General features: G+C 35.8%; 1 protein-coding gene and 1 long non-coding RNA gene across 2 annotated transcripts; both read left to right on the forward strand.

Annotated features, from left to right (window-relative positions):
• Window positions 1-19,078: 19,078 nt before the first annotated feature.
• Window positions 19,079-21,564, forward strand: LOC113769175. Its single transcript, XM_027313646.1, has 2 exons — window positions 19,079-21,330; window positions 21,420-21,564. Exons 1-2 carry the CDS (start codon window positions 19,079-19,081, stop codon window positions 21,562-21,564), a joined length of 2,397 nt encoding a protein of 798 aa, XP_027169447.1.
• Window positions 21,565-33,393: 11,829 nt separating this feature from the next.
• LOC113775708 lies at window positions 33,394-42,570 on the forward strand. The gene is made up of 4 exons (XR_003468927.1): window positions 33,394-33,421; window positions 33,644-33,690; window positions 34,892-34,969; window positions 42,498-42,570. It is a non-coding gene; the product is annotated as an uncharacterized LOC113775708 (long non-coding RNA).
• The last annotated feature ends 14,015 nt before the right edge of the window (window positions 42,571-56,585 follow it).

Below are 56,585 nucleotides of genomic sequence, written 5' to 3' on the forward strand. Positions count from 1 at the left end.
GTAAAAGGATACGGACGGCTCTCAAGAGCCCATTTCCACGCTTACATTCTTGATCCAACCTCATTGACCCTCCGTCAATGTTAAAAGTACCAAACCGTAGACTTCACTTCACTTCCATTCCTTCCACCCATCATACCCCAACCGGGCCCGCACTCCAAGCAGTAGCTTTAGGTGATACTCGAGTACACCGGAACCAAGGGTCTCATTACCACAAGATTCCCATTTCAGTCCCCGTGGCTAGTCAATTTTCACGACCAAGCCCTCGCTGGCTCGATTCAAGTGAATGCCAACGGGGTCGAGCTCAGTACAGTAGGGCCGTTGGATACTCGTCCAACCAACACCCAAACAATTTTCATGAATGAAATCCAAGAAGTCATATAGCAGTACAGTAATACAGTGAAACGGTAAACAATCGGTCACAAGAATAAAAGGAATGAGGGCGGTCAAGTACACCCTCACCCTAATCATTTCCAATAGCCAAACAAGCCTTCAAGGCATCACAATCACATATAGCAAAGCCACATTATAAATCCAAGTGAGTAGTATACTCACCAAGTAAGCAAGTGAGGTTTCATGCACCGTCGTCCCTAGTACGTCGTGCACTAACGTCACGCCCTAGAATATGTAAACAAATACCATAAGACTCGATAACGAGTCATAAAGCCAAGCCAAACACAACCCCAATAGGGTTTCATATGCATATATAGGTATATAAGCAAACCAGAAAATCAAGACATGGAACTCATTTGTCCCAACAACAAAAACAGTTCTTGGCCTCCAAATGCGGTAATGGCACAAAATGCGCTACGCTTATCGGATGAGGGCGTAAGACCCACCATCTCGAAGCTAAAAGACAGGGCTACAACAATGTAGAAGGCCACTCAGTCCAAATCCTAGCACAACTAGGTCAAAAATGCAGAAAACCAACCCAGAACCGTAATTGCAGGTTCCCAAATCACACAAAACTGTAATCAGTCCAATTCAGTCTATACAGGTCCAAATGCATTGATTCCAAAGGAATATGAAAGCTAAGACATCAAGCTACATTTCATCAGAAGACACCAACAACAAAATCCAAACCAATTCCAGTCAAAACAGACAATTACTATCGCAGTTTGCACATTCTGTTCACCAAAAACAGCAACAGTAAAAACGGCATAACTCACTCTATACTACTCCAAATGCCCTGAAATTTTGCAGGCACTTCAAACTCATCAATACCTACAACTTTCATGTTTTGAGAAAAGTCCAATTCGGCCTCTAACCCTATGATCTAAAATCGGACAGAATTAGGGGTTTTGAAACCCTAACATTTCTCAATTCAATCCAAATCCAAAATTGATTGCATTTATCAACAATTCACACCTACTAGAGTCAAAGCCCCTTATTACCAACCATCAAAAACAACCACACCATCAAGAACATATGAAACCAGAAAATTCCTCAAAAAATAAAAAAACTCAACCAATTCACTTCAAATCAAGAAATAAAACACATAATCCCTCACTTAAGCCACCATTAGGCATAAATTCAACATCATTAAATATAGGAGGGTGTTCATATACCACTTACCAAGTAATCAAGAGAGAGGAAGATGTTGGACACCTTAAGTTTTCAAACAAACTTCACTAAACTACTTACTAGCACCCAAGGGAGGAATTTTATGGAGTGAAATCTAGTTTAGGTATTTGTTTTTGGAAGATTGAACCAAATGGAAGCTTGAAAATTGATGAAGTTTCTTCCTTCTTTGAGCTTGAGAGGGCCGGCCAACAAGAGGTGAAAAATGGTGAATTTTAGTGATTTTTTGAAGATATTAACCACTTAGTCAAAATAGTCAAAAAAAAGAATAGTAACTCTTAAGTCCTAACCAATATCATGGTGACATGTGGCACTCCAATAAATGCATTCCTATCCTTTCTTTTCTCTCTCACATCAATCATATCACACACTCTACTTATCTCTTAACACCCGATAAATTTTTCACAGTATCCGAAACTTAACCTTATTGGCCGAATTTTTCCGAACTTTCCGCACTAGTGGGGCCCACATCCATAATCTATCCGTAATTTTTCAAAAACTACCCAATGCTAGAAAAATCATCTAAAAACTATTCTTACTCATAAAATCCACCAATAAAATATTCCTAGGCCAGAAAATGAAGAAAACATGAAATTTAAGGGGAAAAAACCCTAGGAAAATATTAGGGCAATTATGGGTTCTCACATCTTCTCCCATCTTTAATCCCTAGTTTTTAACCGAAAAACAAAACAAAATAAAATCTTCAATCTATAGTTGCAACAGAGGAAGTCTTCATTGCAGCCAAGGACTCGGTCTTAGTTGCAACTAAAACTACAAAGATTCAAGAGGGAGACTATTAAAGATACGATCCACATGTGACGTGGTTTGTTGCAATAGTTTTCATGGTAGATTTTAGAATTATTACTTATTTATTACCTATAATCCTATTATTTATTATTTAAGTAGCTCTCTGATAAGTAATCCATGAGACCAAATATTTATCTTTCTTCAAACTTCAAGACTATCACTTTTATCTTTTTTGTCAACTTCATCACTGAAATTCAGCAATCAACACCAACATTACATTACTTTTTCATGGATCCTTTTAGAGAATTCATGGGTTGCTTGACCAATGGTACTATTAGTTTGTTTTCTTTCTTCCAACACCACTTGATTGTCAAATGAACCCTTAATATGAGATGTTCATCGAATCTATGTGAGGACCCGAAATTTTCTTTAACTGGGTTATCTATTTATTTATTTATTCATTCATTTGCTCCAATTAATTTATTTCATTCATTTTAATTGCATCTGCATGGTACATTGCCTCATTTTATATTTTAACATGTTTGCCCTTAAACTTAATTTTTCTATCGCCCAATTAGTGAATATTTGAGAAAACACGTTTTTCGAGACAATATTAGGTCTGAGAGTGCAGTGGTCTTGGAGAGTTAAGGATGAAAAATTGTAGATTAAGAAAAGTTAATTGAGGGATTAGAGGTGAGTGATTTGAATTAAGCTCAATTAGGAGCATTAATGGACTACTACTCAAGTGTTGACTTTTGTACCAAAAGTTAGCTTTATGTCACTTTTTCTTTCATCCTCTCACATCACCAAAAATCAAACAAAATCCCTCTCTTCTTCCCTCTCATGACCGAATCTTTCCTCCTCTTTCAGCCAAAAAATTTCATCTTCTTCCTCTCAATTTTGCTCCTCAATCTTGCTCACACCTTTGGATCATCTTCAAGCTTGGTGGAGGGAAGATTCTTGGAGGTTTAGTGCTTGGTTTCTTGAGGTTTTGCTTGCTAATCTTGGAAGAAGGTAAACCCTCCAAGCTCCAATTTTTCTTTCATCCTTTAGCTAATTTTTAGCTAGATAAACTTTGGGTTGTTGAAGGGTTCTATGAATCTTGACATTAGGTAGCATGCCTTGAGGATATTCTTGCTTTCTTGACTTGTTCTTAGGAAGATGCCTTGAGGAGGATTATTAGGTAATGGACTTGAGGATTTCTTGTTTGTTGGTTGTTGTTATAGTGAATTCAAGCTTGGTTTTGGTGTGAGAGTTTAGGAAGAAAATTTGGAGAGAAAGAAGAAGGGTTGCTGTCTGATTTTTGCTGGATTGTTTCTCTTGTTTCAATTCCAAATTTTGTGGTTAAATTGATGCAAAAATGCTTGCTACATGTTGGGTTATGTGTGTGTAAATTATCTTCCAAAAATCATTTCATTTGAATGAGTTAAGTTAAGCTTAAGGGAGGAAAACAAACCTAGAAATTTTTGAGCAGGGCAGCCGATCAGTGTGTACTAAACAGAACGTAATTTTTCGTACAGGAGTCAAAATAAAGTTCTGTTTACGGCATATGAAACTACACTCCGAGAACTTTCTAACGGTATAAAATACACATGTTAGTTCATTTTCTATGAGTCAAAGTTGACTGTTTTCTCTTACTGTTTTAACCGCGAGACAAGAACAGCTGCAGTTTGCAACTCGATTTCACTCCCCTTACAAAATGAATTTGAAGATAGTTTCTTCTAGTGATTTTTATTATTTTGAATCTAGTTTTCAACTCCATAAACCACACTAATTTTTGACTTGTGTAGCCTTAGTTATGACTTGAATTAGAAACTACGTCGGGTGTTCCAAAACTGGAATTTCGTGTTTCAGATTTCAAAAATCAGCTTTTGAAAAGCTGTTGTATCTTGGTGTAGAAAAATCCAAATTGAGTTCTGTTTATTGCGTTTGAAACTCGACTTGGATTTCTTTCAGTGCTATAAATTTTAGGGGCTAGTTCAATTCCTATGAATTGTTCTAAATTTTCAAAGTTCACTGAAATTCAAGACTGTTTTGCCCCTTTTTTACTGAAGTAGTGATTTGGAGCTAAGATTTGACTGATTTCTGATTTAAATCTGGGAAAAGTGTCTTGTAGAGAGTTTTAGTTCATTGAGTCTATTTTCCAGTGGTATAAAATTTCCAAATTTTGGACTCATGAAACTCAAGTTACGATTTTTCAAAAAAAAATTACAAAAACTGAAATTTTCTTTATAAAGGGGCAAAAGCTTAAAAGTGGTTTGGAAACATTTTCTAGGTTCCAAGCCTAACTTCCTGGAGTATTTGCACCCCTTTCATACTCGAGAAATGGATTTCACCGAGCACATGAGATTTCTCTTGACTTGGATCGGAAAGCTTGATTGTTTGGAAGTTGGCCAAGCTTCAAGCGAAACTAGTTGTTTTCCTTTGGTTACGAAATAAGATTTTTCTCCTCCTAGTCTTATACCCTCGGTTTCCATGAAAATAAACCATAAATTGAGCGTTTTAGCCAGAGTAATTCTTGGAAAATTTCACTAGTTTCATATTTGAAACTTGGAGCTTTTAGCTCCAATATTTACTACGAAATAAGTGATGTTTTAGTGGATTTTGACTTCATTAGTTTAGAAAACGTGACACTCACTTATATCCTAAAACTTGGGCATAGGATTAGAAGTTTTAAAATATGAAAACATTTTACTTCCTTTCCTCGATTTTCATGCCAAAATTTAAGCGTGGTACTTCTCTTTTGAAATCGAATTTCTTGCCACGACTTGATTCAAAAATGGAACTTTTGAGACCTCCTTGAATATTATTTTAGTGGTTAAGTGAGAGTTTCTCTTTTAAGTTGACCTAAGCTTGAGGATCTTGAGTGAGGTAGCAAGGGGATTTTGTTTTCTCTTATTAGCCTTGGTCGAATACCTAGGTAACCGTGATTGTGCATGTCTCAGGTGATCACTAGGACACCGAAGAGCTAGTTTGACCTCTTGCTCTTTGCTCTCGCTTTGCTCTTGACTTTTGATGAGTGTCAAGTGCATGCTTCATGTTATGTTGATTGAAATGATACTTGTACAAGTGCTATGTGATTCTTGTGATTTGTGAACTTGTCGAGGCAAGGGTGTACTTTATCGCCCTCGTCCTCTCTCTTGAATAATTGCTACTTGTTATATGAATGTGTGTGACTTGCACTTGTACTCGAACATACTTTTAACTTGTGAGCACTGAGCGGCAGCATGTACCACACCCTATTCGGGTGGGAGGTGCCTCTCATCCCGATTCATTGCTATGATCGATTCTAAGTCGATTGGAGCGTTGTCTCATCGACCAATTGTACTTGTGGGGACGCCCCAACCCATTGGCTAACCTCGTAACTCGAGCCGACAAGGGCTTGGTCGAGAAGTTTGGTGAACCTTGGGAAATCTTATAGCTTGATCTTTTGAGATCTTGCTTGACATACTCGAATAGTATTGCCACCTCGTGCTTGTTTGGTTCCGGATTCGAGAGGGTGATATGGTGGATGGAGGAAGTAAGTGGAGCTCCACGGACATGTTATTACTTGAGTTGACGGAGGGTCAACCAAAAATGGCTTGAATCGGCCGAGACATGGGAATAACTCTTGAGAGCTCCTGTATCCTTTCTACTTGTGTTATACTTTCTACCTGCTCACTTATATAAAATTCATGTTAAGTCGCTTTTAAATGTACTAATTGATTTAGTTCGTGCTACTTGCTTGCTTGCTTAATACTCTTGGCCTCACTGAGCGTTAACTCACTCTAAATTGTTTTCCTTAACAAGTTTTGGAAGTGGAAATCGGGAACTCTAGACTAGCGATTTTTGGTTGAAGCTAGTAATTCTTTTGTATGATATTGGAGACATTTGAAGTGTAAACTTTGTTATATTTGGGGTTTTTGGATTGTAATTGTAAATGGTAGCTTTAGAAGAATTTGACTTGTATATTCGAAGTATCTCTTTAATCCTAAGTCTTTGGTTGACTTGTGGATCTCTATTAATGTGAGAACTCGGAAATTTATGAGTACATTTCGAATTTATTTCATTATATTTAATTTGTTATTAGAAATATTATATATAATCAATAAATGGTTAAATTAAATTAAATGCATAATTGAATTCCTATAAAATTGAAAATTTAGGAAAAAAATAATATAATAAATAAATAAAACAATAAGCAAAATGATAGAATGGTGTAGAAAATTTTATGAATTAAATAAACATATGATAGGCATATTGCAAAATGGTATCATTGAATTTATTATAAAGTTGAATAAGTTACATGTCTAGTTAATTTTCTTTAAAACCAAATGTGTGAAAATCTACTAGATCAATGTAAGAAAAATTTTCAAGAAAATACAAATTAAGTTAAGAATGAATGTATGAAATAATAAACTAAAGGACCAATTTAACCATTCACGGTTGGACAATTAACCATGCAACCAAGAGAGAAACTAAGCTGCTGGACAACCGAGGACTCAGGCAAAACTATTGCCAAAACGTTGGGCGGTGACTAGCATCTGCCAACCTTTGTTAAGTCAGCTGCCAAAGAGAGAAATCAGCTGCCAATAAGCTGCTAAGTCCACGCGGCAACTAGTGGAGCAAATAGAGGCTGATTCATATGCTGGGCGGTGACCGAAAGAGAGGCTAAGAGAAAAACTAACTGCTAAAATCTGGGCGGTGCTGAGAGCAAAAACAACTACATTTCCTTCATTCCTTCTGCATAGTTGGCCGAGAGAAAAGAGAAAGAAACCATCTAGTTTTCCTTTTCCTTTGCTTACCAGGAACTGAGAGAGAAACACAAAGAAACGACCACCCTTCCTCTTCCTACTCACCAAAAGCTGAGAACCATTCTCTCCCTGCAATTTCTGAGCTTCAATTAGGCAGCAAGGAAACACCAACTCAGTAGTTAGAGCATCGGGTAGGAGCAGAAAAATTGTTTCAGCTAAGGAACCGTGAGAAACTAGAGGTGAGCATCACTAAGTTTTCTACTGATTTCTTTCCAGATGAATGAAGTTTTGGCGTGAAATAACAGTAAGAAAACAAGAATTTAGAAGAGGAAAGGATCTTTAAATCTGGAAACGTTTTATGTTCAGCGGTTGCATAAAACCTGAGATGAAAGCTGCAAATTCACGGCTGTTTCTTCCTTAAATCATGACGGATTGTGTCTGCATGCACTCCATTTCGACTCTAACTCCCTTATCTCCACATGCATGTAGTGTTTTACTAGAAAATGGGTGAATCAAGTGTTGATTTTGAAGAGAGGCTGCATTGAAAATTCTGTTAAGAGTGTTGTTTGCTGCTGATGTAATTAAGTTGCAAGTTTCAGTTGTTTTCCTTTTCAAGCTTGTACGATGATGCTTGCATGCACTATATATGCTTCTCACTTCCCTAATCTCGGTGTGCATGTAGCCTTTGATTTGAATCAAGCATGATAGGAGCAAGTTGTAGGATAACCATTGCTGGAAATCCGGTTTTAAAACTACATGTTGGTCGATGGCATATAGCTGGAAAATTTTCAACTTTCTTTCCAAATGTTTTGCTGAGTATTAGTTAAAATTTACTCTCTGTATCCTTCCTTACCTTAATCTGGTCATGCATGTGATACTTGAGAGGTTAAAAGCAAGAAAAGATAGACTTGTGTGCAATATCAAGGCTGGAAATTTTCTGGACAGCAGAACGAGAGCAAAAAAGCAGCAGTTTTGGTTCTTTACTCCAAAAATTTTGATAGATTATAACTGGAATTTATGTTCTATGTCTTGTATAATATTATAGGGTGATGCATCAGAATTTCTACGGTGAAAACTTAAGTTTTATGGCTGGATTCTTGCTGGAACTCCCAGCTTTGGCTGAGAGGAAATAAAGCTTCTTTTTTCAAACTTTCCTACGAAATTTCTAAGAGTTTAAGCTAGGAAATTCCTGTTATGTGTTTAGTACCATCTTTATTTAGTGTTGCATGCTAGTTTTCCTTGATGGAAATTCGTTTAGTGGGGCTGGAGTATAAGGATTGTATGGCTGTGAGACTATTGTTAGTTACCCGATTGGCGGTCTAGCTGCAATTCTTGTTTTAAAAAAACACAGAGATTTTGGAAAGTTTTGCTGGACTTTTGAAGCTACATGTTTTCACTTCAGTGTTTAGGTGATTGCATGTTGGATTTGGTTAATAACTTGGTAGATTGAATGAAAATCTCGGAAGATACATGGCTGGAATCTCTGTTTTGAAACCCGAATGACTGATTGTGTTCTCTCAAGCTTAATTTCCATTTTGTGAATTGAAGTTCATGCAAGTATTAGTTACAATTATCCTATAGTACTTTGTTTTGCTCTGCGTATTATGACTACTTTGATTTGGGAGGAAATATTGAGGCTTTGGGGAAGAAATCTGGAGCTAGTTGAGCTTACAAGACTGTTTTGGACAGATTGGGATAGTTGAGGAGTTCAAACTGTTTTCTGGAATTTTTAGGAGATTTTAATCAAACATTGAGCTAAGAACAACCTATTAAGTATAATGGTAAAATGCAGGCTAAATTTAAGGAGATTCGAAAAAAGAAATGGTGAACTTTGGACCAAAACATGAAGCATGTCTTGCTAAAAATCTGGTTTAAACAATCCTAACTTAGTACTTAAATTCTAGATTTAACTTTGAGTTCCTAAAGAGGAAATGAACCAAAACTGGTCAAAGCCTCTTTAAGGCTATCTTATAAAAGTTTTACTCACAACATTCATCCAAAACTATAGGATAAAATCAAGGAAGTTCATAGGAATACTAAGCTGCCAACCTCTAGGAAATTTATCAACTTTCAAGTTTGATTTCTAAAATGATCCTTTTGATCCTTAGAACCTAAATCTCAACTTTCATTATAAAATGTAAATTGCCACATAACCACTATATCTTACTTTCTTTTGGTAAAACATGGAACTTTAAGGCTTGAAAGATTAAAGCTACCTAGACTTTGAACCTTTGATGTACTAGAATAAGATAAATACTAAGATCACCTTAAAACCCTCTATATATGTATGCATTTAAATATCTCGAATTATACTTATACGCACCTATATACACTTAGCTAAAATAATCATGAGAACCTTAACTTCACCATTGGAGAAATAATAAGTAGACTAATAAGGGGGTGCTTGTTTCACGGATTGGAATCGGAAATGGAAATGGAATCATAGACTCTGGTTTTGGAATTAAACTTTTATTTCCAATATCTAACTTGGTTCACACATTGGAATTAGCATCATTCCAATTCCTGATGCTTGGTTTGATGAGTGTTTCGGAATTAAATGCAATTAAATTTCAAATTTAACCTTGATATAACAATTCTTGAGTAAATTCCCAAAAAGAGGGAGTTTTCAAACTAACTTCTGAAAGGTTTTTTAAAAGCTCAAAACGTGCTACAGTAATTTCTTACAAAAAAAACTAGTAGGTTATCTATTTAACATAAATTAAATATTTTTTAAAAAAGAGATATCCCATAAAGTACCAATTCTTTATGGCTTTTCTCTATTACATGAACCAAGTATCAGGTTTTTATGGACATTTTATTCTGAATCATTTAATTTATGTTAAATACATAAATATTTGCAAATAAAATTCAAAAGCCATTACACAAATATTTTTACGAAAGGAAAACTAGCATGTGTTGTATTTAATATAAATGAAGTATTTGAAAGTAAAAAAAAATTGTCCATAACATACCAGTTATTTACGAGTTTCTTCCATTATATGAATAAAGTACTAGCTATTTTGAGTATTTTACTTTGAATCATTTAATTTATATTAAATACATAAATGTTTATAAGTGAAATTCAAAAAGTGTTACACTAATATTATTACGAAAGGGAAACTAGTAGGTTTTGTATTTAACATAAATTAAATATGTGAAAGTAAAAAAAGAAATTACCCACTTTTTACTAGCTCTTTACGGGTTTTTTCTATTACATGAATAAAGTACTAGTTATTTATAGGCATTTTACTCTGAATCATATAATTTATGTTAGATACATAAATTATATGTAAAATTAAAAAAGTGATATACTAATATTTTTACGAAAGGAAAACTAGCACCGTTTTGTATTTAACATAAATTAAATACGTGAAAGTAAAAAAAAAAAAAAAGAAATTTCCCATAACATATCAGCTCTTTATGGGTTTCCTCTATTATACGAACAAAGTAATAGCTATTTCCTTGGATGCGTTTTTCACCCTTTGGGAAGAGACTCAAAAATAGCCACCCTTTGGGAAGTTAATTTAAAAACTCCCTCTTGTTTGATTATTTGAACCTCTTGTTTAATTTAAAAATTGCCACCATCATTCTTGTTTGATATATCTGAACCTTTCACGTTTTTACCAGTTTTTAAATCTCCCAGAACCTAAAAACAAAATCCCAAATCGATAACAATGCGCGTAAAACATTAAAAAGTTAACATAAAATTTGAATCTTTATTTACCTCTAAATCAGAAGCCTCAGAAGAGTTGATAATGAGTATGGCCAGAAATATTGTCCCTAGAAGTCTACAACTTAATCCCATCTTTTAGTTCTCAAGCACTTGCTTTAATTTAAATTTTTTTAAAAAAAAAAAACTCCTTTTTTACATAATTATGATAAAAATGTGGGATTTTTTTCCCTTTTTTGTTTTCTCTCTATCAATTTCCTAAAGATTGATGAAATCTTTGCAGGGTCCGAATAAACCAAAGAACGAAAATCCGATCAAAAAGTTTGAAATTAAAGTTTAAAGGAATGGCAACCTCAGAAGTCGTTCTCCGGTGCCTCTCTCGTCCCTCACGTCCCAGTAGTCACCAAGTCTTCAGCAGTCAACATCCAAAGCTTATAAAGTAGCACAAATACTATTGTATATAAGAACTTAAATTTTGCATCCGCGAGGGCAGAAGAAGTCAATACTCCAGGAGGGACTGGGGGCAGAGGGCGGCCGCCGGTGAGGGAAGTGGGAGCTGGCTATAGAAGGTCATCGGGTGGTGGACTATGAGGAGAGCAAAGGAATATCAATTGGGAGTGCGGCGTGTGATGGAGAGAAAGAGAGGGTAGGTCCGTCATAAATGTTGTCTAAGGGAATAAGTTGAGGGTTTTGTCCAAAACCTCCCAATTTGCTCGGGAATGGGATAAGTCAGATCTTTTAGATATGATTCCAAAAATTGCATTCCAATAGGCTTAACCCAAGCAACAAATAAGGGGTTTATTCCATTCTGTGATTCCCAAACCCTTTAACCAAGCAGCCCCTAAGTTTACAAATATCTCAGGAACCGAGAAAGAACCAGAGAAAGGTCCAAGCACCGAGTAGTGAACTCAAATTACTTTGGGTGAGTGTTTCTGAATTTATGTGTTTAACTGTTTATGTTTACTTAAGTGAAATTATGTGATAAATGTGCTTATTATGAAATATTGCCTAGTGAATCGTTGTAAAGTGTATCTCAATTGTCCCTCGCTTTCTAAGTTGAGGGTGTACTTTATTGCACTCGGCTTAGTTGAGTTTGAAGGTTGATAATTGACTAAATGTTACTGTAAGTGTGCATGAATGTAAGCCGTATGTGTACTTTACCGCATCGGCTGAACTGGACCCCAAAACCCTTTGTTCAACGGACTATTCGAGCCAGCAAAGGGATTGGTCGGATAAGACGGAAGCTTTAGGTAAATGTTTCGGTATACTCGAGTATTACCCTGAAGTTGGGAGATATTATTGAACTGATTACTGAATGTAGGGGATTGTTTATTGTTTTGGAGGACATAAGGAGGTGGATTGGCGGAATGTGCAATGATATTGAAATGAATGTACAATGACACTGAAATGAGTGTGCAATGATATTGAAATGACACTGAATTACTGAACGGAACTAAGTGCTACGTCTGGGGCGGACGGGAGCCACCTCTAGAGTCCGTATCAGTACCGTATCCTTTAAGGTGATTGATTACTTGTATTAAATTTGATATCCTGAATTGTTAAGTTTGGTGAATGTTTTAAACTGCAAATTGGTTGTTGTATCCTTTTGAAAGTGACTATACAGTGAAATGTGCATTACTTGCTTAATTTTACTGGTTAAGTGTTTATTGAATGTTACTTGTTTGGCAAACCTCACTGAGCTTTAGCTCAACCCTTTAGTTTTGTTTTCCTTACATGAGTTGGTGGTCAGGGAATGAACGACGGATTTTAGGGAGTTAACGTGAAGACTTTTGTGATTGTAAATCCTTTAATATCATATTATTGTCAAGGCTATTATATTGAACTTGGCATTGTAAAAGATTTGAACGTGTGGTTTTAGTATACCATAATATTATCTCTGAAGTTAATGTAAGTGAGTGAGTTCTAGCGAGAAACAGACAGGCGACCCGCTAACTTCTAGGATACGCCCTAGGAGGAGGTATGGTCATCACAATTAAGCTTGAATGAGTGCGTGAATCCTGACGAGAGTTGGGCAGGAGCCCCGCTGATACCCTAGGGCTCGCCCTAGAGAGAGGTGGGGGCGTCACAATCTAAACCAACTCCCTTCAAAAGTTTTGATGAAGAAAAGGGTAAGAATGATAAAGCAGATATATTATCATTCTCAATGTTTAGCTCCTCAACAATTTTGGTGCCTTCAACCTATTGTCGTGCATTGGATCAATAGAAGGAGCAGTTGAAGCACACATTTTGAACCCAAATGAGCAACCAAATGGGCGAGCAAAGAATGGATTATCAAAAAAGTCTCTCCCTCCAAATATACTCAACATTATGGTCCTACACTTTCAAAAAACAGAAAAAATGAGAAGAAGGCAGCTACAGGTTTAGATTGAGTCCTCAGCTGCAATGGGAAATTTTCTTCCTCTATTGCAACTAGAGATTCAAGAAGGGAAAAGAAGCTACCTTTCAGTTGATAAACATTTCTGTGTAGACTATACTGCCCTTGTTATTTTTGCATGCATTGCACGTAATCCCATTCTCTGTCACTCATAATTGTTGAAATCGACAGAAGGGCCAACACTTTACACTTTTAGTAGATTGGGGATCAAAAGTTTCCTCATAATTGTTGGAGGGTTAAAACCTTACATAGCTAAAAGTTCGAGGGCCTTTGGGATTTTTTCCCTTACAATAAAATATCGTATCTGGATTTCTACCAATAACCACCATCTTTTTTCAAATCAAACGGATACTTATCTTTTTAGCTAATCCACTATCTCTATATATTTCTTAGCCACATATTTTTCAAAGTAGACTTTTCAAGTGAAAGATAACTCAGAACCTACTCGAAAACTTTGCTACTAGGTTTGTAATACTTTTTATAAAATGGAGTAAAGAGTTAGGGTAGACTCATGTTGTTTTGTGAGATGGTAAGACAAGCTAATCTATTATAATATAGTAAACTATGCTTGTATAAGATCCCAAAAATATTGTGCGTTGAGTAGTGGAGAAAAAAGAGTTGGGAAGTGGGTTAAGGTTGTCACATGAAACATAGAATACCTTAGTGAAGTGGCTTTCTGGATGCACTCTAAGACTAAAAGACATAGGCGAAGTAAGACTGCCACTAAAAAGAGATCAGAGTGAAGTGGTTGTGTATAAGCCATTTAAGAGAAAGGCAATAGTGATTATACTAAGGGTTGCATTGTTACTACCAAAAGAAAAAGAAGAAGAAGAAGAAAAACAGCACAAACTCAATTAATCTACTGGTACAAGTTTCAAAATCTGAAGGAGAGAAGAACTTTTGGTAGTGAACATAAGCTTTAAGTATTGAACCACTGTAAATTGTCTGTCTCTCTCTTTTGTTTATTTTTACTCCCAAGTAGTGCTTAAGTTACAGACACTGTAATCTTCATCTTGAAGATTACAGTCGCTTACCATAGCAGGTGCTTTTTGAAGTTCTAATATATCTTTAAAAATACCTTTTAACTTTTTAATTTACAAAGAGACCCTTCCCTTCCTCAATACTGTAATCTCTCTCATCTTCTCATATATTTCACTGCCCACCATCTCTCTTTTCTTGCACCCAACTTTACCATTTTTTCTAAGCTACACTTCTTTCTCTCCCTGCCACCCTCCCTAAATAACCATCTATGGAGATTAATTGCGAAAGACTTGCTCCTTCAAAACCACCTAGTTTTTCAAAAAACAAAAAACTATTGAAGAGAATTATAAGTCACTACTGATCAGTAACCTCTAGGCTCCATCCAAATTAAAAAAAAACATGTTGCCTACTAGTGCAAAATCAAGGGGAAATTCCCTTCAATCCACAAAATTTTGGCCTTGGTCTCTTGTCTCCAATAGTTGAAGATATCCGCCATCCACCACCAAATTAGTATCAATTCACAGATTAGTGACAAATAATAATTTCTTTTATCATTTCAATATGCATTTCAAAGTATTGTTATATGCTTAAAGAATAAAGAAGTGTCATTCTTAATCATTGAAATCCAATATTTGATCATTAAAAATAATATAAATGAATAAACAGATGCAAGTAGGCTGTGGGATCGGTGAAAAGAAATATAGGCATCAAGAGAGAAACATACGTCTAGAAAGGAGAAAGGAAGAGGGTGGTGGAAGAGAATTATCGATGAGGGAAGGATATTTTGCAGAGACATCAGAATGTTGGGCTTTGGAATGATAGGAAGGAGTCTTTTGGTAGGAAAATACATCGACCGAATCAGCAAGTAACAGGTTTGCCTGGAAATCATTATGTGGTTCAGATTTGTTTGTAACTCTTAGAAAGGTTACGAACAGTGACATAGTTATTTTCCAATTACTCCCTCCATCCCAAAATTTAGTCACACTTTGGGAATCTAATGTTTATCAATAGTGTTTTGATTGTGATGTTTGGACTTTTCTTTTCAATCTTACTCCTCAAAATTCAAATTTTGAATTTGAATGTAACATGTATTTGATTAAAAGTAGGGAAAATATTGAAAAAAGAGACCAAAAGGAGTTCGACTTTTTAAATAGGACAAACATTTTGGGATATTCAAAAATGGAAAGTAGGACAAAAATTTTGGGAGGATGAGAGTACTTGTAATTTGTTCCATTTCTATCTACTTTGATTGTACTTCAAATTTATGACTTTTTATTGGGCATACTGTGAATCTTACTAATTTATTATCTATTCTTTACTAGAATTTTCTGTCGTACCTCATTTTTTGAATAAAAGAGAAAGGTGTTAAAAAATGAGTTTTTGATTGTAGAAAATAAAGAAAAATGGCCTAAAATGGGACATAGAGAATGTGATGGTTTGGGCCCAAAATATTAGTCAAAAAAAGGTTTTTAGAAAAAGAGAGTCACCACTTGGTATTGAGTTTAGGTGTACCAAGTCACCCAAAATATATTTTTTAAAATAAAAAATAAATAAAACCCTTTTAGACCACTGCAAATCTTTGAAGAGAGAAAAGAGTTCGGGGAGTTACAGTTGAAGAAAGGGAAGGCAAAGATTTGATCGATTCAAATCTAAAACACCCTTTCAACCTAACCAAAGTTAGTTGCGAGATTTAATCAAAAAATTTTCCTAATCTAACATCTAAAACTTATCACATTCGGATGCTTCTATATGGATGCAAACCTAGACCTAGGGGTATCGAGAGGAACGGAATGTCTCTTCAAACACTACAAGAAATATATTTTTCAGTGACAAAAATTTATGTGACAACAAAAATCTTGTCACAGATAACCTAATTCAGTGACGACATTAGGTGTCATCACAGATGAGTACAGCACAAGCATAATCAGTGACAACATTGGAAGTTGTCATTCTCAACTCGTCACGAAATAGTTGGCGCGCATCTCATTTGATGCCGCGGGAAATGATTTTATGACAACTCAAGTAAAGTCGTCACAAACGCTCTCTCTACAGTGACAACATAACTTGTTGTCATTGAAAGTCTACCCGATTCCAATTTTGTGACAACTTTTTGCATCACTGTATACTACAGTATTTTCATCAACTTTCATTAATTCTACTATGACACCCTAATTTTATTTTTTAGCCCCCAATTCTTTTATATTAGCAAAAGCACCGAAGATATGACACCCTAATTTTATAATTTAGCCCCTATTCATTACGTATTAGCAAAATGCAAATGATATAATAACAAACTATTTTTAGATATTTGTAATTTTTGCTAAGTTGACATAATAGACATGTCTGAGCATAAAAATTTTTTCACGAATTTTTTATTATTCCTTATAACAACCCCCAAAAATCAATAACTGAAATAATTTGAAAAAGTGTAATTGAATATAATTTGTAGTCTAATGTTAGCACTGTGAAAGATTAGTATAACGTGTAATACATCATAAGTAATAATTATTTTCATATGGAATGGGTATATACGAAATTAAAATTATTCAGTAAAATATCTGTCGTGCAATAAGATTGAGAGTTGTAACACATTTAACAGAATATTTGATTACATGTTTCTTTTAATTTATTATAAAAACTAAGTAATAGACAAAGAGTAGGATAAGCATGAGTAAGAAGTGCTATACTGTATATAAGCAATTCAATAGTATTTTCATCAAATTTCACTAATTCTACTATGGCACCCTAATTTTATTATTTAGCCCCCAATTCTTTTATATGAGCAAAAGCACCGAAGATATGACACCCTAATTTTATAATTTAGCCCCTATTCATTACGTATTAGCAAAATGCAAATGATATAATAACAAACTATTTTTAGATATTTGTAATTTTTGCTAAGTTTACATAATAGACATGTCTGAGCATAAAATTTTTTTCACGAATTGTTTATTATTCCTTATAACAACCCCCAAAAATCAATAACTGAAATAATTTGAAAAAATGTAATTGAATATAATTTGTAGTCTAATGTTAGCACTGTGAAAGATTAGTATAACGTGTAATACATCATAAGTAATAATTATTTTCATATGGAATGGGTATATACGAAATTAAAATTATTCAGTAAAATATCTGTTGTGCAATAAGATTGAGAGTTGCCACACAATTAACAGAATATTTGATTACATGTTTCTTTTAATTTATTATAAAAACTAAGTAATAGACAAAGAGTAGTATAAGCATGAGTAAGAAGTGCTATACTGTATATAAGCGATTCTATGCATGTTAAATTTTTGAAACATGTTTTATTGTGTAAGTTTTATTGTAAGGTAATTTCTTAAATAATTTGTATATTGAGTTGTCCAAACCCAAAAAGATGTATATAGACACAAACAAGCACACATATATATATATATACATGCACAAAAAAGAAACCAATATCAAATAATTTATTTGATATTTATAGATGAGATTAAGGAAAAAAAAAAGAGATTAAGTATGAAAAAAGAAACCTGAAAAAAAAATTTGACCAGGGAAAAAAAAAAGAAAAAAAATGTATGAAGCTAAAGGTGTGAATCCTGGAATCTCAAAGATGTGCTTAGATGCCAAAAAAAAAAGAGCGCCAGTCTGAAATCTGAAAGAGGCGCGAGGCGGGTGGCTGAAATCTCTACAAAACGACGTCGTTTTTGGTTGTTCACACACAAACAAAAGTCTCGCCGCTTCTCTCTTCCAACACTTAGACAAATTTCATTCTCAGTCTTTCCTTCCTATGGTGAACTAACCCTTCCTTCCCGTAGATTCGAAATGCCGCTCGCCACCGTTAGCCGCTGAAGTCCGCCGCTATCCACCACCATCAGCAGCTGAAGTTTGCCGCTACCCAGCAACTTGAGCTTTATTCTTCAGCCTTTCCTTCACCACTGACGATGACCCTTTCTCCCCTCCATTGACCCGCAACCGTGTCGAAATGCCGCTCACCACCGTTAACCGCTGAAGTCCGCCGCTATCCACCACCATCAGCCACTGAAGTCCGAGCTATCCAGCACCATAATTTATTCTTCAGCATTTCCTTCACCACTGACGATAGCCCTTTCTCCCCTCTATTGACCCGCAACCGCGTCGAGCTCTTTAGCACCAGCAAATCCAAGGCAATTGGGGAAAGCTATACATTTCTTAGGTAAGTTCAACTGAAGTTTGTTCTTTGTTCTTCATTTCCTTGCCATTTTCGAACCTACATTTTAATTTTCCCCTGTTTTTGTTAGCTCATTATCCAATGGCTTCTGTCCTACCCCCGAAAGGCTTCATTTCCTTGCCATTATTCGAGGCAATTTGGGCTTCTGAAATGTTGCATTTTCAGTTTGTATCTTGAGAAATTTCTGTGTACGGTTCTTCTTTTATTGACTTTGTTCCATAACATCGTAGAGGTATCTGGATTTAACATCGTTTGTGACTTTGTTCTTCTTTTAATTTTCCCCTGTTTTTGTTCTTTTTTTTTTGGGTTGGTATTAACAAGCGTATTTTTTGTTCTGTTCTGTTTGTTTTAAAGTCTGAGCTTTAGAAGTCTCTCCTCTTTAACATTTGTTTGTTAATTGCTAGTGCATTTGTTGGTATTAACCATCAGTTGGTATTAACATTTGTTGATTGCTAGTGCATTTGTTGAAGTCTCTCCTCTTTAATTTCTATTGATTTCATGGTTAATTTCATGGCTGCTTTACATATGGCTTTTTTGGATTTTAGGAAACTGCTTTCATGGTTAATTTCATGTTCATTTTGTGGCTGCTTTACATATTACTTTTCTTGATATATGATACTGATTTCATGGCTTTTCATATGAATTTTCATATTACTTTTATGGCTGCTTTTCATATGACTTGTAGCCTTAATTTTTGAAAAGGCTAGTTAACAAATTATTCTCTTTAGTTTGATATTAGAAAAGTATTTTGTACTAAAGGCTGATGTGTCTATATCTAGGACATGGATAAAACTTGGATGAAGATTAGCAATAGGAAGGACAAGGCTTATGAACTCGGAGTCAAAAATTTCCTCAAGTTTGCATATTCTCAAAAAGTTGAAAATCAGAAAATCCCATGCCCATGTACACAATGCAATAATTTTTGTAACCAAACTAAAACAGTTGTGGAGGATCATTTATTGACTCAAGGCATTCGTAAAAGCTACACAAGATGGATACACCATGGGGAACAATTTCGACACCAAAATTGTGGGGATAGTACTAAACATGGGGATGGAGAGGAGGATAGTGATACTGAAGATTTAAATGACATGTTGCACGACATTGGGACAGCACAATGGGGGGACAATTGGGCTGGTAGGGAAGAATCAACAGATGATAGTCTAAATGCGAATCATAGTGACACAGATAACTTTCTTAAATTGTTAGAAGATGCAAAAAAGGAGCTGTATCCAGGGAATCATTTTTACTCAAAGCTATCCTTTGTAGTCACTTTGCTCCATTTGAAAACAATGAGCGGGTGGACTATAAAGTCCTTCAATGCATTGCTGGAAATTTTTAGGCATGCACTACCTCCTGAAGCCACAGTTCCCAAGTCTTTTGCTGATGCTAAGAAACTCATTCGAGACTTAGGTTTTAAATCTGAAAAAATCCATGCTTGTGTCAATGACTGTGTTCTCTTCCGCAAGGAAAATGAAAAATTTGACACTTGTCCAAATCTAAATTGTAAAGAACCTCGCTACAAGATGGCAGGTTCAAGAGTTCCACGCAAAGTTTTGCGTTACTTTCCTTTGAAGCCTAGGCTGCAACGATTATATACCCACAAAGAAATAGCTTCAGATATGAGATGGCATAAAGAAAAGTGTGTGCATGATGATAACATCATGTGGCATCCAGCAGACAGTGAAGCATGGAAATACTTTGATAGGTTGCATCCGGACTTCGCCGTTGATCCTAGAAATGTGAGGTTAGGTCTTGCAACTGATGGTTTCAATCCTTTTGGGACCATGAGTAGTGCTTATAGCATCTGGCCTATTTATCTAGTGCCATACAATCTGCCCCCTTGGAAGTGTATGAGAAATCCTTTCTTTTTCCTATCAATGCTAATTCTTGGGCCTAAATCCCCGGGAAATGAGATTGATGATTACATGGAGCCTCTAATAAATGAACTGAATGAAATGTGGCTTGGTGTTGAAACATATGATGCATATAGTGGCAAGAAATTTGACCTCCGGGCAGCTTTACTATGGACTATAAATGATTTTCCAGCTTATGCAATGCTGTCCGGATGGAGTACGAAAGGGTATCAAGCATGTCCTATTTGCATGGTTGAGACAACTTGCGTACATTTACCACACCGAAAAAAGTTGTGTTACACAGGTCATCGCCGCTTCTTACCCATTGACCATTCTTGGCGGCGAGAAAAAAAACCTTTCGATGGCAATGTGGACTTTAGGAATCCTGTTGCACCTTTATCTGGAAATGAAATTTTGGATCAGGTACAAAATATGGAGGTAAATTTTGGGAAGACCAAGGCGCAATCCAATGCAAAGAAACGCAAGCGTTCTGAGAGTGGTTTGAACTGGACAAAGAAAAGTTGTTTCTTTGAGTTACTATATTGGGCAGACCTCCTTCTTAGGCATAATTTGGATTTAATGCATGTGTCAAAAAATGTCTCAGAGGCTATCATTGCCACAATTATGGATATTGAAAACAAAACCAAAGACCACTGGTTGTGTCGTCAAGATTTGAAGGATTTGGGTTTGAAAAAAGAGCTACATTTGATTCCAAATGGCGACTCTTATATCATGCCACATGCCTGTTACAGCCTAACCAAGGAGGAGAAAAAAAAAGTATGTGAGTTCTTGAATTCTATCAAATATCCAGATGGGTTTGCCTCAAACATTTGCCGATGTATAAAGAATGGCCAGTTTCAAATTTCTGGAATGAAAAGTCATGACTTCCACATTTTTATACAAAGGCTACTCCCACTTGCAATCCGTGGAAGTTTAACAAAAGAAGTTCGGCAAGTGCTATTCGAGTTAAGTGAATTCGTCAAAAAATTATGTGCTAGAACATTACATAGAGAGGTTCTAGAGGAGTTAGGCCAAAAAATTGCAGTCATCTTATGTAAATTAGAGAGGTTGTTCCCTCCAGCTTTCTTCGATATAATGATGCACTTGATGGTTCACTTGCCTGCTAAAGCTATCCTTGGCGGTCCAGCTCAATATCGTTGGATGTTCCCATTTGAGAGGTAGAGAGTTGTACATATAGCCTTGTAAGTTTTTTTTTTATTAAAGACCACTGCAATCTTCTAATTTCTTTTATTTTCCTTTGAGAAAGACATATGGCAGTGCTGAAAAGTTATGTTGGGAATAAGGCCCGACCAGAGGGATGCATTGCTGAGCAGTACATAGATAAAGAATGCTTGACATTCTGCTCTATGTACCTAGACAATATTGATACGATATTCAACAAGCCTGAATGAAACAATGATAGGGGATATAATACTGGTGAATTGTCCATTTTTTCATGCCCTGGTCGTCCATTTGGAGGGCCCAAAAGGGGCAATTTCCTTGACTCAGAGCTGGAAAAAATTCATACATTTATATTGAACAATTGTGATGAGCTTGAGGACTATATAAAGTAAGCTTTTAATGTTAATTAAAGCTTGTACCTTTGTTCTATATTTTGATATGTTCAAAGGCAAATTTATACAAGGTGATTGTTTTTGTCTATAGTGCGCATAAAATGGAGTTGGAGGCAGAGAGTGCTGAAAATATGGACCAAAGGCACGATAGAGAATTTGCAAAATGGGTTAAACAGCGTGTATGTTTGTAGTGTCATTTGGACAACCTACTTTTTTTATCTCTAATACAATAAATTACTGATTTAGGTGAAATTGTCCTTACTAGGTTATGTATGGCAGCGAGGCTTCCAATGGTGAGCTTCGAGCATTAGCATTTGGGCTAGACAACCGAGTTTGCATGTATACGGGCTGCATGGTTAATGGGTATAGGTTTCACACGAAAAATCGGGAAAGGCAAAGAAAGACTCAAAACAGTGGTATTGTAGTTAGAGGTGAGCATGGTAACAATATGATCGATTTTTATGGTGTGATACAACAAATTATTGAAGTAAGATACTGGCTCGGGAAAAAAAAGGTTATAGTATTCAAGTGTGACTGGTGGAAGACCGATGATAGTGCTGGGATGCAAGTGGACAAAGAATGGGGTATCACAAGTGTCAATTCGTCCAGAAAATGGTATGAAGACCAACCATATGTCCTCCCTCAACATGTCCAACAAGTCTTTTATCTTGAAGACTTGAAACTAGGCAAAAACTGGTTTGTCGTCGAGAGGTTCAGTCCAAGGCACTTGTATGATGTTCCTGAAGATTTAGAAATATAACCAATGGTTGAGGAAATATATCAAGAAGAAGCAACTGGGGATTTCACTATTATAATAGACCTCGACAATCCACCATTACTTTCAAGAGAAGACAATGAGATACCGAAGGTTGTACCTTCATCCATTGTACATGCTGAGAAGTCAAAAAATAGCTCAAATGGCACCTTTGAAGATTTCATTAATGATGATGATGAAGTGAATGAACATGAGTCTAACAATGAGGAAGACGAAGAGGAGATTCTTAGTGATAATGACATCGATTCGGAATAGGTGAAATTGATGAGGACTACATGACACTAAATTTAATCTCTTTAACTCCGGCTAACTAGTTTTTATTCCTAAATTATACTATGCTGTAACACTAACTTCTTGTTACTTTTAGATGGCTGGACCAGGAAAGCGAGGCCAAATGCTGCAGAGAAAAGCTCAAGGTGCACAATAGCCTGTAATACCTAATTCAGTTGGAAGCAATCAACCAAGAAGTGCATCCAAGAGTGTATCCTCAGAGGATGCAATATATGTCACTCCAACTTCTTCACCTAGAGAAAGTGCTAGTGAGAGTAGGATGATACACCCTTAGACATCTGAGTCTCGTGCATCCGGAGAAAATGAGACAAATCCAGTTTCGAAAGAGCAAGAAAATGGTAAGTTAGACTTCATTTTCACGGCTGAAATTAAAAACCAAGTTTCTATTTCATGACTAACTTTGTTAATGTGGTCAAAGTAATGTATGGACTGATATTTGTTAATAGCTATACTGCTGGCAGCAAGAAGAAGAGGACGTACACGAAATCTATCATTATCAAAAAAAAGGGAGGCTAATGAGACGCTCACCATTGAAATTGATGATTGTATTCGGCGGATTGTTGGGAAGGATTCTCAATACTTCATCACAGAAGGGGGTTGTGTTGTTAGGAAGGCTGCTAGGCTTAATGTTCCAAAGTGGTCCCATCTCAATCCCGGTGACCGAGAAGGCATATACAGCACGGTTACGGTATTTGTTGACCTGCTAATACTCTAATTTCATCCAGAAAGTATGAGAGATTTTACTGCTTTAGATTTGCTTGGTTTTAAGTAGATTGCACTGTTATTGTAGGATGACTTTTGATTTCCAGAGCACATCACCTCAAAAACTGCTATTAGTAGGCAGTTAAACACACAATATCGAAACCATCGATATCAGCTTCACAAGTATTTCCAGAGTTTTGAATCAAGGCAAGAAGCATTGAGGCAAGTTCCTGAAGGTGTGAGTGAAGAAGATTGGAAGTGGCTGGTCAGCTACTTTGAAAATGATGAATTTAAGGTTAGCTTGTCAAAATAACCTATCCTTTTATTAAATTTCAGATTTCACTTCACAAATTTGCTAATCTTTGTCAGTTAAAATTTTCACTAATTTGTGGCAGAAAATTAGTGAACGTAACAAGCAAAATCGTGCCAAAAATGACTGCCATACTACTGTTGGCACAAAATCGCTTGCAAGAGTTGTTGAGGAAAAGGTAATCTGAAACCCAGCCAACAGTTGTACATGTACATCCTTTTTGTCATATGACTGAAAATGAAAAAATTGAAAATTTGGACAGAAAAGGAAAGAAGATGTCGAGCTTTCAGAGATAGACATGTTTGAGTTAAGTCGAAAGTCAAAGAAGTCAGGGGGGCTGGTAAATGACAAAGCAAAAGAGACCTTGGTGAGCTGTTTCGCTTGGATAATGGATTTTTAAATTATTGACATCCATTCCAGCTACATAATGATCATATTTTTTACTTGCCTAGGACAAAATGAGGGAATTGCAGGCTACAACTTCAATGACTAGCAAGGAAATATGTGAGCAAGAACTTGGTTACATACCTGGACACATCCGCAGTCGTAGTGCAACCAAGAAGCAAGCTGCTGAGGTAGAACGCTGGAAGCATGAGATTGAGGACAGCCGAAAAAGAGCAGATGAAGCAGAAAAATGAGCTGCAGAAGTAACTCAACAATTCACTGCTCAACAAGAGTTGATTAAGACCTTGCAACAACAACAAACAGAAACAAAAAGCCTGTATGATGAGTTAGCTAACCAGCTGAAAGACTTGCGCAAATAGCAACTTCTGTGTCAGGTATAAATAAATTGTTTGCTCTTCATATCATTCACAATTGAGGCACTTGAATTCTGGTTCTACAAAATAGAGATTCATTTTTAATACAATTGGGTTGCTTGATGTCAATTTAGTTGCTTGATGGCACTTGAAATCTGGATCCACCAAATCTGATTCCTGTTTAATGCAATTGAGTTGCTTGAGGCTGATTTAGGTGCTTGAAATCTTGTTCATGTTTAATTACAGCCATTGAGGTGCTGGATGTTGCAACCAAAACTTTAGTGTTTTTAAAGCAAAGGTGTTTGAACGTTGGGATGTATTCCACTTTTTTCTTTGTCGAACTCATCTAAATTTTTCTGTATCAGAATTTTTTTTTTGTGCTAAGGAAAAAGAGGCACCTGTGATTGTGTGTGTGTGTGTGTGTTTTTTTTCTTGATATACTGTGTGGTTCACGATCATCTAGGCTCTCAATGATTTTAGGATTTTATTGTTGTTATTGTTATTGTTATTGCATATATATTTATGAACATGCAGATATTTATTGTGTTTGTATTGTTATTCTATATTTCATAGAATATACATTCAATGTCTTATTTGCTATAATTTCACTTTATTTTTGTGTTAAGCAATTTACTTAGATTGCTATAATTTCAAATTAGAGTGACATTAGTTTTTATAATATGGTGCCTATCTAGAAGTGTAGTTCCAGTTTTAACACCAGTGCTAATTGCTTCAATTTTGGTAACGTGTAGGTTCTAACACGATTCCCAAGAAGAAGAAGCCAGTCATTGCTGTGAAGATGGTTTTTGATTTGAAGACTACAAGGCCTATCGTGCTCATGTTTTGTTCTAGATGGGAATCGTGCTCATAGTTTTGTATAGAACTTTACTACTCTCTATTGTTGATGGGAAATCACTAGTATTGTAACTGAATGGCTTATTTTGGATGGTGCATGGTTTATGACACATTTGAGGCAACATTTATATATATATGTATTTGGGTTGATCTTCTATTGGAAATGAATGTTGGCTTTCTTTTCGTATGTTGGCTTTTTTTTTCTCCTTGCTACTCAATGAACGTTTTGTGATTGTTGGCAGCTATGTTGCGTAATTAACATTAGATTATTGCTTTTTACAAAAAAAATAAATGACAATAAAAAAAGTTGTCATTGCCAACAAGTTTCACTAGTGACACCAGAAAGTCGTCACTTTTTATGGATGGAAAACAATGACAACAAAAGTCGTCACTGAACGGAAGCATAATGTGACAACTCCAAGGGTTGACTATGACAAGAAGTTAGCCAGCTTAGTGACAATAAAAGTCGTCACACAATGTACAACAATGAGTGACGACAAGAGTCATCACAAAAGCGAAATCGTTTGTGACGACTTTCAACAGTCGTCACATGGACCCCCTTTTGTGACATAGAACCAGTGATAGCTCTGTGACAGCAGTAAAAGTCATCACTGACTTTTTTTGTGACGACTTCTGAATTTTTAGTGACAACTTTCGCCTGTCACAGAAACGCAATTTTCTTGTAGTGAAAGTTTAAGTGGTGCACGTTACATTAATTGTGAAACCAAAAAATAATCACTTGAAAAAGTCATGAATATGCAAAAGATGAGATTCGAAAAAGAAAATTACGATATATAGATACATATACATCACTTAGAAGAGGAGAATGCAACACAATAGGGTATGAAAACCTAAAATTCGTGACATAATTTTCCTTCTTATAGAGGGGTAATAGCGTGCTAAGGTTAAAAGGCCATACTCGCCTATTCCCCATATTCGAAGGGTGACTCTTCTAACCTAAACAAACAAATGGACTAGCCTATTTTTTTCTAATTATCTAAATGAAATGCAAATCTAAATGATATGATTTGTACACATAGGGATAAGAGAATAAGAGAACATATCATGTAAATGGAAATAACCTAAAATGGGGAAAAATGCATGAAATGTAATAAATGTTACAAAAAGTATGAATCTAGCACGTAAATGACCTAAAGGTCTAGCATTGGACTAGCTGATTTTTACAAGTTCTCACTAGCATTGGACTAGTGAAAAATCGGAGAGAAAAACCACAACTAGTTTTGGATTAGTGTGGTGACGTCATGCACTCATCATAAATAAATAAAACATATAGAGTATAATTAAAACAAATAAATACATAAAATACATAGAGCATGTAAAGCACATAGCACACAGACATAATATCTAGATGCAAAACTCTAGAGAAAGTGAATAAAACACATAAACACACAAACACATAAGATCTAACTATTACATTTGGGGCCCTAACTATAATCTAAAAGGAAAAATATAAGATAATAAACTGATCTAACTTATCTATTACATTTATCTAGCTAATTACATTTCTTGCAAAAATAGAACCTATCTATTACATTACCTATCTAATTACATTTCTTGCACAAGGAGATATAACCTATCTACTACAATTTGGGCATTTAAATGCCCTCCAAATAATCATAAAACTTAAATTAAACAAACATAAAATGAACGAAAGTTTAAAATAAATAAATAAAAGAAAAACACATAAAACATATAAACACGCAGGAGCACATAGGAGCACATAAAAGGATTTAAATTATAATAGGGGCACCTCCCTTTTGAAATAATGACTAAGTGAGGGGAACGAAGAGTTGTTTACTTTTTCAAATCAACAAACGAGTCAATGCAGTAATTTAATTGATGACACTTTAAAAGAGAATATAAACATATACTAAATTTCTCTTATTATTGCAAAAATGTAAATAAACATAAAACATCTAGAATTTACAAATTAAATGCATTTAAAAGAAGTATAGTTAGCAATTAAAGAAGAAAAATAATTGTAATTGAGAAATTAAAACTAACAAGGACTAAATTGCAAAAATTGGAAATTTTTTGGAATTAAATTATAATTCTCAAAAAGATTAGGGATCCAACTTGAATAAAGATAAAGTTTAGGGGCCAAAATACAATTAATGAAGGGCCTGACTGAAAGAAATCCAAAATTTAGACCTATAATAAAATTACTCAAAGAATTAGGGGTCAAATTACAAATTTTGTTTCTCATTTCAAAACCTTACATATAAAACAGTGTTGGGCCATTTTTATGCATTTGGGCTGCATCACTTTGGCCCAAAAAAGATAAACAAAGTTGTCTTATTGAAAAGAGCAGTCCAATTCAATTCATTTTACAAACTTAAACCTAATAAAGATATTGGACTTGAGTTCCAAATCCCATGTCATAAACCCAAGGAAAATAAAGCACGAGACCAAGTATAAAACAAAGACTTGGTCCATTTGAAGAAAAATTCAAACTTTTTAACCTATTTATATATTTTATTCTAACAAAAATCACAAATTCTACAGCACAAGGAAAACAACCATGAAATCTATATCTTCCTAGGTTCATGAGCAAATGGAGAAAAATAAATTTCTTTCAAAGATTCAAAAATCCAAAAACATGAGTTTAGCCTTATAAGTTGCAAAAAAAGAAACATCCCCAATTCATAATTCTAGAAGCCAACTTCCTAATCTTGGCATTTCCCTAGATCAAACGAGATTCATCAGACCACTAAAGTAGACATTACCAAGCCAATATAGTCATGAAACAAGCACAACAAAGGAATAATATGGATCATCAAACCCTAGTCAAAAGCAAGACATTAGAGCTCTTATTTATTGGATTTAGATGCAGATCCAAGCTTGAATCAAAAGAGAAGAATGAATAAAAGTTATCTCTGATGCTTATGGAATCATATTGAGTGTGGAAAAATCCTAGGAAAATGCGCAGAATCCAGAACGGAGCAAACTCAGGTGATTGATATTGATGTCACGAACCGTGAGGAAGGCTACTTCGAGCTCTGATTTGAAGGCCTTAAAACTGTTTTCCCTAAAAACTCTCAATACAAAATGATGCGAACTCGAATCTTCGAATTCCCGCTCTTGAAGAAACAAACTACACAGATAGCGGAAGGATCTATCTTGATCAGGTTATGAACACAAAAGGATGGATTTGAAATAATTAAGGACCACTCGAGATTGATTAGAAAGATAGAATGATGCCACAATTCAACGTGATCTTGAATTGATAAGTCACTTGAAAACTCAAGAATCGTCTCAAGTATTTAAGAAAAGATCTCTTAGACAAGAGAATTGCTAAACACAAAGTTTTTTGATGGAATTTTCTTTAATTCATCATGACTTATGAAAAACGTTGGACTTAAGATTTATTTATAATCTTTTACAAGACTCAAAGACTTAAACAAACTTGGAAGCAATTAACTACTTTTCTAAAACCTAATTCGACTAGAATAGGAAACTAAACCTAACTCTAGGTTGACTAGACTATGGTCAACATGACCTTAGCCATTTATTCAACCAACTAACAACTCAATTAACTAATTAACCAACTATATTTGCTGGAAATAATTAAATACACACGACTAGAATTTTTCAAGTAAATGACAAAGACTAAGGAAACTAACATAAACAACTTGAACTAAGGAAACTAAGGAAAATCAAGGGATCTCGGATTTGATGACTCTAAGGGATGATTTGATGAACTCCAATGGATCAACCTCTTGTATGACTTGAATATGAATCATTGGATCCCATGTTCATGTCACAAAATCACTTTACTATGAACCTAGAAAGTGTAGAAAAAGAAACTTCATTTGAAGGACCTCAGACGAAGTAGAAAAATAGGGATTAATAGGGTTGGTTCTTCAGCCTATTCCCCGTTTTCCAAAAAAATTTCCAGGAGGGTGATTTCAAGCTTCGATTTCGAATGGGTTTTAATGATTATCTACAAAAGGCTTCTACATAAAAGTTGTTCCTCTATATCCCTAGAAAATGCAAAAAAGAAAAAAAAGAATCACCCCAAACGAATCTATATTGAAGGAGAAAAATGAATTTGAACAGGGCTGGTCGACCAGCCTGTTCCTAGTTTTTGTAGAAAAAAATTTTCTTTCTTTTTCTTGCTTTTTATCTCTCCCTAGCCCAGATCTTGTGTAGCCATTTTTATTATAACTTGTTCCCTCTCTCTTAGAACCTAAAAGCTGCATTTGTTATGCATTTATATGAAATCAAAAACCCTAAAACTAGCAATGAAGGGTTGGGATGAAAAAATGGTGATGTGTCTCCTTCCCTCCCTTTGATCAATTGTAATTAGGTGCTAAAAGATAAGATTTGAGAGATGATGAGCTGTATTTGTACTAACAAGCTTGGGGAGAAAGAAAGAGAAAAGAAAGAAAGAAAAACAAAGAAAAAAACCAAGCCATCAAGTTGCTTCATACTGGTTTGTTGCTGCAAAATTGGAGAACAAAAGAGTTTTTTTTTGCTGCAAAAATTTGAAGAGTTTTTTTTTTTTGAAGAAAAGAGTTGGGCTAACGAGCCTCTTTTATTTCCATTTTTCCAGACTTTGGCTAGGTTTCAAGTAGGCTTTTTGTTGTGTTTTTGCATAGGTTTTGTTTGGTTGTTTGGTAGACTTTGTGGTTGGGTTTGGGTTTTCTTTTATTGGTTTGAAACACAAGAAAAATATCTACCAATTTTTCCAATTTTGAACATCCATTTTTCTTTTCCTTTTCTTTCTTTATGCACAAACCTACAAAACAAAAATAAAAATAATTGCTTAAGCAATTTATAAGTGAAAAATAAAATGAAAAAAATAGTAGATTGAAATTAAGAAAAATTTGGTATCTACGACTTGCTCCTCTTTATTTGAGTTTTGAAAAAACTCGAGATAGAAACATAGACACCAAATCACCTACCTGTCTCCTTTGGCTGTAACTGAATCAAGACAAACCACATAAGATATTAGGCATTACTTGATAAAGTAACCATAAAACATGACTGAACTTGCGGGGATTTATTTACGTCCCCCATTGTATTAGACGTAGTCTAAATACGAGGTAGAATGGAATAAAATAAAATATAGGAAAACACAAAAAGTGATTGGATAAAACAACTAGCATGAGGATTAATATATCAAATTACAAATCTACACTTGTTAGCAGGATTAAACCCAAACCAAATAGCTAATGGAGGAACTGAAAATATACTTCCAAATGTCAATTGTTGGTAGGATTAAATCCAAACCCAAACAAATAGAGGGATAGAAATATGCTTCCAAATGTCGATTGTTGGTGGGATTAAACCTGAACCCTAACAAAATAGTAGAACCTTCAAATGTTGATTGGGGGTGGAATCAAACCCGAACTCAAACAACTAGAAGAATACTAAAAATGCATCTCAAATTTAGATTAATCGGGAGGATTCAATCCAAACCCAAAATAAATAGTGAGAGAAATGATAATGCACCTCAAACCTAACCTACTGGTGGGATTAGTACCCAAGCCCCGTCTATTCGTAAAAAAAGTGAAAATGCAACCCAAGCCTATTCCACTGGTGGGATTAAATCCAAATCCAAATAACTAGTTGAAAAAATGAAAATGCTTTCCGAGTCTAGATAGTTGGTAGCATCAAAACCGAGTCCAAACAACTAGCGAAAGAAATAAAAATGCACCCTAGACCTAAATTGCCGATGGGATTAGACTCAAACCCAGACAACTAGCGAAAGAAATGAAAATGTACGTTTTGGATTACTAATCTTGAGAAAGTAAAATTGTAACATCTATGCCACTAGACTAGAAGGAACAAAAGGAATCAGAAATACTTCCAAAAGTGCTGGAATAAAAATGCAAAGTCTAGATTGCTATAAGAAAATGAAATGGAAGGCCCAGAGTATTTTTGCAAAATTTTTTGAGCATATTGATAGATTTAGATATCACCTTTTCCAAAAAAATTTGCCCCAATGTAGATCATGCTTAGCTAAAACAAATGCTACATTTTTTTCCTTCTTTCAAGAAAACACAAATCGCATAATCCTACTTGCAAAAGAAAAAGAAGACAGCCATGACGGAAGATCACAAATCGCGCAATCCTACCTGCAAAAGAAAAAGAAGACAGCCATGATGGAAGATAATGCCATCACCATACGATCCTTCGAGTCTTGAGAATCATATAAACATGAGTTTTTTGATGTTAACAAATTGTCTCACTTAGAGCTGTTCTGCATCTTGTTTCAAATCTTTTAGTATCAATCAATCTTATCGTACATCATAAGATATCCGCTTCTAATCACCCTTTACGATAAATTAGGGGGATTGTTTTTTGGCAAAGTCTAATGAAATAAATAAGACATTAAAACTTTAAACAACATTATTTCTCATGCAATGACACAAAATATAACAAAAAATGATATTCAATAAGAAAATGACCTTTATTAGGTTTATGAAAAATAGCTTAAAGATTCTAAATGAATTGGATACAAATTTGAACAGACAGTCTGCGATGAGAAAAAATGTCACTTTTAACCCCTTTTGATATCTTTGTGAGGACTTGAAAATTATTTTAAATTTTCTCATGTTTTTTAAAAACTAATTTATATTTCCTTTGAATTTTACTTTACTTGCTTGTTTGCTTGCCTTAATTTAACAGTGATTTTAAAGGTTAGGTTAAGATTTTTATCATTCCCCTTCTTATATTGTGGTACATGTTAAGTTTCGTAGAGTATTATGGTAGTTTGACCGATTTGTGAGATGTGTGTATTATATTTGGTGGACAAGAATGGGTGTGGTACTAAAGGATTATGTGATTAGAAGTGTTAAGAGTGTATTAGAGGAGGACAAGATAGATTGGTTATTAGAAAGATACAAGAGAGACAAAGGGATAGACACAAAACCAAGCCTTGACAAGTGTCACTCATCTAAGCAAGATTTGACCAAGACTTTTCTTTCCTTTAATCTTACAATTGACCAAAAATATCCTCCATTTGTTCTTCACTTTGGCCGAAATTAGGGAGTAAGAAAAGAGAGAAAATTTCCAACTTCATCTTGATTTCCTTGCTTGATTTGTGAAGAAACCAAGGACCAACCTTAATCCACTCCATAAAACCCTGAGTTACGCTTGGAAGGAAGCTTTTGGTGGAGTTACTTGAGGAAGAAAGCCCTTGTTAAGTTAAGGAACTTGCTTCTCTGTGATGACGCCACCTTCCCCTAGGGCGTACCCTGTGAGGACTCATAATTTTATTATTTCAAAATATTATTAAATTGGTCATTTTAAAAATATTTTGTACTCGAGTTACCCAAAAAAAAAATTTTACTAACGTACATGAATTTCTCGAAAATAAATTTTACCGATTGGTTCTTTAAGCGCACATTATTTTAATGCCCAAATTTATTCAAGATGAATTGCTTATCATGATTTTTATTGTTATATATACTTGGATTATCACATTGTATAGTTTTAGAATCGAATAAGTTGAATTTCCAAGTTCAAACGAGAAAACCCTTAAGTTTGACCTTTATACGCGAGCGTGCCGAAAAGGCCCCGGCAGGCACATTAATTTGATTAATTGGAGATTTTAAGAACATGAGACTACTAGTAATGTACTATTAATGTACTAGGGAAATTACCTCAGAGGTTTAGTGCACAAAAGTTGCGAACGAGCGTGAAAGTTGGACACACGAAGACCCTAAACGGACCTAGCATGAGTTGACACTTAGACTTAACCATTAAGTCACCAATTCTCTCCACTTTCATTACAAAATCTGATTTCACTCTCTCTCCTCTCTTCACTCTCTATTTGGCCAAAAATAGGAAGAAAAAAAAGGGGAATAAAAAATCTAGCCAAAATCCTCACAGACTTGCTTCAATCCACTTCCAAATTTCATCATCCATTAGAGGGCTTTGATCCTAGCTTGGAAGAGGGGGCTGTTCATCAGTTTTCTTGGAGGAATTTCGGTCACAATTTATGCCCTAAAGCTGTCCAACTAAGTTCTTGAGGTAACTCACTCACCCACACTTCAATCTTGCAAAATTATAGCTCAAATGGAGCAAAGGTAGCATGGGTTTGCAACCTATGGTAGAATTTGGGTTGATTGGTTGAGTAATTATTTTCTTGCAATTTCATGACATGCGTGGGGGCTTGAGGATGCGTATTGGTGGCTGATGTGATGAATTAACATGTTGTGGTTGCTGATATTGTGCTATGTTACATGTATATAGAATGATTGATGGAATGAAGTTGGAAGAAAGTTAGAAATTTGGAGAAGGTACTGTCCGAAATTTCAAGGACTTGCTGCGCCGTTTTGCTTTGATATTTTCGTGCATAATTTGGCTACAAATGTGAGTGATATATGTTGTGTTATGTGTGTGGTGGTTGTCTACAAAAAAATTAGCCAATTTGGTTGGATAAATTTTGCGTTATGAGCAAAGAGGCAAAACTGGACTAGGTCCAGAAATTTTCTGACCAGTGATTTTGTGGAGATCATAACGTTTTTCTCTTTGATCGAAATTGAGTGCTGTTTATGGCATTTGAAAGTAGACTCGTAGAGCTTTAAAATGGTACCAAGCTCATTTTCTAGTTCGTCCCGACCGATTCGTGGAGAGTCTTGAAAGTTGGCTGCCTGTTTATTACTGTTCATCCAAGACTGTCCAGAAAATCCATTTTGTTGCTTGATTTTGAACCACTTATGTCTGGATTTTGGAAATGATTTCTTCTACACAAATATAACCTTGTAAATATAGTTTCTAAAGCTACCAACCATTTTCAATTTCACTGAGAATCGAGTGAGATACGGCCTAAGTAGCGAAGGGCATTAAATCTGAAAAATTTCTGGAAAGGCCAACAGTCCAGGAATTTTAGCGAAACTTCAACTTTTATTTCTTGAGCTAGGAACATCGGAATCGAGTTTCATTTTTTTTATTTGAAACCTGGATTGGAATTTTACCTGCATATCAAATTTCAAAGGCTGGTTTTGATTCTATGATTTTGGCAAAAATTCCAAAGTTATTGGAAAAACTTGGACTGTTTTGACCTATCTTCAATGAATAGTAAACTTTCTTGGAGAAATTGACTTGTTTCTGATTTGATTCTTGGAAAGTGACCTTCTACAAAGTTGTTATGCTTCGAATGAAGTTTTGGACGGTGTAAAATTTTCCATTTTTAGACTTTCCGAACTTTTGACTGATTTTTCCAAGAACGACTCGAAAAGTGAAAATTTCCAATTTGGACCTAAATGTTCTTTTAATGGCCTAGGTTACATTTTTACAACTCTTAGAGCATTTCAAACCTATTTTCATGGTGAACTTGAGTTCACCTATCACTTGAGACCTCATTTGAAAGTCGGTTTCTTATGAACTGAAATACTTTGAAAACTGGAAATTTGGAGTCAAAATTGACTGTTTCTTTTCTTTGCACAAATACTGTGTGGCCTGGAATTTGATATACAATGCATTATTGCATACATTCAGGATCTCAAGAGGATTTCGAGGGAACTCCCGGCGAAGCGTCTTAGAGCTAATTTCTCAAACTTTGACTTTTGATACTTGGTGAGTGTCAAGTGCAAGTTTACTTGTACTTCACTTGAGATTTGTTGCCTACATGAACTCTACTTGAACTTGTTGTTACATGAACTATACTTGTTGAGGGAAGTGTGTACTTTACCGCACTTCATCTCCTTTACTTGGATCAATACATGACTTGCGACATGAATTACATGAAATTACTAGATGTTACATGTACATGACCTGAAGTGGAATACAGAGAAAATCTCATCGACTAAAACTTGATTTGTTTTTGAAAACCTGACCTGTGGGGACGCCCAAACCCAATGGTTAAACCTCGAAATCTCGCAACCAATCGTGAGGTCTTGGTCGGGAAAACTTGGTAAACCTTGGGACCTGAAGCTTGATCTTTTGAGATCTTGCTTCGCATACTTGTATAGTATCGCCTTTACATGCCTGTTGGTTACGGATCCGAGAGGGTGAAATGATGGATGGAGGGAAGCAAGTGGAGATCTACAGATTGGATATTAATTCGGTTGACGGAGTGTCAACCCCTGGTTCGTGGATCGGGACTATGGCAAATAATCTAGAAATGAGCTCCGGAGAGCTCCAGTATCCTTGAATTGTTTGTGTTTCTGAGTACTTGACAATGCTTGAAACTACATGACAATTACTTTTGATCACTTGATCATGTTACTTGAACTACGTGCGCATGTTAGATATATGTATTTTTTCTTGGCCTCACTGAGCGATTGCTCACCCCATTAGTTGTTTTCCTTAACAGGAATTTGGATCAGAGATGTTTTGAAGAGATCGACGTGTTTTTGATATTTTAGAACTTTGGAAATGAAATTTAAAGGCTGGTTATGGACTTGTATTTTGGAAATCTGAATGTATATATTGGATTCTTGTGTTGTAAGTTTGAATATATTGAAGGAAACAAATTTTATTTAATTTGCCCTTTTAGCCATTTATTGCTCGTTAGTTTAAGTATAAATGGACCTGAGTCCTGGCGAGAGCCAGGCAGGCGCCCCGCCGATACCCTTGGATACGCCCTTGGGAGAAGTGGGGGCGTCACAGTTGGTATCAGGTAAGTGGAGATCTACAGATTGGATATTTATTCGGTTGACGGAGTGTCAACCCCTGGTTCGTGGATCGGGACTATGGCAAATAATTTGGAAATGAGCTCCGGAGAGCTCCAGTATCCTTGAATTGTTTGTGTTTCTGAGTACTTGCCGATACTTGAAACTACATGACAATTACTTTTGATCACTTGATCATGTTTGCGAATGTTATATATATGTATTTTTTTCTTGGCCTCACTGAGCGATTGCTCACCCCATTAGTTGTTTTCCTTAACAGGAATCTGGATCGGAGATGTTTTGAAGAGATCGACGTGTTTTTGATATTTTAGAACTTTGGAAATGAAATTTAAGGGCTGGTTATGGACTTGTATTTTGGAAATCTGAATGTATATATTGGATTCTTGTGTTGTAAGTTTGAATTTATCAAAGGAAACAAATTTTATTTAATTTGCCCTTTTAGCCATTAATTGCTCGTTAGTTTAAGTGTAAATGGACCTGTGTCCTGGCGAGAGCTAGGCAGGCGCCCCGCCGATACCCTTGGGTATGCCCTTGGGAGAAGTGGGGGCGTCACAGTTTGTATCAGAGCATAGGCTCTAGATCTTGTAGTGTATCCTAGGCTTAAAGTTTAGGATGCCTGATTGTGGGATTAATTTGAATATTATGTGAATGAGGATCTATTGTATCGTAGGGGTTAAAGAAATTGATTATTTGCGAGTTTCTTACTTGGGACTTGTAGAAATAAAATTGAGGAATTAGGTGATGTTATATTGAAGGAAAATATGGGATGAGAGATTAGTAGTGAAAGATTGGACGAATTTGAATTATTATTATACTTGTAAGTGTGGAAAGAATTGAGGTAATTATTAGTACTGGCTATGGAGGATAAGAGACCGAGATTTGATGGTCAAACTCCATATATGATGATTTTGAACCAAGATAAAAGGGTATCACAGGAGTAAAATGCATTTTCCCGCCCATTTACCTCCTAGAGAATTTCTGCTTTGAAATTCTAAAGAAAAACTAGGATGTACTAGTTTTATTTTCAAACACTGATTGGAAACAATATATATATGCTTTAAGTATGTGTAATTTTCCAATTTTGGTAAATATGTGAATTTTACTTGAATTCCAAATTTGAAAATTTGTGAATAACTGATGAATTTAATTTGAATTTTGTATATGATGGGCTGATACAAGGTTAAAATTTTCTAAACTAAGTTTTTCCCCTTGATTGTATATTGGTTTATTCTCACACTTGAGTTTGTCTATGCTTTATACAAAAAAAAAAAAAAAAAAATCTTAAGTTTTCGGAAGAATGGCGAACTTATGTTTTATAATGTAAATCTTGCACTTGATAAGATTTTTTTTGGTTACTTTAAATACTCTTCTTATGTTTTAAAATTCTTGGTTTTCAAGAAGAGTGAGCCTATCTTTAGGTGTACGGACTGAGGGAACTTTGAGATATAGAGTAACCGCATTCAAGAGCTCGAAGTTAGTGTGAATTGACTTGGTTTCCATTTGACATGTAAGTTAGCATTTCGAATGGATAACCTTTGGTTTCAGCTTGTGTTATGGTTTGATTGGATCTAATTTCGTAAAGGCATGTGATCTGATTGAAATTAGTGATATTTGGACCCTTTGGTTTAACTATGGACTTAGGAAGGGTGGTGCACGCCGTGAGGCCTTTTGTATCCTGCTTGCATATACTTCTATATTTTGTGGCACTTAATTGCCTATATGCAGTAATTGACATATTGGGCTTGTTTTGTGACGTCTAACTCGTGCTATAACTTTTGATACATGTAAAGAATCATGTCCTGATTCTAAATATTTTTGCAACTTGTATATGCATTAAGTTCTTTTATGCTTAATTATTCCTTTTCTTGTGCTTATAGACTTCTATTAAGTATGGCAGCAGGAATGGGAAAAAGCGGTCGTGGCCGAGGGCTTAGACAGCCCCGTACTCGTGAGAAAAATTGATGGATAGTCTTATATAATTCAATGGGTCCCTAGTACTGAATATGAATCGAGAATAAACCAGAAGATTAGATCTACCAGTGTATAATGGATTAACCTAGTTGGGAACTTAGTGAGATTTTCCTGTGCGAAATTTTAATAGTTGCTTTATACGTATATTATGATTAGTTCTGTGGCCATATTTCAACTTTTATGAAAGTTTGAACTCCGAAAGTATTTCGTTGGTTTGGTGAGATGACTTGAACTCATTACCTATTTGTTCTACTTGAACAAAAGCGCTTTCAATTTTACTTGACTATTACTATACCCAGATTCCCTTACTTGTTTTACTTTTTCACAAAATAAATAAATAAATATATGTATATATATTTTGAACTCGTTTGAGAATCAAAATCAGATAGAGTTCAAGTTCGAATCTTTTCTTAGGAACATGAATGCCTATTTGTTATGAATTAGAGATTAGAAATGATCAGGCTTTATGTACTAGTAGAGTTAGCTCTTGGTTTGGATATAAAAGGGTGGTAAAGGTGTTGGATCACAGGTTATGCGAATATGAACCTACATGTCTATTTATCTTTCTTAAAGGTATTTTCTAAAATATACGCTTTACCCGAACATAGTTTTAACTCAAAACTTTGAGGAAAAGTGTTGGAACACCCTCCATGTATATGTTATGATTATTATGTATATGTTTTAAATTTCATGCATTAAGTTGCATGATTAATCTTCTTAAACCTATTTGAGAGATTTGAAAAATGTATTGATGATTGTGGTTAAACATTATTTGAAATCTCTTACTAAGAAAATTTAGTTTTGGATCATGAAGAAAATTTGTATCTTTAACGTTAATTTTGAAAATTTTGAATCGCATTTTGCCACAAATACATTCAAAATACATCAAAAGTCTCGACTTTATCTTGTAGGTCATGATTGGTTTGATTTAGGCAAAATTTTGAGGAAAAGGATTCTGGTCCTACTAGTGCGTAACAGTTTTTAGTCAGGGTTTGGAACTTGTTTCATATGGCGTATAATTTATGGTTTCACTACATACGTGAGTAAGACCTTAGAATGGAAGTACATATCATTATATCAAGGGGTATTACTTTATTCGTGTGTGTGGATTTCCTTAAGTATCAAATTCGTGGAGAGGTAAGAGTAAATATACCTAGATGACTTAGATGCGTGAGAATTTATAGGTTGTGGATAGTTAAGTTTTAAATTTTGATTTGGTACTTATTTAGATGCTTTGAGTTGTTGATAGGCTGACAGTCAGGATTAAGCAAATGGATGAAATCTTTTTGTTGCTTTGAACATGGATTACTTAGCATGTTTTGCTACAATCTTGTTTATTCCCTTTTCTTTTGAAATGATTTGATAAACTTATCCTAACTTGATGAAACTATTATGGTCTTTTATAGCAAATGAAAGTTTACTTTGCATTTAATCAATTTCATGACTTATTCGTATATCTAAATTTTGTTACGCTTATAACCTTGTGAGAAGGCCATGTCTATAATATCGAGGCTGGAATCAAGTGGGTATTAGGATTAAATATCTTTTACCTTGCCTAAATGAATCATTTGAGTATCTACAAGAGACAGTAGTACTTTCCAAGTTAGACTTAATACACGACTACAACTAATTGAGGATTCTAGAGGAAGATGTGATTAAGGCTAGTTCATCAGAAAAGTAAGCACTTTGAAATTCAATTATGCCATTGGGAGTAATTAATGCACCAGTAGCATTGATGGATTTGGGTCTTTAAGTCGTATTTGGGTTAAAAATTGGCGGTAATATTCATAAATGACTTTGGGACTACAATAAGATATTATTGAATTTAAGGTTTCATTTAGTACTTCGATATTTGCATATATGTATACGGAATTGGATATAATTTTTGAAGCTATTGATTCTCGAGGGCTCTTACTATCTATTTTGAAAGATTACTAGGGTTAAGGTCCAGTAGGACAAAACTTGTGTGCTATTAAGATCTTATCGAATTTGATCTGCGAGATATTTAAAGTTCATTGCGTATACCAATTTAAAGGGCTATTACATCATTTGTTCTTGAATTGACAAATTTCTTAAGGCAATTGAATCTGTGAACCGCATGAAAGAATTGTTATCTCGCTCGTCGTGAACAGATTAAGATTATAAGACTTACGTGATATTTTATGCGGAATAAGTTTTACAATTCGTAAGAGCGGGATGCAAAAGAGACATCTGGAGTTTTCGAGTTAAGGTATGAATTTCGAGGACGAAATTCTCTTAAGGGGGAGAGGATGTGAGGACTCATAATTTTATTATTTCAAAATATTATTAAATTGGTCATTTTAAAAATATTTCGTACTCGAGTTACCCAAAAAAAAAAAAAATTTACTAACGTACATGAATTTCTCGAAAATAAATTTTACCGATTGTTTCTTTAAGCGCACATTATTTTAATGCCCAAATTTATTCAAGATGAATTGCTTATCGTGATTTTTATTGTTATATATACTTGGATTATCATATTGTAGATTTTAGAATCGAATAAGTTGAATTTCCAAGTTCAAATGAGAAAACCCTTAAGTTTGACCTTTATACGCGAGCGTGCCGAAAAGGCCCCGACAAGCACATTAATTTGATTAATTTGAGATTTTAAGAACATGAGACTACTAGTAATGTACTAGGGAAATTACCTCAGAGGTTTAGTGCACAAAAGTTGCAAACGAGCGCGAAAGTTGGACACGCGAAGACCCTAAACGGACCTAGCATGAGTTGACACTTAGACTTAACCATTAAGTCACCAATTCTCTCCACTTTCATTACAAAATCTGATTTCACTCTCTCTCCTCTCTTCACTCTGTATTTGGCCGAAAATAGGAAGATAAAAAAGGGGAAGAAAAAATCTAGCCAAAATCCTCATAGACTTGCTTCAATCCACTTCCAAATTTCATCATCCATTAGAGGGCTTTGATCCTAGCTTGGAAGAGGGGGCTGTTCATCGGTTTTCTTGGAGGAATTTCGGTCAAAATTTCTGCCCTAAAGTTTTCCAACTAAGTTCTTGAGGTAACTCACTCACCCACACTTCAATCTTGCAAAATTATAGCTCAAATGGAGCAAAGGTAGCATGGGTTTTCAACCTATGGTAGAATTTGGGTTGATTGGTTGAGTAATTATTTTCTTGCAATTTCATGACATGCGTGGGGGCTTGAGGATGCGTATTGGTGGCTGATGTGATGAATTAACATGTTGTGGTTGCTGATATTGTGCTATGTTACATGGATATAGAATGATTGATGGAATGAAGTTGGAAGAAAGTTAGAAATTTGGAGAAGGTACTGTCCGAAATTTCAAGGACTTGCTGCGCTGTTTTGCTTTGATATTTTCGTGCATAATTTGGCTACAAATGTGAGTGATATATGTTGTGCTATGTGTGTGGTGGTTGTCTACAAAAAAATTAGCCAATTTGGTTGGATAAATTTTGTGTTATGAGCAAAGAGGCAAAACTGGACTAGGTCCAGAAATTTTCTGACCAGTGATTTTGTGGAGATCATAACGTTTTTCTCGATGATCGAAATTGAGTGCCGTTTGTCGCATTTGAAAGTAGACTCTTAGAGCTTTAAAATGGTGCCAAGCTCATTTGCTAGTTTGTCCCGAGCGATTCGTGGGGAGTCTTGAAAGTTGGCCGCCTGTTTATTACTGTTCATCCGAGACTGTCCAGAAAATCCATTTTGTTGCTTGATTTTGAACCACTTATGTCTGGATTTTGGAAATGATTTCTTCTACACAAATATAACCTTATAAACCTAGTTTCTAAATCTACCAACCGTTTTCAATTTCACTGGGAATCGAGTGAGATATGGCCTAAGTAGCGAAGGGCATTAAATCTGGAAAATTTCTGGAAAGGCCAACAGTCCAGGAATTTTAGCGAAACTTCAACTTTTATTTCTTGAGCTAGGAACATCAGAATCGAGTTCCATTTTTTTATTTGAAACCTGGATTGGAACTTTACCTGCATATCAAATTTCAAAGGATGGTTTTGATTCTATGATTTTGGCAAAAATTCCAAAGTTATTGGAAAAACTTGGACTGTTTCGACCTATCTTCAATGAATAGTAAACTTTCTTGGAGAAATTGACTTGTTTCTGATTTGATTCTTGGAAAGTGACCTTCTACAAAGTTGTTATGCTTCGAATGAAGTTTTGGATGGTGTAAAATTTTCCATTTTTAGACTTTCTGAACTTTTGACTGAATTTTTCAAGAATGACTCGAAAAGTGAAAATTTCCAATTTGGACCTAAATGTTCTTTTAAGGGCATTTTTACAACTCTTAGAGCATTTCAAACCTATTTTCATGGTGAACTTGAGTTCACCTATCACTTGAGACCTCATTTGAAAGTCGGTTTCTTATGAACTGAAATACTTTGAAAACTGGAAATTTGGAGTCAAAATTGACTGTTTCTTTTCTTTACACGAATACTATGTGGCCTGGAATTTGATATACAATGCATTATTGCATACATTCAGGATCTCAAGAGGACTTCGAGGGAACTCCCGGCGAAGCGTCTTAGAGCTAATTTCTCAAACTTTGACTTTTGATACTTGGTGAGTGTCAAGTGCATGTTTACTTGTACTTCACTTGAGATTTGTTGCCTACATGAACTCTACTTGAACTTGTTGTTACATGAACTATACTTGTTGAGGGAAGTGTGTACTTTACCGCACTTCATCTCCTTTACTTGGATCAATACATGACTTGCGACATGAATTACATGAAATTACTAGATGTTACATGTACATGACCGAAGTCGAATGCAGAGAAAATCTCATCGACTAAAACTTGATTTGTTTTTGAAAACCTGACCTGTGGGGACGCCCAAACCCAATGGTTAAACCTCGAAATCTCGCAGCCAATCGTGAGGTCTTGGTCGGGAAAACTTGGTAAACCTTGGGACCTGAACCTTGATCTTTTGAGATCTTGCTTGGAATACTTGTATAGTATCGCCTTTACATGCCTGTTGGTTACGGATCTGAGAGGGTGAAATGATGGATGGACGGAAGTAAGTGGAGATCTACAGATTGGAATTCCAGATAGTATTCAAGTCATATACATGTATATCAAGTCATTTGCAACCAATGAACAAGAATATATCACATTAGGACAAATGCGATAAAATACACCCTTGCCCAACCAAACCAATCAAATATTATCCGATCACGTTGGTAAAACATTTAAATCAAGTATCAAGTTCAATCATGCACTTGGAAGCACTCACTAATGACTTATTGCTTTTCAAAACCACGTTCAGGTGCAACTCCCTGTTTGGAGTCCAAATTTGCGATAAATTACCATTTAACGGTTTAAAACCAAGTAAGATTCAAAATATAGGAGTTTCGCTTAAAGAAAATCAAGTAAATGAGACTCATTTAAGTAAGATTCATTTTACTTATCAAACCTTAGAAAATTCATACTCACTCTTTTGGTTTTGATAAAGAAGCGATTAAAACTTTTAAGTTTGCATCTTGGTCTAAAAGGCGAGGAAAACGTATTTATAGTGGTCACTGCTTTTGCCTTTTAAAGGGTACAAGTTTTGGCAAAAATTCAGCTTATGTACTCCTACTAAGGGAAACTTGAGTACTATAACCAATTCAAGTTCAATTCAACCACGAATCACGGCTCAAGTTCCAATTTCGCTCACTTATCCTACGGAAGAAAAATTTGAGTAGCATACCCTTTGTTTTTACTCATTTTTCCAGCCATGTAAGGTTTCATTTTTTTCCTCAAATCAGGCCAAATCAAACACCAAGTAAGCATATCAAGATAGCTCTTCATCTAGGCTACAAACCATCTAAATATAAGTCATTTCTAGCAAATAATCAACCACTACCAAAGCTGGAATTTTCTTATCAAAGCTGAAAATTCATCTTTTAATGCTAAAAAGTCACAATCATGCCACTAATCACCTCACAAATTCCATATCCAAACTCAATACTAACATTTGATAGGTAAACAACATAATCAAGGCTGAAAATTTCCAAACCCTATCTGAAATTTCATTAATCAACACCGAACTAGAGTATCATCTAATATTTTTCCAAAATTCAAAACTTCTATAGCATATTTAGCAAGATTAAGGTAGAGACAAGAAGTGGATAAACTTTTACCTTCCAAAACCTTCTTGAAAGTGAGAAACCAAGCAATTTCTCCCAAGAAACTCTCCACTCCTTGTGACGCCCCCACTTCTCCCTAAGGCGAACCAAAGGGTATCAGCGAGACGTCTGCCCAGCTCTCGCCAGGACTCAATATAATACCGGTTCAAACTTAAGGTACAATACTAACACTGAAATCGGAATAATGGTACAAAATCATTTCCATACATAAACATTCAATCTTACATCACGAATTCGAAACACAACCACTTTCCAAAATGTACAACTTCCTAAAAGGATATCTAGACAAAATACATTCCAAAATTCAAGTCCAAAGAGCCATCAAGTAGGCTTTTCCATAACTCCTTCCATTTCGGTTCCTGTTAAGGAAAAAAAATCTAACGGGGTGAACGGATGCTCGTGAGGCTAAGAAAATATACAAAACACGTAGTTAAAATAACGATAACACTTGAACAAGAATGAAAGCCGTAGCATTCAAGTAATTCACAATTTACAATAATACACACTTGATAAGGATATAGGAGCTCTTGTTAAGAGAATATAAATATTCTTGTAGATAATAAATTAGTAAGGGTATTCTTGTAAATAGTTTGTTAGGTTTGTACTCCTATAAATACTAGTTGGTCACTCATAATACGGTGACTAGATGTTTTCCTCCCAAAATACCTGTTCTCATGGTATCAGAGCAAAATTCCTAGGGTTAGGGTTAAACATCTAGTCAAAAGTCTTATTCACGCAATAGTGGTCATCGCGTCACGCGATACTGTTCATCGACTTGTTCATGCGTACTGTTCACGCGTACTGTTCAAAATACCTGTTCTCATGGTATCAGAGCAAAAGTCGTAGGGTTAGGGTTAAAGATGGGATTGAGGTAGCTCGATCTAAAGATGGGATTTATTTATGTCAAAGGAAATATGTACTCGATATGCTGAGTGAAATTGGGATGTTAGGTTGTCAACTTGTGGATACTCCTATGGATCCTAATGTGAAATTAGTAGGAGATCAAGGTGCATTACTAGATGATCCTAGACAATATCGAAGACTTGTGGGCAAATTAAATTATCTCACTGTAACGAGACCTGACATTTTGTTTGCAGTGAGTGTCGTGAGTCAATTTCTTGAGGCCCCTCGTACTAGTCATTGGGATGCTGTTATACGGATTCTTAGGTATCTTAAGAGTGCTCCTGGAAAAGGGTTGCTGTATCAAAATCATGGACACACTGATATTGAAGGATACAGTGATGCAGATTGGGCTGGTTCTACCTCAGATCGAAGATCGACCATAGGATATTGTGTGTTTGTTGGTGGTAATTTAGTGTCGATTAAGAAGCAAACAGTTGTCTCTAGATCAAGTGCAGAATCTGAATACCACGCTATGGCTCACACTGTGTGTGAGTTGGTGTGGTTGAAGAGCATGTTACTTGAACTTGGGTTTGAGCATAAACAGCCTATGAATTTAGTGTGTGATAATCAGGCGGCTGTTTATATTGCGTCGAATCCAGTGTTTCATGAAAGGACAAAACATATTGAAGTTGATTGTCATTTCATTCGAGAGAAATTGCTTGATGGAGTCATCAAGACATCTCATGTACCGTCTGTAGATCAACTAGCTGATTTGTTTACCAAGAGTTTAAGGGCTCTAGGGTGAAATATATTTGTAACAAGTTGGGTGGGGGTGCTTATGATATATATGCTCCAACTTGAGGGGGAGTGTTAAGAGAATATAAATATTCTTGTAGATAATAAATTTGTAAGGGTATTCTTGTAAATAGTTTGTTAGGTTTGTACTCCTATAAATACTAGTTGGTCACTCATAATACGATGACTAGATGTTTTCCTCCCAAAATACCTGTTCTCAGCTCTCAAGAGCTATTTTCCACTTGCTAGATCCAGAACCTCCACGAGTTGACACTCCGTCAATCGGGTAGGTTATAATCCGTAGAACTTCACTTACACTTTCCCCGTTCACCGTTATTCCCCCTGCTCCGGACCCGCACTTCGTTTATATAAGGCGATACTACTCGAGTATGCCAAGCGAGATCTCTCCAATAGATCAAGCTTATACACTTTTCCCATGGCTTACCAAGCCCATGCCGACTTGAGTCACAAGGTCGGCCGATGAGATTTGGGCGTCCCCCAACATTTTCACTAGGAATCGAGGAGATTCACTCCAACGACATATGCAACCATAGCATATTTCACTATTGTAATACTTCACTTAATTCACTTAACAATTCACTTCAAGCAATTCACTTCAAACAATTCAATTCAAGCAATTCAATTTCACTTCACTTAAACGAGAACGAGTGCGATAAAGTACACACTCGACTCGGCATATTCAAAATACTCAATCACTAATAGCAATTAAGCACATAGCAATTTTTCACACACTTGACACTCACCAATCGAAAATAAGGGAGTAGTGCTCAATCAAGTGTTTAGACGTCCGCTGTGAGGTCCCCTTGAGTGCCTGAGCAAATAATAATTTACGATCACACACTATCACTTATAAATCCCTTATTAACAAGGAAGATTGTACTCTTGTACAACCTAAGAAAATATCATGAAAGAGAGTCTTAATTACTCATAAATCGGGGCTCACAAGTGGGGTTTAATAACACAAGGAAAACTGATTTCCTTCATGAAACCAAGTTTAAAACGGTCAATCAATATCGAAGGGTAGTGAAGAGTTTCTAAATCTCATTTCCTAACAAGTTGGAAAAATTCAGTTTGAAGTGTCAACTTTGAAAAATCATATCTTGCACTCAATAGGTCCAAAATTGGAAAACTTTATACTATTGGAATCTTGGTTCAAAATACTAAAAGTTCCTAGAAGACACCTTTCTAGGATTCTAAATGGAAGACATTCAAATTTCAGCCCAAAGTGGCTGCTATAAGCACACAAGACAGTTTTAGCCTTGTTTTTTTGGCAAATTTTGGAAATTTGGAAAAATTCACAGGAAATGAACCAGCCTCTGAAATTTGTACTACAATAAGAGTTCTAGACAAAGTTTTAAACACAACAAATGGAACTAAATTCGGATTTTTGAGTGCCAAAATATAGCAGCTCAAAGTTGGCCCAAAAATGAAGACTGTTGGTAAATTTTCCAGATTTTGAAGAACAACTTTGGCCTATCATTTGTATATCAAAACAGTCTTAGAATGACACTAAAATTGGTACAATCCAACTTCCATATGAGGGCTACTCCTCTATCAAATTTCACATAAAAACTTGTATGGGAAGATAGTTAACAAAACTACCAAAATTCAAGAAATTTCGAAGACAAATCTGTCTTCTTGTTTCCTTTTCCCTTTTCAAACATTTTGCCCAAAGAAATCAACTCCAATTTGGTTCATTGGTGACACTAAGGTCCAAAAAACATCTAATATACATTTGGTAGGTGTTTGACACCAAAATTTTTGAAACAACATGTCCCAAGTCAAACTAGGCCATTCGGCTAGCAAAATTAGGGTTTTCCAGCTTTGGTACAGTTTGGGAATTGGACTATATCTCACTCAATACAACTTTAAATTGAGCATGGTCAGTGGCGTTGGAAACTAGATTCATAAATCTAAATTTCATCAGAAGAAATCGTTCTAAAATTCAGTTCGCAAATGAGAGAAATTAGAGCTACAAATTGCAGCTTCTACCTTTCTCTCAGATGGGCTAACAGAATAGGGCAGCCGAATTTGATCAATCACTACAGATGACTCAGTTCGAATTAGAAGGTACATTATACACCGTCAGAAAACTACGGATGTCTAGTTTTGAATGCCACTGACGGCACTCAATTCTGACATATGATCAGAGAGTTATGTTCGTTCAAAGATGCTCTGTCCGGACCACCTGAACACATTTTTCCAGATTTCTACAATTTCGAAATTTCAACTTTTACTCAACCAAATCAAATGATTTTTGGTAGAAACTTTCCTCACCTCATATACAACATAGCTACATCAGTTTCAAAGTCATTTGAACAACAAAAATGCGAACCAAAGGCTCGGCAAAAACAGGACAGATTTCGGCCGGTCTTCCTATGCATTTTCCTTCGGTTTTCCTTTCACTTTTCTAACTAATATCATCTTTTTAACACATAATTAACACAAACAACACTTATTATCATCATAACAGCCCATACAACCAAGGTGGGATTTCATAGAGCCCACATCAATCATTCCAATTCAAATAACAACCTCAATAATGAAGCTACAAGCTTCATAGCCAAGATTAACTCACTAAAGGCAAGATTAAAAGGTTAGATGATTACCTCCTAATCCTTGAAACAAATCAGAAATTTTTGCACCTCTAAAGGCCCAAGAAAACCGTGAGATGATGCCTTTCTTCTAGCTTAAGTGGATCTCCAAGAACTTTTGAGGTTGGATGCAAAGTTTAAGGTGATTTGGAGTGAAATGGTGAGGAGATTTTTTCTTCTTCCTTGCTTGGAGGTTGGCCGGCTATGGTGAGGGAAGTGTGAGAACCCGTAATTTTTCCATTTTCTAGGTTTTATTATAGTTCTCGGTTTTCTTGTTTTCAATGGCTTGTTTTCTGCACTTTCTGTATCCGAAAAATTTTCTAGATAAATTTTATGAGTAAATATAGTTTTTAGATGATTTTTCTAGTATCGAATAGATTTTGAGAAATTAAGAACGTATATCGGACGTGGGACCCACTAGTGCGAAAAGTTCGGAAAAATTCGGCCAATTAGGTTAAATTCTGGATACTGTGTAAAATTTATCGGGTGTTAAGAGATAAGTAAAGTGTGTGAAATGATTGATGTGAGAGAGAAAAAGAAGTGATAAGATTGCATTAATGGAGTGACAAGTGTCACACAACCATTGGTTGGACTTTGTTGGCAACTATTCACACTTTTGACTTTTGACCAAATTGAGTAAATATCTTGAAAAACTGTTCAAAAATCACCATTTTCTTCTCCTCCATGGCCGGTTCTTCCTTGAGCAAAGAAGAAAGAAATTCTTCAACTTTCTAGCTTCCATTTCACTCAATCTTCCAAAACCAACCACCTAAATTAGATTCCACTCCATAAAATTCCTCCCTTGGGTGCTAGTAAGTAGTTTAGTGAAGTTTGTTTGAAGAGCTAAGGTGTCCAACATCTCCCTCTCTCTTGTTTACTTGGTGAGTGGTATATGAACTTTCTCCTACACCTAATGATGCTTAATTTGTGCCTAGTGGTGGCTAAAGTGCTGAAATTTGTGGTTTGTTTCTTGGTTTGAGATGAATTGGTGAAGTTTTTATTTTATTGAGGAATTTTCTGGTTTAATGTGATCATGATGTTGTGGTTATTTATGATGGTTGGTAATGAGGGGTTATGACTCTAGTGGATGTAAATGATTGGTAATTGCAACCAATTTCTGTTTTGGACCAAAAATTGAAAAGTGAGGGTTTTGTGATGAACATTCTGTCCGAATTTTTAGGTCCTATATAGAGGCCGAATTGGCCTTATCTCAAAACATGAAAGGTGTAGAGAATGACATTTTAGAGGTGCCTGCAAAATTTCAGGGCATTTGGAGTAGTGTAGAGTGAGTTATGTCGTTTTTACTGTTGCTGTTCTGGGTGATCAGTATGTGCGAACTGCACTTGTAATTGGCCATTTTGACTGGAATTGGTTTGGATTTTGTTGTTGGTGTCTTCTGATGAAATGTAGCTTGATGCCTTAGCTATCATATGCCTTTGGAATCAATGAATTTGGACCTGTGTAGACTGAGTTGGACGAATTACAGCATTGTGTGATTTGGGAACCTGCAATTATGATTCTGGTTTGGTATTCTGCATATTTGACCTAGTTGTGCTAGGATTTGGACTCAGTGGCCTTCTACATTGTTGTACCACTGTCTTTTAGCTTCGAGATGGTGGGTCTTACGCCCACATCCGATAAGCGTAGCGCATTTTGTGCTATTACCGCAAAAAGAGGACGAAAACTGTTTTTTTTGTTAAGGTCAAGTGGTGCATTGCTGAATTTCTGGTTTGCTATTATGCTTGTTTATGCATATGAAACCCTATTGGGTTATGATTGGCATGGCTTTTTGACTCGTTATCGAGTCTCATTGTACTTGCTTACATGTTTTAAGACTTACTCTTATTCCGGTCATTTCCTAGCTAACTTTTGTACTTGTACTGCTTTGAGCCTAGTGAACGGCTTTTGGTAAATGAGATGACTTTTGTGTGAACTGTTGGGACTGATTTGAGGATATAATGAAGCTTTAATGGCTGGAAAAGTAAGAAATTTAGGGGAGGTGCTGCCCGATTTTATAGGCCGTTTGGTTCCTTTAAGTTGGATTTGCCTTTTTGTGGAAATGAAAGGCTTTTGGGTTGTTTGCGCCTAAGTCTTCATGTTACCTTTTCGTTTCTAAGAAAATCATGTTTTGCACCCTTGCATTAGTAACTATTTGGCGAGGCATACGACTAGTAGTCGAGCCTCACATGTGCATTCTGTTTACTCGATTCTGGAAGTAAAACCTTCAATTGGTTTATTTTGATTATTTTAGGATTTCTTGGCGATTAAGGCCAATCTGAAGTGAAAACTTTTGAAGTTGAGCCGGTGAGTGTTCCACTACCTGCTACCCATTATGTGAAATATCTGAATATCTGAATACTTGATTTATGACTATTGAAGCCAAATACTGTTTTGATAAAATGGAGGCGAGGGTGTACTTTATCACACTCGTTCTTCTATCTGTTCATATGTCAATTTTGAGTGCCTATCTGAATCTGCCGTCTGAATCTGCTATTCTGTATCTGTATCTGAATCTGTTATCTGTGTCTGCATCTGTTCGGATTTCTATGACCTATGAGCTCAATCCTGTGGCTAAGTTATTCGAGTCGGGCCGGCAAGGGCCTGGACGATTAGATAACGAACCACGGTAGTCTGTTCGGGGATTTTTGGGTATTGAGACCCTTGATTCCGGTATATTCGAGTATTATCATTTCTGTTCGGTTGAGGTGAGCGGGCCCGGTAAAGGGGTGTTTGGTGGACGGAATTCGGTGTAAAGAGGGGTCTACGGACGCGTTGGTTCTATATGCGTTGACGGAGAGTCAACCGGTTTAGATCAAGTACTGCGCTGGAAATTTGGCTCCTGAGAGCCACCCGTATCCTTCTGATTTGAATCATTGGTTCCTTTGCTTTACATCTGACATGTGTGTCTGATTTGTTAAATGTGAAATGCCATGATTTTAATGTTATCTGTTTGGTACCTCATTGAGCGCAAGCTCACCCCTTTCTGTTCCTTTTGTTTTCCTTACAGGAAAATAAACCCTTTTGGTCTGGATTTGACACATGGCTGCCAAATTGAGCTAGTTGAACATACCTTTTGTATAGCTCATGTATTAAAACCCTAAGTGTACTTTTGGGGCGTTTCCTCTTTTGATTTGGCAAACCGTACATGTATCCACTTTTGAACCACTTTGGTATGCCCCTTTTGGGTTGTATATGCTAATTTGTGAGATGTAAATATTTGCTCAACGTTTGGTTGGGTTTTGACGTGTCGGTTCCTCTTCATGGCCGACTTCGACTTTGTTTTTTATTTATTTTTGTGGGTTCGACTTGTTTACACGCGGTTATATGACCCGAAAAGTATTAGATCGCGCTAATCTGAACCGTTAGTCTTGGCGAGAGCTGGGCAGGCAGTCCGCCAACCCCTTTGGTTCGCCTTAGGGGAAGGTGGGGCTGTTACAGGAAGAGAGAGAGAAAGGCTGATCAATGAAGCTTCTTGGAGAAGCTTAAGAATTTGTGGTTAAAATTCCTTCAAAATTCAACTCTTAATAGTGCGTGCACGCGCGCGTTTTGTGTCCGTTTTCTCTTGGGTTTGTTTCACGTGTGCACTAAACCTCTAATGTACTTCCTTTAACATTATAATTATTCACTCTTAGTAGTCTAGAATAAATTTCTTAAATCGCCAATTAACCGCACCGGCTTGATATACGCGAACTTCCAATTCGCGCGCGATAAAGCGAAATCTAAAAGGAATTCTTGTGACGATAATATAAGTAACTAATGCTAGGGTAATTAATCATAAAAATAACTATTTTAAGACTAACGCATGAGTTCTCAAATCTCCAAGGTCACTGTACTCTTAGATCGAATATTGACTCCAAACGCGTATTCGCTAAATCTTACTAAACGAGCTTCCGAAAATTAAATTTACTAACGGGACGTTTTAAAAATATATGTAAGTCATAGTTCCATGTAAATGGATTTAATATGGTTGAAATAAATTATTCGGAGAAAACAGGTGAATAATTATTTAAATAAGCTAATAATATGAGATAAAATAAGAAAATTTTTGGGTCCTCACACTCCTAGCTTACTAACACTCTTGGTGTAAGTTTAATCAGTTTAGTTTTTGGGATTCAACTCAAACAAGGCTAAAATCAAGATTGGAATTGTATGTTTTCTTCTCTCTTTCTCCTCTCCTTGCTCTCGGCCAACATGAAGAAAGAATGAAGGAAATTTAGCCAAAATGAAAGATAAGAAGAAAGGAAATATCTTGGTCAAACCCTCTTGGATGGCCGACACTTGTCGCTCAAGATTTGTTTTTTTTTTTCCCTTTTCTTTGGTCAAGATTTTCAGCTGCTTTAGGGAATAATTTAAGGCTAATTAGATGAAATATAACCAAGAAGATTAGGGCAAGAAAGTAGTGGTCAAGTGGTGTATTCGATAGGTAGCAAATGGTGCACGTCGGTTCAAGCCTATTTTCCTTAACTCTCTCATACTTGTGTTTTAACTTATGATTCACTAACTTATTATTAGCACTACTAATCACACACTTCCTCTTATCTAATACTCACTCTTATCCACCAAATTTAGTACACACACCTCATCAATTAATCACACTACCAAAATGCGCAAAAACCCTAGTTTACCCTAACTATAAAAGTAAAGGTAAAACTCTCGATTCTATTATTTATTACAACTATTGAAGGAGTAATTTAGTAGTAAAGAAATTATAAATTAAATTATTCAAAATAAAAAGAGAATTTTAAGAAAATATGAAGAATTTTGCAAGTCCTCATAGTTCTCGTCCACCAAATATAACGCACACATCTCACTAATCGGTCAAACTACCTTAATACTCTATGAAACTTAACATGCACTAAAATATAAAAAAAGGGAATGATAATGTGACAGCCCCACCTTCCCCTAAGGCGAACTAAAGGGTTCGGCGGACCGCCTGCCAAACTCTCGCCGGGACTCACTACAGTCCTCAAATAAATTACAAAGTAAATCTCAAATATACATCAATTTCTCCATGAATATACATATCAAAACGAAGCAAATACTAGTTCCAAGCGTGGAATGTACACATACATCCGATCGATTCCAAACATTCATACAATCCTAACTATTACACAAAATGAATTCCAAATTCAAACTATACAAGAGATAAACCATCCAGTCACACGAAGAACTTAATACAAGCTTCCTTTGCCTCGAGCCCTGTGGGGAGAAAATTATTTTTGGGGTGAGCTAGAAACTCAGCAAGTGTCCAATAAAATCAGTAATCACATAAGCTTCACAATAGTGCATTTAAATGAGATTATGAATCAATGATCAAATGTACGTTTATTGCTCTTGTGAGCCAGTGAAATCATCGTACTTAGAACTCCAATGCTCAAACGGATCCAGTCAGTCACACAGTACAAGGGAGCCATTTGCTCCAAATAATCAGGGGTGGAGACGTTGGTTCTAAGCACACGAATTCCAAGTACTCATTTGAGCCACAATACGTCATGGTCCACATGCAAGCACTCATGATATGCAATCGAGTATGCAATGCAAGAAATAGTTCGAAAAGTAACTTTACAAATAGTTGAGGAATCACTCACCAACCACGGTTCATGAATCTCATCCATCATAACTCATTGTCTTGCTCAAGTCCAAACCCTAGATTACAAATATCATGTCAAACAAAAGGAATTCTCAAAGCATCAAGTTCCTATCACCTTTTGGCATTTTAATCACAATTGAAGCTACACTTATCCGATTGAAATGAATCTTATGGCGTTACGAAGCTAAGACATATACCAACATTTCTTATGAAGACCTCCAAAGCCAAATCATACATATTCATGGTCAAAAACTGAAATCTTAGAGAAAAATGGAAACTGGCCGCAAAACAGGGTTTAAGGGCAGTCAAGGGTATTTCGGTCATTTCAGATGGTACAGTGCTCCAAACGATCTGAAATTTTGTAAGTAGCTAGCTAACTCAATATCTACAACTTTCATGTTTTGAGAAAGGGCCGATTCAGTCTCTCTCAATGTCAAACATACAGTGCAAAAACAGGACAGATTACTACCACAATTGGAAACCCTAATCTGGAATTTTTCGTAGAAATCTGAAATTTTCCGCAAAGAACCACAATTAACACACAAAGGCTCCATTTGACGCCATATCAAGCTATCATTCCATGACCAACCAACAATCATCATATAAAATCAGAAAATTCACTAATAAATCGGAAATTTGTCAAACTCTACCTAAAATCATGAAATCATCCCCAAAATCACTCATTTCCACTCAAAGCAAGCCAAATCCAAGAAATCACATAGACTTAAAATTTGGACAGCACTTTCCCTTAATTTCTTTATTTTCCACCCTACAATACATTACCAATCACATCTCAATTCAATCACAATTACACATACAAATCTGTAGACAATGGAATTTTAATTAAATTCTAAAAAATACCATTGGTCTATAAATTATCTTCATGGCTTATTTTTATCCAATCGGATATTGCCATATGTCATGTACACTTGGAAAATTTGGTTATTAAATGGCCAATTATATTTTGCCACGTGTCAAGGTGAGGTGTTCCAAATCAATTCAAATTGCAAGGATATCTCTACCAACCATATCATATCATATCCCATGCCTATTGGATAAATATCTAAGTATTTATTTCTTATTAAAGGGATAATATTTAGAGTTGTTTAATCCAAGTATATTTCTTATATACTGCAATAGCTTGGCCAGTCAAACGGCGCCACCTCACGTGTCCCCACGAGTCTGGCCAATCGATGAATTACTTATCTCTTTATTAATAAATATAAAATGAAGAGATAACATTTGACTGGCACAGTCATAATATGACTGCACGTCTTGCAAGACCAGTAAAGTGGTACACAGGTCTTCAACCTCTACCCCTTGCTACAGCTATAAATAGGGGTCTCTCAACCAAATCAAAGACACACACATACAGACACACAGAGATACCAAGAGGCATCTCATATGTTCAAAGCATTGAAGCTCCAAGCTACAAAGGTCCGGCTCTTCAAGCTCTCCAAGTCTCCCATATATCAAGACTTGAGTCTTCAAATATCTTCTAAAGTTCTTCAAATCTTCTATATCAAGATTTGAAGGAATCGGTGGTGGATCCAAGAACAAGCTGCGAAGCCCTTGGATTAGCATTCAAGGAGGAGAATCGAGGGAAACTCTCTACAAGTTCGAGAAAACCTCAGAGATTGTACTCACATATTTTTAAATTTATATATCACATATTTGTCACGTATTTTCTTTTCCTTGTCGTTTTGCAGACTTGAAATTTTAATCGCGTACAAATTTTTGGCACGCCCAGTGGGACCATCTCTGCCTTCCATCTCTTCTCTTCGAATATTCAACTACATGCATCATCAATGGCACCAAAGAGCAACAAAATCATGATTGCACGTTCCAAGGCTACTGATGCTAAGCCTGTTCAGGAGGCTGCACATGTTGCCACCAAGACCCGCGCTATTGGTCCTGTGATAAGGAGTATGACGAGAGCCTCCACCCAAAGTAGCATGGAAGCTCCATCGGCGCCAACTCCCGTCTTCGGTTCAACATCACCAATGAGTTATTCTTCCACGATGGGGATCCAAGACGTTCTTGCCTCGATTGAGAAGGCTCTTGCTATGCTCGAATTTGGATCCGAATCCAAGTTTTCTAAGCATGACGATGATTCATCAAGCACTGGATCAGCCTTTTCACATGAAACGCTTCATTCAAGATTTTCTATTGAAGATTCTGCTGCTTCTTCTGCTGCAATGCCTGCCATGATGACAAATGCTTTAAGTCTCGAAGAGCAAGTTTCGAACATGTCCAAGATGATGGAAACCATGATGAAACACATCAAGGACCAAGATGCTCTCATTGCTCAATTGCTCACCCAGAAAGATCACGCTCCTGAAGGAAGCCATGCGAACCAAGAGCGTGAAATTCCCTCATCTAAAGGCAAAGACAAGGTAAAGGAAGTATTTGTGACCGCTGATGGAACTATCCCCGTGGAACAACTGAAGGAACTTGTTGAAGGCGTGATCAAAGATAAAAAGGAGGGTGGTTCAAAGTCAAGCTTTACCTACTGCAAGCCTTACACTGCTAGAATCGACAACCTCGTAATGCCTGCTGGATATCAACCGCCTAAATTTCAACAGTTCGATGGGAAGGGTA

The sequence above is a fragment of the Coffea eugenioides genome, chromosome 1 (assembly GCF_003713205.1).
Source record: "Coffea eugenioides isolate CCC68of chromosome 1, Ceug_1.0, whole genome shotgun sequence".
In the NCBI taxonomy this organism is placed as follows: domain Eukaryota; kingdom Viridiplantae; phylum Streptophyta; class Magnoliopsida; order Gentianales; family Rubiaceae; genus Coffea; species Coffea eugenioides.

Coding starts and splice junctions, on each gene's coding strand:
- LOC113769175 (XM_027313646.1), top strand. CDS start 19,079: ATGGATAAAACTTGGATGAAGATTAGCAATAGGAAGGACAAGGCTTAT. Junction 21,331..21,419: donor TGGATGTTCCCATTTGAGAG/GTAGAGAGTTGT, acceptor CCTTTGAGAAAG/ACATATGGCAGTGCTGAAAA.